The sequence below is a fragment of the Oryctolagus cuniculus genome, chromosome 2 (genome assembly GCF_051225735.1).
Source record: "Oryctolagus cuniculus isolate XC-2025 breed Fujian yellow rabbit chromosome 2, ASM5122573v1, whole genome shotgun sequence".
NCBI lineage: Eukaryota > Metazoa > Chordata > Mammalia > Lagomorpha > Leporidae > Oryctolagus > Oryctolagus cuniculus.
This window is the reverse complement of record NC_142868.1, coordinates 119,695,890-119,767,219: the sequence shown is the minus strand read 5'-3', so window position 1 is coordinate 119,767,219 and position 71,330 is coordinate 119,695,890. Positions and strand designations below refer to the sequence as shown.

General features: G+C 49.0%; 1 protein-coding gene and 1 gene segment (V, D, J or C); one reads left to right on the top strand and one right to left on the bottom strand.

The window, feature by feature from the left end:
* Positions 1 to 14,445: 14,445 nt before the first annotated feature.
* LOC108176161 (Ig kappa chain V region 2717-like) lies at positions 14,446 to 15,725 on the top strand. The segment is given in 3 exon segments: positions 14,446 to 14,500; positions 14,623 to 14,978; positions 15,651 to 15,725. Coding segments are annotated over 3 exon segments (486 nt in total).
* Positions 15,726 to 35,460: 19,735 nt separating this feature from the next.
* On the bottom strand, positions 35,461 to 36,603 carry LOC100338129 (serine/threonine-protein kinase MARK2). The gene has a single exon (XM_089327055.1). It carries the CDS (start codon positions 36,601 to 36,603, stop codon positions 35,461 to 35,463), a length of 1,143 nt encoding a protein of 380 aa, XP_089183181.1.
* Positions 36,604 to 71,330: the final 34,727 nt, after the last annotated feature.

Sequence of the window (71,330 nt, the reverse complement as noted above, 5' to 3'; positions counted from 1 at the left end):
CGATGGTTTGGAAGGCATCTGCATAGGGAGGAATGAGAGACGTGCTCACAACAAGGCTGTTAGTTTTACACATTCTTGACTATTCTCATAAATTCTGTAATGTCCACTCATTAGTGATCTTATAGAGATAATGATTCTTCTTTACGATAACACAGCCTATTTCCCATCCACTTTAAACCATTGACTTTGTATTATGTGTAACCCCTCCCCCATCTGGATTTCCATAGCCATGTAACAATTTCTTTGAGTACAAAGATTTACTTGATATTTGAGATACAATAGAACAGAGACTCAAAGTGATGCTAAAGTATATAATAATCGATTACAAAAAATATAGTGGTTATTTTGCAAAGAATCAGAACGTCTACTTATAATAATTGATTACAAAGATTGGAACATCTACCTTTTAATTTAACTGTACTAGTTTTTAATCATTAACACCCTACTCAAACAAACCTGTTCATTATATACGTCCTTTCCATAACCCTTCACTACTATTAGTTTCAGTAACTCATTCAAGACTCGCTCACTGATTTTGGTAATTACTTTATGTCCTTCCCACCAGGCCACACAAACTCAGGCACTTACCACTATTTGTGTTTCTCTCAGACACTTAAATTGTTAACTCTCATTTACCAGTCATTAGTCTATGATGAGACAGACTCTCAAGTGGATTATAGCAGAGACTGAAGACCTTCCCCAAGGACCCTCTCATCCCTAAATCAGGTCTAACTGCGTCCCACAAGCCCTGCAGTTTGAGTTCTAGGCTTTTACTGCAGGTAACTGAAGCATCGGAGAGGGTTGATTGACTCTAGGAGGATCCAGTCCATCAACAGCTCAGCCGTCAGTGAGGTCATTTGGAGCAGAGGCCGATTCTCAGAGATTTCCCAGAATGTAGGATCATCAGCGAGATCACCAGGAAACTCTGGCATTTTGTATCAATAAACCTAAAACCAGCAAGAGGCCTGCAGCTTGTTGTTCTCACACCCACGGAGACAGACTCCTGCTCAGACCTTGCAGACAGCCAGAGTGGCCTTGGCCTCTTCTGATGTTCCTCAGACCTCTGGTGACTCCTTGAACTCGCACTTCTGTTTTCCTCCTGCATCCTTGACTCAGAACTCTGGCTGCAGATGGGAGAGCCCACCTGTGTGATCTCTCCTCTAAGCACCTGTGTTCTCCTTCTGAGTCCTGCTCTCTCTCTGGCAGTCACTTTTTCTGAGGATGTTTATTCTGAGTCAGTACAGAGCTGAGTGTGGGACAGAAGTCTCGTCTCTCAGAGACCATCTCCCTGGTGCAGCGGTCTGCCGTGAGGGGACAATGTGAGGGCATCAGAAAACAAACAGGTAAAAACAATGAAATCAGCTTTAAGGTGTAACTCAGTATTCCCTATAAAATGGGTTTTCTCCTCCAAAATCCCAATAACCATGAATACATTACACCATATTGTACTCCAGTTCACTTAAATTGTTTGCAACTGTCCCTCAGTGACTTTGGGTTGTGACGTCTCCTGGTAGAAACATGTGCAGTACAGGCAAACTTGTGCAGCCCTGGTCTGAGCTGGGGCAGCTGGAGACACAGCCCCTGGGTGAGTTCTGAGCTGCCCTGGGCCCTTCAGCTGGGCACAGCCCTGCCCCGCCCCTGCTCATTTGCATGTCCCCAGAGCACCGCCCACCTCTCTGGGCATTTAGGAGCAGGCTGCTCCCACCACATGCAGGAGGCAGTGCCAGGCAGGACCCAGCATGGACACGAGGGCCCCCACTCAGCTGCTGGGGCTCCTGCTGCTCTGGCTCCCAGGTAAGGAAGGCCAGCAGCAGGAACGGCCTCGGGCAGTGTGGCCAGGACTGCCCGTCTCTGCAGGAGCATCCTCTAAGAATGTGAGGATGAGTGTGGTCTCTGTGTTCTGCTTCCCTTCTCAGGTGCCACATTTGCAGCCGTGCTGACCCAGACACCATCACCCGTGTCTGCAGCTGTGGGAGGCACAGTCACCATCAGTTGCCAGTCCAGTCAGAGTGTTTATAATAACAACGACTTAGCCTGGTATCAGCAGAAACCAGGGCAGCCTCCTAAGCTCCTGATCTACAGGGCATCCAAACTGGCATCTGGGGTCCCATCACGGTTCAGCGGCAGTGGATCTGGGACACAGTTCACTCTCACCATCAGCGGCGTGCAGTGTGACGATGCTGCCACTTACTACTGTCTAGGCGGTTATGATGATGATGCTGATACCACAGTGATACAAGCCCTAACAAAAACCCCTCAGGAAAGCAGAAGTGTGAGGCTGGGCTGCCCCAGCTGCTCCTCCTGGCCCCATCTGCTGAGAGAGATTCTCAGAGCAGCCAGGCTTGAAGGTCCTGCAGGGTCAGGTGGAAGGGGCCAGGGTGACTCCTCTGAGGCTCCCTCCTTCCTCCTCCTTGGCGGCAGCATCACAGAGATGACCATGTCCCTACTGTTTTAAGGAGGGCAATTATTCTTTACAAGTATTTTAAGCTAGAGCATCATTTGAGATTCATGGAACAAAAGAGAGAACACTATAAGTATTACAAGGAAAATACTGTAAATACAGGTGATTATAAAATTTTAGGAAAGAAACCAATTTCATATCTACTGTTATTTAAAAATGTATTTTCTGTTTGAAAGTCTGTGTTTTACACACACACACAGCCCCACACACACAGTTTCATAGAGCGAGTTCCCTTCCATCTGCTGGTCTCTCCCCCAATGGCTGCAGTGGCTGAGGCAGTGCCTGGCAAGAGCTGGAGATGGAGCTTCTCTCAGGTCTCCCACATGGGTGCCAGGACTCCAACATTGGAGCCATCTACAGGAGCTTTCCCAGGCCAAGCAGGGAGCTGGATTGGAAGTGGAGCAGCCAGGACTCCCACTGGTGCCCATGTGGATGCTGGTGCTGCCTTTGGTCATTGTAAGCACTACACAAAGCCCGCAATCATATCCACTGTTGCGAGAGCATAATGCAACATCCCACCAGATCCTTACTCCCACCTTCACTCCTCTTCTTTTTCTTTTAAGTTTTACATGGACACACGTTCAATTTATTACCACCAGCTTAACCTTCCAGTAAACAAAGAGCTCAGCGATGAGTGAGCAGAAAACCACTTTTCCTCAAGAGTCTAGACAAGGCTGTGAGTGTCTTTTTTTTTTTAACTTTTATTTAATGAATAAAAATTTCCAAAGTACAGCTTATGGATTACAATGGCTTCCCCCCCCCCATAACGTCCCTCCCACCCGCAACCCTCCCCTTTCCCACTCCCTCTCCCCTTCCATTCACATCAAGATTCATTTTCGATTCTCTTTATATACAGAAGATCAGTTTAGCATACATTAAGTAAAAATTTCTACAGTTTGCTCCCACACAGAAACATAAAGTGAAAAATACTGTTTGAGTACTAGTTATAGCATTAAATCTCAATGTACAGCACACTAAGGACAAAGATCCTACATGAGCAGTAAGTGCACAGTGACTCCTGTTGTTGACTTAACAAACTGACACTCTTGTTTATGGCATCAGTAATCACCCTAGGCTCTTGTCATGAGCTGCCAAGGCTATGGAAGCCCCCTGAGTTCACTGACTCTGATCATGTTTAGACCAGGCCATGGTCAAAGTGGAAGTTCTCTCCTCCCTTCAGAGAAAGGTACCTCCTTCTTTGATGACCCGTTCTTTCCACTGGGATCTCACTCCAGAGATCTTTCATTTAGGTTTTTTTTTTTTTCCCCAGAGTGTCTTGGCTTTCCATGCCTGAAATACTCTCATGGGCATTTCAACCGGATCTGCATGCCTTAAGGGCTGATTCTGAGGCCAGAGTGCTGTTTAGGACATCTGCCATTCTATGGGTCTGCTGTGTATCTCACTTCCCATGTTGGATCATTCTCTCCCTTTTTGATTCTATCAGCTAGTATTTGCAGACACTATTCTTGTTTATGTGATCCCTTTGGTTCTTAGTCCTATCATTATGATCAATTGTGAACAGAAATTGATCACTGGGACTAGTGAGATGGCATTGGTACATGCCACCTTGATGGGACTGAATTGGAATCCCCTTGTATGTTTCTAACTCTACTGTTTGAGGTAAGTCAGCCTGAGCATGTCCCGAATTGCACATCTCTTCCCTCTCTTACTCTCACTCTTATATTTAACAGCGATCACTTTTCAGTTAAGTTTCAGCACTTAAGAGGAATTGTGTATTGATTACAGTATTCAACCAAAAGTATTAAGTAGAACAAACAAAAAAATACTAAGAGGGATAACATATTAAGTTGCTCATCAACAGTCAGGGTGAGGGCTGATCAAGTCACCGTTTCTCATGGTGTTCATTTCACTTTAACAGGTTTCCTTTTTGGTGCTCAGTTAGTTGTCACCTATCAAGGAGAACAAGTGGTATTTGTCCCTTTGGGATTGGCTTATTTCACTTAGCATAATGTTTTCCAAATGCCTAACAGGGATCACTTTTCAGTTAAAATTTAAACACCTAAGAATAATTGTGTGTTAATTACAGAGTTCAACCAATGGTACTAGAACAAAAAAAATACTAAAATGAATAAAGTATTACATTGTACATCAACCGTCAGTGACTTGATCAGCTCCTGTCCTGACGGTTGAAGGCTGCGAGTTTCAATCCTCCCAAACCCTTTGAAACTACCAGACCTGAGGTGCACTGGCTCCCCCTGGGGGTCACAGGTGGAATCGCGACAGTTTTCAATCCCTTATTGAGCAATTCTTCATGCAGTCCAAAATCAAATAGAAAATTCTCATCGATTTGAATCAATAGTAGCTTCATTGTTTCTCAGAACTGCACATGACTAACAGTATCACAGTCTCCTAGGCATAGAATAATTGTAAAAAGTTGAGCAGAGCCCTTCATCTCATAGATCTCTCATTTTGTGGGCAGGGCAGATAAGAAACAAACATATAACGTTCTACACCCCTTCCCACTCTGCTCCACGCGAGATTCCTCCCCAGGAGGACTGCCATTGCTCGGGGCAAGCGGGCAGTGGTTGTCCAGGTCCACGTAGTGCATCCCCCTGTGTCGGGGGGCAGAGGCAGAGGCAGAGGGATCTTATCGTGCAGTTCAATATTTGTGTTCCATGAAAAAATAAAATAACTGTAGTCTCAGTAATGGTCAGATGGCCAAACTGACCTTTCATTGAGGAAAAAGGTTTTAAATTTCTGAAATTACTGAGGAATGAAACCAGCCAACACACAGGTCAGTGGAAGAATCAGTGCCCAGGGTGCTGGCTCTGTGATCTAGCAGGTCAAGCCACTGCCTGTAGTGCCGGCATCCCATATGGGTGCTGTTTCAAGTCCTGGCTGCTTCCTCAGATCCGGCTCTCTGCTGTGGCCTGGGAAAGCAGTAGAAGATGGCCCAAGTCCTTGGGCTCTTAACCTGCATAGGAGAGCTGAAGAAAGCTCCTGGCTCCTGGCTCCTTGAACCTGGCACAGCACACCAGATGTAGCAGCCATTTGGGGGGTGAACCAACAGAAGGAAGACCTTTCTCTCTATATATCTCTCTCTCACTGTTTAACTCTGCCTGTCCAAAATAATAATAATAATAATAATAATAATAATAATACAGGATCAAGCCCAGGATAGGGTAGAACACACAGCTCCTCACTACCTCCGCCTCACTCCACGGGGACACAAATCTGCCATCAGTCCCTCCTGCAGCTGTGCCCCCAACTGCCATTCTCTCAGAGCCTCCTCAACCCCAGGGGACTGCATGTCAGTGTGGGGCAGGGCCTCCTCTGCATCCCAGACTCCTTCCTCTCCTCCTCCATCCCTTCTCATCCCTCCACTCAGTCCTACCTCTCATGTCCCTGCAATGCCAATTTCTCCCCTCCATGCAGAAACAGATCAACCAATAGAAGCCTCCTCCTCCCCTCTTGTGTTTGATAGCTGACCCTGTGGCTGTCACATACCTGCACTGACAGGAGGTCATCAAGATATTTACCCAACAGATTCTCTCTCAGAGGCACTGTGTGCTCGCTCAGCTTACAGTTAGCTGTACTCTGTGTGCTGTAGAATGGACCCCACGTGAGAACACAGTGCCATTGGGAGGATATCAGAGCCCAGCCACTCACTCAAAAAGGGAAAAGACACTGACTGCACCTCCCAAGGTGTGACCAGGTGTTCTCTAGAGAAAGGACTTTCTGCTACAGATCCCCACCTAACCATGAATACATTACACCATCAGGTAGTTCAGTTCACTTAAAGGGTTGGCAATGTCCTTCAGTGACTTTGGGAGGTGACATCTTCCGGTAAAAGCATGCACACTGAAGATACACTTGTGCAGCCCTGGTCTGAGCTGGGACAGCTGGAGACACAGCCCCTGGGCTGAGTTCTGAGCTGCACTGGGCCCTTCAGCTGGGCACAGCCCTGCCCCGCCCATGCTCATTTGCATGTCCCCAGAGCACCGCCCACCTCTCTGGGCATTTAAGAGCAGGCTGCTCCCGCCCCATGCAGGAGGCAGTGCCAGGCAGGACCCAGCATGGACACGAGGGCCCCCACTCAGCTGCTGGGGCTCCTGCTGCTCTGGCTCCCAGGTAAGGAAGGCCAGCAGCAGGAACGGCCTCGGGCAGTGTGGCCAGGGCTGCCCGTCACTGCAGGAGCGTCCTCTAGAATGTGAGGATGAGTGTGGTGTCTGTGTTTCTGTTTCCCTTCTCAGGTGTCACATTTGCCCAAGGGCCAACCCAGACTCCATCCTCCGTGTCTGCAGCTGTGGGAGGCACAGTCACCATCAATTGCCAGACCAGTGAGAGTTTTTATAGTAACAACATCTTATCCTGGTATCAGCAGAAACCAGGGCAGCCTCCCAAGCTCTTGATCTATGATGCATCCACTCTGGCATCTGGGGTCCCATCGCGGTTCAAAGGCAGTGGATCTGGGACACAGTTCACTCTCACCATCAGCGACGTGCAGTGTGACGATGCTGCCACTTACTACTGTCAAGGCAGTTATCATAGTAGTGGTTGGTACCACAGTGATACAAGCCCTAACAAAAACCATCCAGGAAAGCAGAAGTGTGAGGCTGGGCTGTCCCAGCTGCTCCTCCTGGGCCCCATCTGCTGAGAGTGATTCATAGAGCAGCCAGGCTTGAAGGTCCTGCAGGGTCTGTTTGAAGGAGCCAGGCTGACTTCTCTGAGGCTCCCTCCTTTCCTCCTCCTTGGCGGCAGCAGCACAGATGTGACCATGTCCCTACTGTTCTAAAGGAAACCAATTATTCTGTCTGATTATTCAAAGCCAGGGTGCCAGGGCTGAAGCACTTGTTCCACCCGCTGGTGCTTTCCCAGGCCAGTAGCAGGGAGCTCGTTTGGAAGTGGAGCAGCCAGGGCTCCCACCAGTGCTCATGTGGGATGCTGGTGCTGAACGCGGTGGCTTTACCCACTGCACAAGCCCAGCCCGTCCTATCCACAGTTGTGAGAGCATAATGTTACTTCCCACCATGTCCCCCCTTCTTCCTCACCTCCACCCTCCTCTCTTTTACCTTTAAATTTTACTTGGACATACGTTCAATTTATTCCCACCAGCTTAACCTTCTGGTAAACAAAGAATTCCACAAGGAGCGAGCAGAAAAAACACTGTTCCTCCAGGATCTACACAAGGCTGTGAGTCTCAATCCTCCCAGTCCCTCTGTCACTACCAGACCTGAGGTGCACTAGCGCCCCTGGGAGTCCATGATGGAATCACATCAGCTTTCAATCCCTGATAGGGCAGTTTTTCATTCAATGCAAAATCAGATAGACAATTCTCATCGAAATGAAACAATAGTGGCTTCATTGTGTGTACACAATGGTACACGACTGACAGTATCACAATCTTTTGTTGATGTAGAATAAATGGAAAGAAATTGAATAGAACTCCTTATCTCATAGATCTTTTTTTAGTGATCAGGGCAAATAAGCAAGCATATGTTTTATACCTGCTCCCATGTGCCTCAAGTGAGATTTCTCCCTGGACACTGCCATTGCTGGGGGCATGTGGGCAGTGGGTGTCCAGATCCACCTAGTGCATCCTGCTGTCTCGGGCACAGGCAGAGTTAGAGGCAGAGGGGACAAATCAGGCAGTTCCACACTGTGTCTCCTGAAAAGATACACTAATTATAGTCTCAGTAATGGTCAGATGGCCAAATAGTCCTTCCATTGAGGAAAAAGCTTCTTAAATTTCTCAAATTGCTGTAGCATGAAACCAGCCAACACAGAGGTCAGTGGAAGAATCAGTGCCAGACACTGGATGTGAAAATAATAGAGCCCACAGCACTGCGGCACAGCAGGTTAAAGTTATGGCCTGAGGCACCGGCATTCCATATGGCGTGGACTCAAGTCTCAGATGCTCCTCTTTTAATCCAGCTCTCTGCTATGGGCTGGCATAGCAATAGAAGATGGCCTAAGTCTCTGGGCCCCTGACCCCAGATGGGAGACCCAGAAAAAGCTCCTGGCTCCTGGATTGGGATCGAATCAGCTCTGGCCATTGCAGCCATTTGGGGAGTGAACCAGCAGATGGAAGACCTCTCTTTCTGTCTTGACTTCTCTCTGTAACTCTTTCAAATAAATGAAATAAATCTTAAAAAAAAAACCCTAGATCCCAGTTTTAGCAGGGTGTTTTGTACTGTGGTGAATACTTATTTTTAATAAATATAATTTATATACTTTTTATAAATGATAACATTTTCCATGTTTCAACATATTTATTTACTTGTAAGACTGGGCATTGGAGAGAGGCAAAGCCGGGAGGGAGTGGGGAGTTCTGTAAGCTTGTCTATCGACAAATGGCTGTAACAGTGAGTTCCTGGCCAAACAGAAGCCCAGAGCCAGAACTGCCCCTGGTCTCCCCTGTGGGAAAGGAATCCAAGAACTTGGGCCATTTTCTGCTGCCTCTCAGGGTGTGCATTAGCAGAAATAGGGATCAGAAGTGGAGCAGTGGGGATTCAACCCAGTCTCTGATGTAGGCTGCTGGCATTGCAAGTGGCAGCCTTATCCTTGTGCCATGATGCCAGCCTTCCCTCCTCTCCGGATTTCGTTCTTTTTTATTTTATTTGAAAGTCAGTTTACAGTGAGAGGCATAGACAGAGAGAGAGAGAGAGAGAGGTTTACACACAGTGGTTCATACTCTAGATGGCTGCAATTGCCGGAGCTGCACTGATCCAAAGACAGGAAACATGAGCTTCTTTCGGGTCTCCCACATGGGTGCAGGGGCCCAAGGACTTGGACCATCTTCTACCGCTATTTCTGGCCTCAGAGGAGTGCTGGATCAGAGGAGAGCAGGCAGGGCTAGAACCAGTGCCCATATGGGATGCTGCCACTTCAGGCCAGTGCTTTAACCCTCTGAGCCACAGTGCTGGCCCCTTCTCCGGATTTCTTAAAAAAAATGTGAACATTTCTGGACAGGGGAGCAAGCAAAGTTATTTTTCTGGATGTTTCTCAGAACTATGGAGATTCCTTGAAACTCAAACTTCTGTTTTCCTCTTGCATCCTTGACTCAGAACTCTGGCTGCAGATGAGAGAGCGCACAAGTGTGATCTCTCCTCTAAGCACCTGCATTCTCTTTCTGAGTCCTGGTCTCTTTCTGGCAGCCGCTTATTCTGAGGATGCTTATTCTGATCAGTTTCAGAGCTGAGTGTGGGACAGAAGTTTCATCTCTCAGAGACCATCTCCCTGGTGCGGTGGTCTGCCTCGAGGGGACGGTGTGAGGGCATCAGAGGACAAACAGGTAAAGACACTGACCTCAGCCTTAAAGTGTTCACTATTCATTGGAAAAGCGACTTTCTCCTCCAGAATCCCAATGTACATGAATAGCTTACACTATCTTGTCTTCCAGGTCATTTAAAGTATTTGAAAGTGTCTCTCAGTGACTCTGCGATGTGATGTCTCCCAGTAGAAGCATGTGCACTGCAGGCAAACTTATGCAGCCCTGGTTTGAGCTGGGTCAGCTGGAGGATGAGTGTGGTCTCTGTGTCTCTGTTTCCCTCCTCAGGTGCCACATTTGCCCAAGCCGTGCTGACCCATACTCCATCCCCTGTGTCTTCATCTGTGGGAGGCACAGTCACCATCAATAGCCAGTCCAGTCAGAGTGTTAATAGTAACAACTGGTTATCTTGGTATCAGCAGAAACCAGGGCAGCCTCCCAAGCTCCTGATCTATCTGTCATCCACTCTGGCATCTGGGTTCCCATCGCGGTTCAAAGGCAGTGGATCTGGGACACAGTTCACTCTCACCATCAGCGGTGTGCAGTGTGACGATGCTGCCACTTACTATTGTCTAGGCGGTTATAGTAGTAGTGCTGATTCCACAGTGATACAAGCCCTAAAAATAACCCCCCAGAAAAGCAGAAGTGTGAGGCTGGGCTGTCCCAGCTGCCCCTCCTGGGCCCCATCTGCTGAGAGTGATTCTCAGAGCAGCCAGGCTTGAAGGTCCTGCAGGGTCAGGTGGAAGGGGCCAGGGTGACTCCTCTGAGGCTCCCTCCTTTCCTCTTCCCAAGTCAGGTTAATTGGCTGGTGATGATTCTTCCCTCTACTCATCTGGATGATGGCCAGTAGGTATGGGAGCAATGGAATTATCATCTTGGCGAGTCAGTTCAACCAAGGGGGTTGATGGGGTTGGCGGTGGCCTTCCAGGTGTTCTCAGCCACAGGAAAAGAGGGAGTTGTTTTAGGTGGGTATAGACCGCCACCTGGCGTCAGAGGGGAGATTGACAAAAATCCCAAAACAAACCCTGGCAAACTGCTTCTGGGGAGGCAGATTCTTTTAGGAACTGGACCTTCATATTGTCTCCTTCACATGCCACAAATCAGTAAAGCTCTCCTTTGAGCAACTTCAGTCGAGCCTGTTGAGTGACACCCCAAGTGAGAAGACCTCTTGTGTCTGCTAACACCCCTTGTCTGCTGGCTCCCACGCTTTCCTGTCCATCTGCCTTCCACCATGGGTGATGCACCACCAAGATCCTTGCCAAATGCTGCTCCCAGGAGCTGGGACATGTGAGCCTCTAGAGCTGGAAGCCAAGTACATTTCTGTCCAGCAGCAGTTATTGCGTCTGGGGTAATATGCTACAGCAATACACAATGCATGGACAACGCTCACACTCATGCTTAAGAGAGCGTGCATTCCAGCTCTAGTTCTGATGAGGATTCCCTTTTAAAATTTCAGATCCTGAAAGCAAAACTGCTGATGCAGCCCTGGAGCAGAGGTGTAATAAGCTCAGAAGAGTCCAAGAATCAGGGTCCTGAAGAACAAGTTGCATCTTTTGGAACAACTACAAGAGGGATGCTGGCGCTGCATACCGGGGCTTCACTCAGTGCACAAGGCCAGGCCATCCTATCCAGAGTGGTGAGAACAGAATGCCACTTCCCACCATGTCCTCCCTCCTTCCTCATTCCCATACCCACTACTCTTCTATTTTGTTTTAAGTTCTACACTGACATACTTTCACTCTATAATCACCAGCTTCTCCCTCCACTAAACAAAGAATTCAACACGGAGTAGCAGCAAAACCACTGTTCCTCAAGAGTCTAGTCAAGGTGTGAGTCTCTTCCTCCCAATCCCTCTGTCACTACCCGACCTGAGGAGCACTGGCGCCCCCTGGGGGTCACGTTTGAAATCGCGTCTGCTTTCAATCCCTGCTTGAGCAGTTCTTCATTCAATTCAAAATGAAATAGCAAATTCTCACCGAATTGAACCAATAGTAGCATCATTGTTTGCACACAGTGGCTCACAACAAACAGTATCACAATCTCCTAGGCATAGAATAATTGTAAAACTCAAATAGAGCCCTTCATGTCATAGATCTCTCATTTTAGTGGGCAGGGCAGATAAAAAACAAACATATAACGTTCTACACCTGCTCCCACTCTGGTCCATGTGAGAGGCCTCCCCTGGACACTGCCATTGCTCGGGCAGGTGGACAGTGGGTGTCCAGGTCCACCTAGTGCATCCTCCTGTGTTGGGGCAGAAGCAGAGGGAACGAATCTGGCAGTTCCACACTGTGTTTCCTGAAAAGATACACTAATTGTAGTCTCAGTAATGGTCAGATGGCCAAACAGCCCTTCAATTGAGGAAATAGATTCTTAAATTTCTCAAATTGCTGTAGCATGAAAGCAGGAAACACAAGGGCAGTGGAAGAATCAGTGCTCAGACACTGGATGTAAAAATAATGGAGCCCAATTTTAGCAGGGTGTCTTGTACTGTGGTGAATACTTATTTCTAATAAAAATAATGTTCTTAAATGTTACATTTTCCATTTTTCAAATATATATATATATACTTGTAAGACTGAGAATTGACGAGAGGCAAAGACAGAGGGAGAGACAGAGAGAGAGACAGAGAGAGAGAGAGAGAGAATGTCTGTAACCTGGTGCATCCCCAAACGGCTGTAGCTGTGAGTTCCTGGCCAAGCAGAAGCCCAGAGCTAGATCTGCCCCTGGGTCTCCCCTGTGGGGCAGGAATCCAAGAACTTGGGCCATTTTCTGCTGCCTCCCAGGTGTGCATTAGCAGGACATGGGATCAGAAGTGGAGCAGTGGGGATTCAAACCTGACTCTGATGTAGGCTGCTGGCTTTGCAAGTGGCAGCTTTATCCACTGTGCTGCAAAACCAGCCTTAACTCCTCTCCAGATTTTCTTAAGAAAAACGTGAAAGTGTCTGACAGAGGTGAGAAGAAAGTTTTTCTGATGTGCCGGAGGCCAGCTCCAGCATATCCAGGGGTTCCCGATGGTTTGGAAGGCATCTGCATAGGGAGGAATGAGAGACGTGCTCACAACAAGGCTGTTAGTTTTACACATTCTTCACTATTCTCATAAATTTTGTAATGTCCACTCATTAGTGATCTTATAGAGATAATGATTCTTCCTTATGATAAAAAAGTCTGTTTCCCATCCACTTTAAACCATTGACTTTGTAGTATGTGTAACCCCTCCCCCATCCGGATTTCCATAGCCATGTAACAATTTCTTTGAGTACAAAGATTTACTTCATATTTGAGATACAATAGAACAGAGACTCAAAGTGATGCTGAAGTATATAATAATCGATTACAAAAATATAGTGGTTATTTTGCAAAGAATCAGAACGTCTACTTATAATAATTGATTACAAAGATTGGAACATCTACCTTTTAATTTAACTGTACTAGTTTTTAATCATTAACACCCTACTCAAACAAACCTGTTCATTATATACGTCCTTTCCATAACCCTTCACTACTATTAGTTTCAGTAACTCATTCAAGACTCGCTCACTGATTTTGGTAATTAGTTTATGTCCTTTCCACCAGGCCACACAAACTCAGGCACTTACCACTATTTGTGTTTCTCTCAGACACTTAAATTGTTAACTCTCATTTACCAGTCATTAGTCTATGATGAGACACTCTCAAGTGGATTATAGCAGAGACTGAAGACCTTCCCCAAGGACCCTCTCATCCCTAAATCAGGTCTAACTGCGTACCACATGCCCTACAGTTTGAGTTCCCTCTAGGCTTTTACTGCAGATAACTGAAGCATCGGAGAGGGTTGAATTCCTCTAGGAGGACCCAGTCCATCAACAGCTCAGCTGTCAGTGAGGTCATTTGGAGCAGAGGCCGATTCTCAGAGATTTCCCAGAATGTAGGATCATCAGCGAGATCACCAGGAAACTCTGGCATTTTTGTATCAATAAACCTAAAACCAGCAAGAGGACTGCAGCTTATGGTTCTCACACCCACGGAGACAGACTCCTGCTGAGACCTTGCAGACAGCCAGAGTGGCCTTGGCCTCTTCTGATGTTCCTCAGACCTCTGGTGACTCCTTGAACTCGCACTTCTGTTTTCCTCCTGCATCCTTGACTCAGAACTCTGGCTGCAGATGGGAGAGCCCACCTGTGTGATCTCTCCTCTAAGCACCTGCGTTCTCCTTCTGAGTCCTGCTCTCTCTCTGGCAGTCACTTTTTCTGAGGATGTTTATTCTGAGTCAGTACAGAGGTGAGTGTGAGACAGAAGTCTCGTCTCTCAGAGACCATCTCCCTGGTGCAGCGGGCTGCCGTGAGGGGACAATGGGAGGGCATCAGAAAACAAACAGGTAAAAACAATGAAATCAGCTTTAAGGTGTAACTCAGTATTCCCTATAAAATGGGTTTTCTCCTCCAAAATCCCAATAACCATGAATACATTACACCATATTGTCCTCCAGTTCACTTAAAGTGTTTGCAACTGTCCCTCAGTGACTTTGGGTTGTGATGTCTCCTGGTAGAAACATGTGCAGTACAGGCAAACTTGTGCAGCCCTGGTCTGAGCTGGGACAGCTGGAGACACAGCCCCTGGGTGAGTTCTGAGCTGCCCTGGGCCCTTCAGCTGGACAAAGCCCTGACACGCCCCTGCTCATTTGCATGTCCCCAGAGCACCGCCCACCTCTCTGGGCATTTAGGAGCAGGCTGCTCCCACCCCATGCAGGAGGCAGTGCCAGGCAGGACCCAGCATGGACACGAGGGCCCCCACTCAGCTGCTGGGGCTCCTGCTGCTCTGGATCCCAGGTAAGGAAGGCCAGCAGCAGGAACGGGCTCGGGCAGTGTGTCCAGGACTGCCCGTCTCTGCAGGAGCATCCTCTAAGAACGTGAGGATGAGTGTGGTCTCTGTGTTCTGTTTCCCTTCTCAGGTGCCACATTTGCAGCCGTGCTGACCCAGACACCATCACCCGTGTCTGCAGCTGTGGAAGGCACAGTCACCATCAATTGCCAGGCCAGTCAGAGTCTTTATTATAACAACTACTTAGCCTGGTATCAGCAGAAACCAGGGCAGCCTCCTAAGATCCTGATCTACAGGGCATCCAAACTGGCATCTGGGGTCCCAGATAGGTTCAGCGGCAGTGGATCTGGGACACAGTTCACTCTCACCATCAGCGGCGTGCAGTGTGACGATGCTGCCACTTACTACTGTCTAGGCGGTTATGATGATGATGCTGATACCACAGTGATACAAGCCCTAACAAAAACCCCCCAGGAAAGCAGAAGTGTGAGGCTGGGCTGCCCCAGCTGCTCCTCCTGGCCCCATCTGCTGAGAGAGATTCTCAGAGCAGCCAGGCTTGAAGGTCCTGCAGGGTCAGGTGGAAGGGGCCAGGGTGACTCCTCTGAGGCTCCCTCCTTTCCTCCTCCTTGGTGGCAGCAGCACAGACATGACCATGTCCCTACTGTTTTAAGGAGGGCAATTATTCTTTACAAGTATTTTAAGCTAGAGCATCATTTGAGATTCATGGAACGAAAGAGAGAACACTATAAGTATTACAAGGGAAAATACTGTAAATACAGGTGATTATAAAATTTTAGGAAAGAAACCAATTTCATATCTACTGTTATTTAAAAATGTATTTTCTGTTTGAAATTCTGTGTTTTACACACACACACAGCCCCACACACACAGTTTCTGAGCTTCTCTCAGGTCTCCCACATGGGTGCCAGGACTCCAACATTGGAGCCATCTACAGGAGCTTTCCCAGGCCAAGCAGGGAGCTGGATTGGAAGTGGAGCAGCCAGGACTCCCACTGGTGCCCATGTGGATGCTGGTGCTGACTTTGGTCATTGTAACCACTACACAAAGCCCGCAATCATATCCACTGTTGCGAGAGCATAATGCAACATCCCACCAGATCCTTACTCCCATCCTCACTCCTCTTCTTTTTCTTTTAAGTTTTACATGGACACACGTTCAATTTATTACCACCAGCTTAACCTTCCAGTAAACAAAGAGCTCAGCGATGAGTGAGCAGAAAACCACTTTTCCTCAAGAGTCTAGACAAGGCTGTGAGTGTCTTTTTTTTTAACTTTTATTTAATGAATACAAATTCCCAAAGTACAGCTTATGGATTACAATGGCTTCCCCCGCCCCCATAACGTCCCTCCCACCCACAACCCTCCCCTTTCCCACTCCCTCTCCCCTTCCATTCACATCAAGATTCATTTTCGATTCTCTTTATATACAAAAGATCAGTTTAGCATACATTAAGTAAAAATTTCTACAGTTTGCTCCCACACAGAAACATAAAGTGAAAAATACTGTTTGAGTACTAGTTATAGCATTAAATCTCAATGTACAGCACACTAAGGACAAAGATCCTACATGAGCAGTAAGTGCACAGTGACTCCTGTTGTTGACTTAACAAACTGACACTCTTGTTTATGGCATCAGTAATCACCCTAGGCTCTTGTCATGAGCTGCCAAGGCTATGGAAGCCCCCTGAGTTCACTGACTCTGATCATATTTAGACAAGGCCATGGTCAAAGTGGAAGTTCTCTCCTCCCTTCAGAGAAAGGTACCTCCCGCTTTGATGACCCGTTCTTTCCACTGGGATCTCACTCCAGAGATCTTTCATTTAGGTTTTTTTTTTCTCCAGAGTGTCTTGGCTTTCCATGCCTGAAATACTCTCATGGGCATTTCAACCGGATCTGCATGCCTTAAGGGCTGATTCTGAGGCCAGAGTGCTGTTTAGGACATCTGCCATTCTATGGGTCTGCTGTGTATCTCACTTCCCATGTTGGATCATTCTCTCCCATTTTTATTCTATCAGCTAGTATTTGCAGACACTATTCTTCTTTATGTGATCCCTTTGGTTCTTAGTCCTATCATTATGATCAATTGTGAACAGAAATTGATCACTGGGACTAGTGAGATGGCATTGGTACATGCCACCTTGATGGGACTGAATTGGAATCCCCTGGTATGTTTCTAACTCTACTGTTTGAGGTAAGTCAGCCTGAGCATGTCCCGAATTGCACATCTCTTCCCTCTCTTACTCCCACTCTTATATTTAACAGCGATCACTTTTCAGTTAAGTTTCAGCACTTAAGAGGAATTGTGTATTGATTACAGTATTCAACCAAAAGTATTAAGTAGAACAAACAAAAAAATACTAAGAGGGATAACATATTAAGTTGCTCATCAACAGTCAGGGTGAGGGCTGATCAAGTCACCGTTTCTCATGGTGTTCATTTCACTTTAACAGGTTTCCTTTTTGGTGCTCAGTTAGTTGTCACCTATCAAGGAGAACAAGTGGTATTTGTCCCTTTGGGATTGGCTTATTTCACTCAGCATAATGTTTTCCAAATGCCTAACAGGGATCACTTTTCAGTTAAAATTTAAACACCTAAGAATAATTGTGTGTTAATTACAGAGTTCAACCAATGGTACTAGAACAAAAAAAATACTAAAATGAATAAAGTATTACATTGTACATCAACCGTCAGTGACTTGATCAGCTCCTGTCCTGACGGTTGAAGGCTGTGAGTTTCAATCCTCCCAAACCCTTTGAAACTACCAGACCTGAGGTGCACTGGCTCCCCCTGGGGGTCACAGGTGGAATCGCGACAGTTTTCAATCCCTTATTGAGCAATTCTTCATGCAGTCCAAAATCAAATAGAAAATTCTCATCGATTTGAATCAATAGTAGCTTCATTGTTTCTCAGAACTGCACATGACTAACAGTATCACAGTCTCCTAGGCATAGAATAATTGTAAAAAGTTGAGCAGAGCCCTTCATCTCATAGATCTCTCATTTTGTGGGCAGGGCAGATAAGAAACAAACATATAACGTTCTACACCTGCTCCCACTCTGCTCCACGCGAGATTCCTCCCCAGGAGGACTGCCATTGCTCGGGGCAAGCGGGCAGTGGGTGTCCAGGTCCACGTAGTGCATCCTCCTGTGTTGGGGGCAGAGGCAGAGGCAGAGGGATCTTATCGTGCAGTTCAATATTTGTGTTCCATGAAAAAATAAACTAACTGTAGTCTCAGTAATGGTCAGATGGCCAAACTGACCTTTCATTGAGGAAAAAGGTTTTAAATTCCTGAAATTACTGAGGAATGAAACCAGCCAACACACAGGTCAGTGGAAGAATCAGTGCCCAGGGTGCCGGCTTTGTGACCTAGCAGGTCAAGCCACTGTCTGCAGTGCCGGCATCCCATATGGGTGCTGTTTCAAGTCCTGGCTGCTTCCTCAGATCCGGCTCTCTGCTGTGGCCTGGGAAAGCAGTAGAAGATGGCCCAAGTGCTTGGGCTCTTAACCTGCATACGAGAGCTGAAGAAAGCTCCTGGCTCCTGGCTCCTTGAACCTGGCGCAGCACACCAGACGTAGCAGCCATTTGGGGGGTGAACCAACAGAAGGAAGACCTTTCTCTCTACATATCTCTCTCTCACTGTCTAACTCTGCCTGTCCAAAATAATAATAATAATAATAATAATAATACAGGATCAAGCCCAGGATAGGGTAGAACACACAGCTCCTCACTACCTCCGCCTCACTCCACGGGGACACAAATCTGCCATCAGTCCCTCCTGCAGCTGTGCCCCCAACTGCCATTCTCTCAGAGCCTCCTCAACCCCAGGGGATTGCATGTCAGTGTGGGGCAGGGCCTCCTCTGCATCCCAGACTCCTTCCTCTCCTCCTCCGTCCCTTCTCATCCCTCCACTCAATCCTACCTCTCATGTCCCTGCAATGCCAATTTCTCCCCTCCGTGCCGAAACAGATCAACCAATAGAAGCCTCCTCCTCCCCTCTTGTGTTTGATAGCTGACCCTGTGGCTGTCACATACCCACATTGACAGGAGGTCATCAAGATACTTACCCAACAGATTCTCTCTCAGAGGCACTGTGTGCTCGCTCAGCTTACAGTTAGCTGTACTCTGTGTGCTGTAGAATGGACCCCACGTGAGAACACAGTGCCATTGGGAGGATATCAGAGCCCAGCCACTCACTCAAAAAGGGAAAAGACACTGACTGCACCTCCCAAGGTGTGACCAGGTGTTCTCTAGAGAAAGGACTTTCTGCTACAGATCCCCACCTAACCATGAATATATTACACCATCAGGTAGTTCAGTTCACTTAAAGGGTTGGCAATGTCCTTCAGTGACTTTGGGAGGTGACATCTTCCGGTAAAAGCATGCACACTGAAGATACACTTGTGACGCCCTGGTCTGAGCTGGGACAGCTGGAGACACAGCCCCTGGGCTGAGCTCTGAGCTGCACTGGGCCCTTCAGCTGGGCACAGCCCTGCCCCGCCCCTGCTCATTTGCATGTCCCCAGAGCACCGCCCACCTCTCTGGGCATTTAAGAGCAGGCTGCTCCCACCCCATGCAGGAGGCAGTGCCAGGCAGGACCCAGTATGGACACGAGGGCCCCCACTCAGCTGTTGGGGCTCCTGCTGCTCTGGCTCCCAGGTAAGGAAGGCCAGCAGCAGGAACGGCCTCGGGCAGTGTGGCCAGGGCTGCCCGTCACTGCAGGAGCGTCCTCTAGAATGTGAGGATGAGTGTGGTGTCTGTGTTTCTGTTTCCCTCCTCAGGTGTCACATTTGCCCAAGGGCCAACCCAGACTCCATCCTCCGTGTCTGCAGCTGTGGGAGGCACAGTCACCATCAATTGCCAGACCAGTGAGAGTTTTTATAGTAACAACATCTTATCCTGGTATCAGCAGAAACCAGGGCAGCCTCCCAAGCTCTTGATCTATGATGCATCCACTCTGGCATCTGGGGTCCCATCGCGGTTCAAAGGCAGTGGATCTGGGACACAGTTCACTCTCACCATCAGCGACGTGCAGTGTGACGATGCTGCCACTTACTACTGTCAAGGCAGTTATCATAGTAGTGGTTGGTACCACAGTGATACAAGCCCTAACAAAAACCATCCAGGAAAGCAGAAGTGTGAGGCTGGGCTGTCCCAGCTGCTCCTCCTGGGCCCCATCTGCTGAGAGTGATTCATAGAGCAGCCAGGCTTGAAGGTCCTGCAGGGTCTGTTTGAAGGAGCCAGGCTGACTTCTCTGAGGCTCCCTCCTTTCCTCCTCCTTGGCGGCAGAAGCACAGATGTGACCATGTCCCTATTGTTCTAAAGGAAACCAATTATTCTGTCTGATTATTCAAAGCCAGGGTGCCAGGGCTGAAGCACTTGTTCCACCCGCTGGTGCTTTCCCAGGCCAGTAGCAGGGAGCTCGTTTGGAAGTGGAGCAGCCAGGGCTCCCACCAGTGCTCATGTGGGATGCTGGTGCTGAACGCAGTGGCTTTACCCACTGCACAAGCCCAGCCCGTCCTATCCACAGTTGCGAGAGCATAATGTTACTTCCCACCATGTCCCCCCTTCTTCCTCACCTCCACCCTCCTCTCTTTTACCTTTAAGTTTTACTTGGACATACGTTCAATTTATTCCCACCAGCTTAACCTTCTGGTAAACAAAGAATTCCACAAGGAGCGAGCAGAAAAAACACTGTTCCTCCAGGATCTACACAAGGCTGTGAGTCTCAATCCTCCCAGTCCCTCTGTCACTACCAGACCTGAGGTGCACTAGCGCCCCTGGGAGTCCATGATGGAATCACATCAGCTTTCAATCCCTGATAGGACAGTTTTTCATTCAATGCAAAATCAGATAGACAATTCTCATCGAAATGAAACAATAGTGGCTTCATTGTGTGTACAAATGGTACACGACTGATAGTATCACAATCTTTTGTTGATGTAGAATAAATGGAAAGAAATTGAATAGAACTCCTTATCTCATAGATCTTTTTTTAGTGATCAGGGCAAATAAGCAAGCATATGTTTCATACCTGCTCCCATGTGCCTCAAGTGAGATCCTCCCTGGACACTGCCATTGCTGGGGGCACGTGGTCAGTGGGTGTCCAGGTCCACCTAGTGCATCCTGCTGTCTCGGGCAGAGGCAGAGTTAGAGGCAGAGGGGACGAATCGGGCAGTTCCACACTGTGTCTCCTGAAAAGATACACTAATTGTAGTCTCAGTAATGGTCAGATGGCCAAATAGTCCTTCCATTGAGGAAAAAGCTTCTTAAATTTCTCAAATTGCTGTAGCATGAAACCAGCCAACACAGAGGTCAGTGGAAGAATCAGTGCCAGACACTGGATGTAAAAATAATAGAGCCCACAGCACTGCGGCACAGCAGGTTAAAGTTATGGCCTGAAGCACCGGCATTCCATATGGCGTGGACTCAAGTCTCAGATGCTCCTCTTTTAATCCAGCTCTCTGCTATGGGCTGGCATAGCAATAGAAGATGGCCTAAGTCTCTGGGCCCCTGAACCCAGATGGGAGACCCAGAAAAAGCTCCTGGCTCCTGGATTGGGATCGAATCAGCTCTGGCCATTGCAGCCATTTGGGGAGTGAACCAGCAGATGGAAGCCCTCTCTTTCTGTCTTGACTTCTCTCTGTAACTCTTTCAAATAAATGAAATAAATCTTAAAAAAACCCTAGATCCCAGTTTTAGCAGGGTGTTTTGTACTGTGGTGAATACTTATTTTTAATAAATATAATTTAGATAATTTTTATAAATGATAACATTTTCCATGTTTCAACATATTTATTTACTTGTAAGACTGGGCATTGGAGAGAGGCAAAGCCGGGAGGGAGTGGGGAGTTCTGTAAGCTTGTCTATCGACAAATGGCTGTAACAGTGAGTTCCTGGCCAAACAGAAGCCCAGAGCCAGAACTGCCCCTGGTCTCCCCTGTGGGAAAGGAATCCAAGAACTTGGGCCATTTTCTGCTGCCTCTCAGGGTGTGCATTAGCAGAAATAGGGATCAGAAGTGGAGCAGTGGGGATTCAACCCAGTCTCTGATGTAGGCTGCTGGCATTGCAAGTGGCAGCCTTATCCTTGTGCCATGATGCCAGCCTTCCCTCCTCTCCGGATTTCATTCTTTTTTATTTTATTTGAAAGTCAGTTTACAGTGAGAGGCATAGACAGAGAGAGAGAGAGAGAGAGACAGGTTTCCACACAGTGGTTCATACTCTAGATGGCTGCAATTGCCGGAGCTGCACTGATCCAAAGACAGGAAACATGAGCTTCTTTCGGGTCTCCCACATGGGTGCAGGGGCCCAAGGACTTGGACCATCTTCTACCGCTATTTCTGGCCTTAGAGGAGTGCTGGATCAGAGGAGAGCAGGCAGGGCTAGAACCAGTGCCCATATGGGATGCTGCCACTTCAGGCCAGTGCTTTAACCCTCTGAGCCACAGCGCTGGCCCCTTCTCCGGATTTCTTAAAAAAAAAATGTGAACATTTCTGGACAGGGGAGCAAGCAAAGTTATTTTTCTGGATGTTTCTCAGAACTATGGAGATTCCTTGAAACTCAAACTTCTGTTTTCCTCTTGCATCCTTGACTCAGAACTTTGGCTGCAGATGAGAGAGCGCACAAGTGTGATCTCTCCTCTAAGCACCTGCATTCTCCTTCTGAGTCCTGGTCTCTTTCTGGCAGCCGCTTATTCTGAGGATGCTTATTCTGATCAGTTTCAGAGCTGAGTGTGGGACAGAAGTCTCGTCTCTCAGAGACCATCTCCCTGGTGCAGTGGTCTGCCTCGAGGGGACGATGTGAGGGCATCAGAGGACAAACAGGTAAAGACACTGACCTCAGCCTTAAAGTGTTCACTATTCATTGGAAAAGCGACTTTCTCCTCCAGAATCCCAATGTAATCATGAATAGATAATGCTATCTTGTCTTCCAGGTCATTTAAAGTATTTGAAAGTGTCCCTCAGTGACTCTGGGATGTGATGTCTCCCGGTAGAAGCATGTGCACTGCAGGCAAACTTGTGCAGCCCTGGTTTGAGCTGGGTCAGCTGGAGGATGAGTGTGGTCTCTGTGTCTCTGTTTCCCTCCTCAGGTGCCACATTTGCCCAAGCCATGCTGACCCATACTCCATCCCCTGTGTCTTCATCTGTGGGAGGCACAGTCACCATCAATAGCCAGTTCAGTCAGAGTGTTAATAGTAACAACTGGCTATCTTGGTATCAGCAGAAACCAGGGCAGCCTCCCAAGCTCCTGATCTATCTGGCATCCACTCTGGCATCTGGGGTCCCAAATAGGTTCAAAGGCAGTGGATCTGGGACACAGTTCACTCTCACCATCAGCGGTGTGCAGTGTGACGATGCTGCCACTTACTATTGTCTAGGCGGTTATAGTAGTAGTGCTGATTCCACAGTGATACAAGCCCTAAAAATAACCCCCCAGGAAAGCAGAAGTGTGAGGCTGGGCTGTCCCAGCTGCCCCTCCTGGGCCCCATCTGCTGAGAGTGATTCTCAGAGCAGCCAGGCTTGAAGGTCCTGCAGGGTCAGGTGGAAGGGGCCAGGGTGACTCCTCTGAGGCTCCCTCCTTTCCTCTTCCCAAGTCAGGTTAATTGGCTGGTGATGATTCTTCCCTCTACTCATCTGGATGATGGCCAGTAGGTATGGGAGCAATGGAATTATCATCTTGGCGAGTCAGTTCAACCGAGGGGGTTGATGGGGTTGGCGGTGGCCTTCCAGGTGTTCTCAGCCGCAGGAAAAGAGGGAGTTGTTTTAGGTGGGTATAGACCGCCACCTAGCGTCAGAGGGGAGATTGACAAAAATCCCAAAACAAACCCTGGCAAACTGCCTCTGGGGAGGCAGCTTCTTTTAGGAACTGGACCTTCATATTGTCTCCTTCACATGCCACAAATCAGTAAACTCTCCTTTGAGCAACTTCAGTCGAGCCTGTTGAGTGACACCCCAAGTGAGAAGACCTCTTGTGTCTGCTAACTCCCCTTGTCTGCTGGCTCCCACGCTTTCCTGTCCATCTGCCTTCCACCATGGGTGATGCACCACCAAGATCCTTGCCAAATGCTGCTCCCAGGAGCTTGGACATGTGAGCCTCTAGAGCTGGAAGCCAAGTACATTTCTGTCCAGCAGCAGTTATTGCGTCTGGGGTAATATGCTACAGCAATACACAATGCATGGACAACGCTCACACTCATGCTTAAGAGATCCTGCATTCCAGCTCTGGTTCTGATGAGGATTCCCTTTTAAAATTTCAGATCCTGAAAGCAAAACTGCTGATGCAGCCCTGGAGCAGAGGTGTAATAAGCTCAGAAGAGTCCAAGAATCAGGGTCCTGAAGAACAAGTTGCATCTTTTGGAACAACTACAAGAGCTTCTGGATTTCTGTTTCGAAGCTCATGCTTTGCTGATAACACTCTTGCACCTTTGGTTTCAGATCTTTATTTAGATTTATTTACTTTTTAATAAGAGCTGTGTGTCTCGGGGCTGGTGTTGTGGCATAGCAAGTAAAGCCACCACCTGTGACGCTAGCATTCCATGTGGATGCCAGCTCCTGTCTCGGCTGCTCCTTTTCCATCCAGCTCCCTGCTAATGTGCCTGGGAAAGCAGCAGAAGATGGACCAAGTGAGTCAGCACCTGCATCCCCATGGAAGACCTGGTTCCTGGCATTAGCCTGGCCCAGCCCTGGCCATCGAGGTCATTTGTGGGAGTGAACCAGTGGGTGGAAGATCCCTTTCTTTCTGTCTCTCCCTCTCTTTCTCTGTAACTCTGCCTTTCAAATAATTAAAATAAATCTTAAACAACAACAACTGTGTGTCTTTCCTTTTTGGTCTCATCCTTGGTAGGCAGTACCACTCCCAGTTAAAGTCTGACTTACTTAGGTTAGATGTCCTTTATTCTAGCGAAATGAAGAATATTTAGATGTATGTCAATGCATTTTTTGTTTAGACCGATGCATTAAAAGTGGATTTATAATTTAGTACTTTCTCAGAAGAAACCATGCTGTAAGTAGACATTGAATTACGTGGCCAGCTCCCAAAGACCCATTCAATGCATAGAGTACCTTCTGGTATTACCTAACTGCAGGGCAGTTTCTAACATGATCAGCCGGCAGCATTTTAGACAAGATAGATAAAGGAAATTACCTTTATGATTTTGGGGGTAAAGTGAGGTTTCTGGAACAGGAAACAAAAAGCATGCATTTTAGAGAGACAAGATGCTTTTCATAATCCACCCGACTCCCTGACAGTTGGAGAGCTGGATCCCAAATCATCACCATCACCATCATCAGCAACAGTTTTCTTATTTACACAGTGATTTACTGCTTCAGAGCACTTTTCCATACTTTATTCCGTTTACAGCTTCTAACAAATTTGGCTTAAACAAGAGGGGGCTGAGGCTCAGAGAGAGATGACTCATCTTCTGAGATCCCACAGTCACACGGGCGCAGAGCTGGGATTTGACCCCAGGATCATCCAGTGCTCACCTTCACCACAGCAGAACCCTGACTTCCAGGTCAAGAACCAGCTCATTTTGGCAGCACTGATCCCGCGAGAACTGCTTGATTTTCTGCTCAGTGTCCTGCACCGCGCCTCCTTCCATGCTCTGTGAGGTTGAAGGTTGTGCCACGGTGGCACGCGCTGTGTCCAAGGGTCTCTTACGGATCTTGGGAGGGTTCCATCTGCAGGACCAGGATGCTCCTGGCATTGAATCCACTCTGCTTTACCCAGAACTGAAAGGGGCGCCTCCCAGACTTTCTTCAAGGGGCTGAAGGACTGCAGAAAGGGGTAGAGAGAGGGGCGGACGTTTCCCCTTCTGTTTGCACCCTCCGTGGGCTGCTTTCGCCTCACAAGTCAGCTCTGAACCAGCTGCAGGTGAAAACTGAGCTCGTTTCCACCTTTAACGTTTAAACTGGAACCAAGACTTCTCTGGAGTTTGCTCTTCCTGTTGAATGCTGCCTAGACAAGGAGCTGAGAGACAGTTCAGGTGTCCACTAGGGCCTCCCACAAAGTGTCCTCCTGGGACCTTCCCAGAATACCCTGGAGGTCATCTCCTGCTGAAGCCAGGGGGTGCTGACTGCACAAGGATCAGGGGCCCAGTGGTTTGCGCTGAACAAGAAGGGTCTTGGGGCTTGGAATCGACTGAGATCTTTATTTTCAAAGAGCAAAGCCATGTGTCCCCTTCCTTGTTTATTTCTTTATATCTAGGTGAGCCATTACCTCATAGGGTGGAGGGCGTCTTTCAAAAGGTGTTTTTGAGGCTGGGGGAGGGGCAGGTGTGTGGTGCAGTGGTGAGTTGCTGTCTGGGATGCCCACATCCCATCCCAGAGTCCATGGCTTCAAGCATTGGCTCTGATTCCAGTTCAGCTTCCAGCTAATCATCTCCCTGGCAGCAGATGATGGCTCAAGTACTTGAGTCTTTCCACACCAGAGAATGGGATTGAGTTCTAGGCTCCTGGCTTCAGCCTGGCACAGTCCTGATGGTTGCAGGCATTTGGTGAGTGAACCAGTGGATGGAAGATCTCTGCCTCTCTGCCTTTCGAATAAAATGAAATGATAATCAATCAATAAATAATCATCTACAGAGGTTCCTGTATTGTCCAGGGCTTTGCTTTTTTCTTCTTCTCATGACTTCCTTTTAAAAAGCAAAGGATAATATGGTGAATACCCATTGACCTTAAAATGCCTCAATTGGGTGGGTGGGAGAGTGGTTATGGTTGGAACAATCACTATATTCCTAAAGTTGTACATATGAAATTTGTGTTCCTTAAATAAAAGGTTTATTTTTGAAAAGAATACCTCAGTTAGAGGCTGGGACTGTGGAGCAGCATGAAAGGCCACTGCCTGCAGTTCCGACATCCCATATGGGGGCCGGTTCACATCCCAGCTGCTCCACTTCCAGTCCAGATCTGCTATGGCCTGGGAAAGCAGTAGAAGATGGCCAAGTCCTTGGGCCCCTGCACCCTCATGGGGGATCCAGAAGAAGCTCCTGGCTTTTGTCTTTGCATCAGTGCAACTCCAGCCATTTTAGCCAATTGGGGAGTGAACCAGCGGATGGAAGTCCTCTCTCCCTCTCTCCCTCTCTCCCTCTCTCCGTCTCTCTCTCTGCCTCTTCCTCTCTGTACTCTTTCAAGTAAGTAAATAAATCTGTTTTAAAAATGCCTACATTGATGCCCATTTTGGAGGTAAAAAGAGACCCTATGAAATTAGGAAAACAAATGGTAAAGAAATTGGAACTCAGAGGCTAATCCTCAGCCTGCGGTGCCGGCACACCAGGTTCTAGTCCCGGTCAGGGCGCCGGATTCTGTCCCGGTTGCCCCTCTTCCAGGCCAGCTCTCTGCTGTGGCCCGGGAGTGCAGTGGAGGATGGCCCAAGTCCTTGGGCCCTGCACCCCATGGGAGACCAGGAGAAGCACCTGGCTCCTGCCTTCAGATCAGTGCAGTGCGCCGGACATAGCGGCTCTGGAGGGTGAACCAACGGCAAAGGAAGACCTTTCTCTCTGTCTCTCTCACTGTCCACTCTGCCTGTCAAAAAAATAGCCCTTGAAGAAAGGATTCCTACACTGATATCAGAAAGATCATAAATATGAAGGTTCCTCAAAACGTTTGTGGAAAAATAGAATTGAAATTTTGAGCTTAATTGGGTGAAAAAAATGTTTTGGTGGTAATTTTTTATGTCCATTGTAAGAAAACTATTCATGAACTTCAAAATTTCTCTTGCACAAAATAAACATTAGATTCCATTTTCCATGAGCTAGTCATGCTAGAAAAATGATTCCTCTATAGACCCTTAGTGTCATCATGACAGCTTGTCAATCTCCCCTCTGACGCTAGGTGGCGGTCTATACCCACCTAAAACAACTCCCTCTTTCCTGAGCCCCAACTCTGGAAGACACAGCTTCAGTCTCTTGCGCACTTAGCAGACGCCAAGCTCCTTCCGTGGAGGAGCTCCTGTCACTCCTGGAGGAGCCCGTGACGGGAGTTCCCAGATCCCCACGCGTGGGGAAATCGAGCCTCAGACAGGTGATGTGGCTGCCCAGAGCCCTGCTGCACGAAGAGCTGTGGTATGACTTGTTCCTTCTTTCTCCTTCTTCTTTTTTTAAATTTATTTCTTATGTTTTACTTTTGAAAGGGTTCGGGGCCGCCACTCGGGCTCGCGTCCTCGGCCGCGGTGGAAGTCGGGCAATGGCGGCGGGGGCGGCTCACCTGGACGCCCTTCTCCTCAGGGCTGCTGTGGACTTGGCGGGTGTTGTGGATCCTGCGGGGCGCCCTTTGGGCTGCGGGCCGGCTCCCTCTAGGCTTTGTATTCCTGAGGCCCACAGGCGCAGGCCCGAGGTCGGGGGTGGTCCTGTGCGTGGGGGCGCTCAGGCAGGGACGGCCCCGCAGGCTGCGGTCCCGGTCCCGGCTCCTGGTCCTTAGCTTTGCGGGCCGAGCTCCAGGCAGGCGGTGGAGAGGACGCTGCCATCCGATGGCGGCGGTGCCCTGTTAAACTTGGTGTGTCCCTGGGCCGGGTGCGGGGTGCATCTATCCTACACCTTCTCTTTTTGAGAGGCCCGACCTGCACCCTATGTGAGTCATTTCTGCGGGGCAGGGACGCCATCCTCGGGAGTCCTGAAGACTCCAGGAGGGCTGGAATCCTGTTTGGGATGCATTTAATCTGTGGGGAGTAGGCGTTCTCTGCTGAGCTTGCTTTTTCTTGGGGATGGTCGGGCTCTTCCCTGGGGATCGGGATAAAGGCCTGCACAGGTGAGGCTTGGGAGCAAGGAGCTGCTGAGCGCCCCATAGGTGTGGTGGAGCCCAGCGCCTACAACAGGCAGGGACCACTGCCCCGGCCCGCAAGGTGGGCGGCAGATTTCCAATGTCGGAGTTTTCACTATGTTGGAAACACCAAGGCCCTGGACAAGGCTGGAGTACCGAGGGCAGATTATACGTACAAGCATCGTGCTTTCTGTACTCTTTTGCAATCCAAGCCCAGTGCCAGGCAAGACACCCACCAGACTTCCTCCAGCAGCCAGTGGTAGGATGGGCGGGCCTGGAGCTGGCTGAGAGCCCAGGTGGCCAGCCTGAGGGGGAGGTCTGGGTGCAACAAGGTCACTGTCACTGCCAGCACACAGGCCAGCACCGCCAGACCAGTGAGATTGACAAGCATGAAGCTGGCCAGGAGCTCCAGCACAGATGAGGTTAGGAAGGCAGAGTGGCTGGGAGGGAAGAGACCACTTATCTCTAAAGGGAAGGCAAGCTGGGCTCCAGGAGACATCCCAGCCTTGTAAGCCTAGTGTGGTGTCCCAAGGCCAGGCAATGGGTCAGAGGAGGAGACCGGGAAGGGGTGGCAAAGGATGGGGCTGGGGTCGGGGTCGGGGCCGGGACCCAGGCTGGGGCAGTGTGGGGGCGGTGTAGGCTGGGCGCTGGTCCAGCAACGCAGGTGTCCCTGTCCCTACCTGGTCCCTGTCCCGTTCCTGGCGCTGTGCGTGGCGCCCAGAGGGAGTCAGTCTCCGCAAACCCAACCTCCTACTCCTCTGGGCGCCACCATCTTGTGTCTGAAGGGGTGGGGCAAAAGGCGTGACAAGGAGAGGCGCACGACGAACTCCGGCCAATCGGTGGGGCCAACCTGAGGGTCGCCAGCTGTCATTGGTCCGTTTGAACAGCGCTCAAATGGGAGGGGGCGGAGGCGTATTAAAATCTCGCCCCAGTTGGCAGGGTGATCCCTCCAAGGACATGCAGCATTGAACAGGTCCCAGCCTAGCCCCGCCGCCTAAAAGAGCCGGAACTTGGACTTGGCTAAAATCGGATGCCCTTCTTCCTCCTAGCCCGGAACCTGAGCTCCACAGGCTGCGGTCGGGGCTCCTCCTAGGTGTCCGGACCGGGCTCGCCGCCTGCTCTTCCTCACTCCATTCCTGGGTCCTGTCAGTGACGCCACGCCTACAGCGCGCAGTTCACACAAGGAACAGAAACACTGCCTGTTTCCAGCCGCTCGCGAGGCCAACATTGTCCCGGAGGTTCCACACTGCTGGTCCCAGCTTGCTTCTCCAGGTTTTTCCCGAATTCTCGCAGGATCTCCTGGTCCACAGACGGGAGGCAGCTCAGCTCCCTAGTGGGCGCCCAGCACTACATGCGCTCTAACTGACGCTGGGGGTCTGCGCCCGGTGGGCTCTGGGCTCCGTCAGAAGCTGGCCATTTCTTAGATAATAGCCCAGACATGTTTGAGACGGTGTCCCGAATACAAGTCTGCTGAGAATCCCTGCGGGTTCTGCGTCAGCCCTCCGATGTTCAGCTGCGCCTTGATCAGCTTCCCAATGTCTGCTACATCAGACTGCAGAATTTCTACCCCCAGTGTGTCCAAGCTCTGAGCACAAAATGCTGATTTCTCCGAACAAAGGAAAGTAGAGGACACACGAGTTTTGTCCATCGTCTGGATGGTGGTTATTGCTGCTGATGTTGTTATTGTCCCCCTAGACATTCTTTCCCCAATTCCTTTATTTAAATAAAACTTATTAGTCATTTTCACTTGAAAGGTAAAGAGACAGAGAGCAAGATCTTCTATGTGCTGGTTCATGGGGAGCCTGGAACTCAATCCCAGTCTCCCCTCCTGGCTGGCAAGGACCCAAGTACCTGAGCCATCCCCTGCTGCCTCCCAGGGTGCACATTAGCGGGAAGCCAGACTGGAAGCAGAGGCGTCAGGACTTGACCAGGCACTCCACTCTGGGATGCAGGCACGCTGGGCGGCAAATGCCCATGCCCCTGCCCCCAGTTGCACATCTTGGGGAACATGCGCTCCTTCCTTCCCAGATTCTGATCCCAGCAGCCTTACCCTCTCCTCAGGATTCTGACTTGCCTAGCGAGCTGATGCCACAGACGGCTTCCACCCCCAGCCCGCTCAGAGACATTGCCCTTCCCATCTCCTTTCTGTTCCGTCGTAGCCTCCTCTCTCCTGTGCAAGTGGATCTCTAAATCTGTATCTTCAGCCTGAAGCTCTCTTGCAAAGTTGAGGTTGCAACAGCTCCCCGGGGCATGGCCGCTCCTGGATGCGCCTGGTGCATCATGTGTCTGCACTTGAGCAAATAAGCAGCAGATCTGCACACCAGGAAGCGTGCAAAGGCCGTCTCTGTGTTGGTGGGACCCTCTACGAGAGGATTTCCATCAGCTGTAGACCCAGACCTCCCCTTGCAGTGAGCTGGGATTTTGCAAATGCAGAGCCACACTTTTTTTCTTGGAGAGCCAGAGGGGAGAGAGAGAGAGCACACTCCCACCCACTGGTTCACTCCTCAAATGTTCCCAGGAGTGAACAGGAGCTCAGTCCAGGTCTTCTGATTGCTTGGGTTTCGACTTAGATTCTTTCTTTCTTTCTTTCTTTCTTTCTTTCTTTCTTTCTTTCTTTCTTTCTTTCTTCTTTCTTTCTTTCTTTCTTTCTTTCTTTCTTTCTTTCTTTCTTTCTTTCTTTCTTTCTTTTTAAGATTTATTCATTTAGTTGATAGGCAGAATTACAGAGTGTGAGGGAGAAACACAGAGAGAGAGGGCTTCTATCTGCTGGTTCACTCCCTGAATGGCTGCAACAACGAGGGCTGGGCCAGGCTGAAGCCAGGAGCCTGGAGCTTCTTCCAGGTCTCCCAGCGGGTGCGCGGGCCTAGCACTTGGCCCATCTTCTGCTGCTTTCCCAGGTGCATTAGCAGGGAGTGGGGCAGCTGGGACAGAGCTGAGAGAGACAAAGGTATCTCCCTCTGCCTCTCAAGTAGATAAGGATAAATATAAACACTAAAAAAAAAAAAAGAAGAAGAAGAAGAAGAGGAATGTGACACTGTGGTGTAGCAAGTAAAGCCACCACCTGCAATGCTGGCATTCCATATGGGTGCCAGTTCATGTCCCGCCACTCCACTTCTGATGCAGCTCTCTGCTGTGGCCTGGGAAAGCAGTAGAAGATGGCTCAAGGCCTTGGGCCCCTGCACCCACATGCAAGACCCGGAAGAAGCTCCTGGCTCCTGGCTTCGGATCAGCACAGCTCCGGCGGTTGTTATCAGCTAGGGAGTAAACCAGCAGATGGAAGACCTCTCTCTCTCTCTCTGCCTCTCCTCCTCTCTCTGTGTAACTCTGACTTTCAAATAAATAAATATATCTCTTTAAAAATAAGAAGAAATCAATGTAGTATTTACAGTAGCAGCTGAGGAACATTTTGCAATTTTGCTTCCTATTTCTAAAAATTTGTAAACATGAGGGTCTAGATGAAGTGTGCTTGCATATTTAACTGGTCTCAGCCCTGATGTGACTTAAGGAAAGAATCGAGAGAAGAAACTACTTGCAGGCCTGTGTGAACCTGCAAGGCAGCACGTTAAGCCCCCCAGGGTGGGGCACCAGCTCCCATCTGATCTGGCTCCCTGCTAATGTGCCAGGGAAGTCACTGAAGATGGCTCAACTGCTTGGCCCCTGCCACCCATGTGGGAGACCCAGAGAAGTTCCTGGCTCCTCTCCCTCTCTCCTTCTCTGTCACTCTGCCTTTTGAATTAATAAATAAATCTAAAAAAGATCCCACTTATACTTTGATTTAAAAGATTGTCAAAGGCGAGTCTATGACAGTGACACCGGTGTGATTGGTTATATAAAGAGGAATGGGACAGAATTTTGGTCAAAAATTCAGAAGCACGTTTTGTGTCACATGCCCTCCATAACACACCGAACTTGGTAGGAGACATGGCCTGAGTGTATAGTGACGGCATCCTTTGCCAAAGTAAAAGGATTACATGTAATGTTCTGGATCTGGCCAAAGAAGGAACATCGTAGAGAAACCTCTCTATCCCAGGGCCAGTGCTGTGGCATAGTGGGTAAAGCTGCCACCCAGAAATGCTGGCATCCTACAATGGTGCTGGTTTGAGCCCCTGCTGCTCCACTGCCAGTCCAGCTCCCTGCTAATGTGCTTGGGAAAGCAGCAGATGGCCAAGTCCCTGGGCCCCTGTACCCACTCTGTACCCTGGAAGAATCTCCTGGTTCCTGGCTTTGGGTCAGTCCAGCTCCAGCAGTTGCGGCCATTTAGGGAGTGAACCAGCAGATGGAAGACCTCTCTCTCTGTCTCTCTTTAATTCTGTCTTTCAACTAAAGAAATAAATTTTAAAAAAAAAGCAACAAAGAAAGAAAGAAAAGCCTGTATCACACGTGACTTCATAACCACTTTTGGCTTCATAAAGGGAATGCTGGCCACATGCAGTTGAATCAAGTCGATTTACTTTAGACAAGAAGGCACCTGAAGAATAAGAAGAGTTCAGCCAAACAACACATTTGAAAATCATGGTCTCAACCAGAAAATAGAACTATTCTTGAATGTGTCCTGCCCACTGATACTTATTAGTAGTAATATTGACGAGTGGAGTTTAAGTTGGGTGTTTACTTTTGTAAATAAGAGATACACCAAGATGGATCTGTTGTTATTACCTGGAGTCCAAGGCTTAAATTGTGGTTCACTGGGGACGTGTTGTCCAGTCCATGGTCTGGTCAAGTGCATAATGACACCCGTCTACCATTATAGAATCCTACAGGATCGTTCACTGCCCCCAAATCCTCAGCACTCTGCCTGCTCCTCCCCTCCTCACCCTAAACAACCAGCAACCTCAGATCTGTTTACCACATCTCTCCTAGAACGCCTTAGGGTTGAAGTCACAGTATGCGACCTGATTCTCAGATTTCACATGGCATTCTCTCGCAGAGCAATATGGATTCAAGTTCTCCCCATGTCATTGCTAGCCCATGACTTTTTCAGGGCTGAATAATCTCCCACCATTTGGGTCTACCAGTTCACCATCCATTCAGCTGTTGGAAGACACCTTGGGTATTCCCAAGTTTGCGCAATTCTGAATAAAGCTGCTAGGAACATTCTTGAGTATTTGTATGGACATAAGTTTTCAATTCATTTGTGTAAATACAAAGGAGCAAGATGACAGCTTCATATGGATAATGAAGGAATGCTTGATTTTGTAAGAAATCATCAAACCGTCTTCTGAAGCGGCTGCACCAGGTTGCATTCCCACTGGCAGTGAGTAAGACTTCAGTTGGGCCACATACTCACTCACCTTTGGTGGTCTCCATGGTTTGGCTTCTGGTCATTCTAATAGGCAAGGAGTAGTGTCACACTATTGACCTAATTTGCAGTTCCCTGATGCCATGTGGTGTGGGCATTGTGATGTGTGATTGTTCACCATCCATATATCTTCTTTCCTGAGGTCTTTGGCCCATTCTTAAGCTGGGTTTCTTGTTTTGTCATAATTGAGTCTGAAGCGCTCTTTGTATGTTTTGGATAATAGTCCTTTTCCAGATATGTGTTTGCTTTTCTGCCCTGCACACAACTAAGAGCTCTGTCCCTTTAGGACAGCTCTGAGAAACTAGTCACTCAGGGGGGTGGTCCTGATAACCATGTAACTTTGCAGAGGCATGGCAAGTATGGCGTGACCACCTGCTCAAGCAGGAGCCCCCACAGCCCCAGTTCTGTGCCGGGAGCATTGTGAGCAGCAAAAGAGCTGTGATCCATCTTGGGGGAACATGCATGTAACCTCCCATCTAGAAATATGGTCATTCACTAAGCCCCACCTCCCCTTCTCAGGAACTTGGAAGAGAAGCTGACCAGGGGTGGAGGAAGGGCCGCATGCCAGTTTCCTTGAGGTGGAGGCAGGGGTCCTGTCTTCTCCAGGAGGCCTCCAGCCATCAATTCAGCTCCCCCAGCTTTGTGCGGGTGGCCTTATAGATGGTCAAGGTGCTAACATGGGTTTGGGGAGGGTTGGGTGCTACCAAGGGCCCTACTGACCGGAACACCTCACAGAGAATTCCAGGCACCTGGCCTGCCCCGTCCCCTACTGAAGCCGGGCTTCACACTGGGTGGGCTGGGAACAAAGCAGCATGGACATACTGCTCCCCTCCACATACAGCTGTTGGGCTGCAGAGCAGGTGGATCCCATACCCCAAGAGATCAGGTGCATGGCCCTCGGGGTAATGGGGTAGTGTTCTCCCTTGACAATGCAGGAGATGTTGGATGCGGACACTGACAACTCTGTTGCAAAGCACAGCTCTGTGGACTGGGACCTCCCTGCTGGGCCAGAGACCTCAGACCCCGACCCTCATGTGCCTGTGCCATGTGGACGCTGAGACTCTCCGTCCCTCTCCCCGGCCCAGCCTCTGGGAGGCGTCACTCTCTGCTCTACTTCTATGAGGTCACCCCTTCTGTGATCCCCAAATGGGTGAGATCGCCCAGCATTTGTCTTTCTGTGAGAGCCGCCCGTCTGTACCTCCATCACCTCTGCAAGGTGCACACAGGGACCCAAACGTCACACGGGACCAAAGCCATGCACACATGGTGAATTTTATTCATGAGAAGCATTTTCAAATGCTCAAGAAAAACGTTCAGTCAGCTCAGCCTGCGGATTGCTCCTGGTGACGGGGGCTGAGTGAGGCTACTGGGGGACCACTCTGCAGCAGCGGAGGCCAGGGCCGCTCCTTCGGGACCGCAGGACGCAGCACGCCCTCCGCAGGAACCCGAGGATCCTCCTGCCGACCCCGCGCCGGCCCTGCCTCTTGCCCTGGGCGCTGGCTGTGGTGCCTGTGGTGTCAGCAGTGGCTGCGGTCCCAGCCTCCTCGGGCTCACAGGCTGCTGCAGCATCTTCTGTCTCAGCAAGGTCCACAGGGCTCCTGGCACTGGGGCTGGAGGGCAATGCCTTGGAGGCTGGCTCAGGGGCTGCGCTGGGAGCAGGGTTCCGCTCCTGCTGTGGCTGGCCTGGTAGGAGAGAGTCAAGAGTGGGGTCTCCACGTTGGGCCTTGGGCTCAGCTCCTGGAGGCACCGAGGTGTCAGGGGCTGTGTGGGGAGAGGGGACAAGACTCACTGGAGGCCTCGGAGGAGTCGGGGGCTGGGCTGAGAGCTCGGCTCCGCTCCTGCTGTGGCTGGCCTGGTAGGAGAGAGTCAAGAGTGGGCTCACCTTGGGGGCTTTGGGCTCAGCTCCTTGAGGCCCTGAGGTGGCAGGGGCTTTGTGGGGAGAGGGGGCAAGACTCACTGGAGGCCTCGGAGTAGCTGCTTTGTGCGGAGGAAACGTAGTCCACGGCCATGCTGTCACAGGACACCGACACCAGAGACAAGCTGTCGTCCTCCATGGGGTGGCGCTCGCCACAACGTGAGGACTCGGGCAGGGACACGGGGCTGTGGGCCTGAGGGCCTGGCTGCCCCTCGGTCCCCTTGCCTGGCAGCAGTCCGAGGCCCGCCAGGTACTCCCTGGCCTCTGGGTCCCGGGGAACGCTCAGGGGCTGCAGCAGGGTGACCGCGTCCTCCTCGCCCTCCTGGGCGGCTTCTCGGCCGGGGCCGAACCACCAGTGGGTCCTGGCTTCCTCCGCACTCGGCCTCCCCGAGGCGTCGATGGTGAGCAGCCAGGCCAGCAGCTCCTGCAGGGCCGGGCTGACGGTACACGGCAGCACATAGCAGGCACACAGCACCGTGTCCTGCAGCTCCTCCGTGTCCTTGCCGCGGAAGGGCAGCGTGCCCGCCAGCATGGCAAACAGCACCACCCCCAGGCTCCAGACGTCTGCCTTAAATGCGTCGTAGGCCTCCCCGAGGAAAACCTCTGGTGCGCAGTACTCGGGGGTGCCCCAGAAGCCCCTTACCAGCGTGCCCTGCTCCAGCCTCAGGCTCAGCCCGAAGTCTGCCAGCTTGATGTTCAGGTGCTCGTCCAGCAGCAGGTTGCCCAGCTTGAGGTCCCGGTGCGCCACGTGCTGGGCATGGCAGTAGCTCACGGCGGCCAGCACCTGGCGGAAGAGGGCCCTGGCCTCGGCCTCGGCCAGGCCTCCCTGCTCCAGCACGTAGCGCTGGAGCGAGCCCCTGGTCGCCAGCTCCATGACCAGGAACAGGTGCGTCCTCGTGTGCCGCTCCTCCAGCAGCCGCACGATGTTGTCGTGCCGCAGGCTCCTCAGGATGGCCGCTTCCCCCTGCGCGGACAGCGCGCTGCTGGGAGAGCAGTCTCGCAGGAGGATCTTCACCGCCACGTACTTGCCCGACGCCAGGTGCCGGGCCAGCTTCACCAGGCCGCAGCCGCCCTGGCCGATCACCTCCACGAAGCGGAACCCGTCCAGGGGAGGATGGAAGGCCATGCTGCCGGCCACCTAACTACACTCTCTCGACTCCCTAAATCACGCGATGCACACTAGCTAATCACCGACCCTCACTGCACTACCTACAACACAAAGGGACCACGGGGGACTGACTACCCAGCTGACTAAGACACAGCAGCAGCTACACTCACTACTCTAAAGGCAAAGCCGCTAGACTATCTCAATAAAACAGAACACAACAAAGAGGAAAAGCCGCTAAATACTCTAATGCTGATGCTTCTGATCGTGCTAGCTGACTAGAGTGGGGGAAGCAAAAATAAACAAAAACTGCAAAAAAAGACCCACTGGGCAAAACAACAACGAGGAGGAAAACAACAAACTAAACAAAATGGGAAAAAGCAACAACCAAATAGACCCAGAAACAAACAACCAAGAAAAAGCACAAGCAACACCAACAAGCAGAAACGCTAGTTAGAGGGGTCCTAGTTACACAGATCACAAAAGAGTGCTCTCTGGGTAAGGCGGACGAAAATCTAGGCCCCCGCCGCCGCTATATATACTTTCTGGGGGCTCACCTCACATAGCAGCGCCTTGTGAGATCAGAGCAAGAAATGGACCAATCACAGCCCAGCCAGGGACTGAGTAATAATACGTCTTTCATAACAGTGGTGCCTTATGAAGTCAGAGCAAGAAATTGACCAATGGGAGCTGTAGTTCATCCACAGTGGTTTTCTCGAGAATCTGCCAATTAAATAAAAACGATACCCGGATACCGGAGAATCTGTGGCCTAGGTTGGTGATAGAGATTGATACTTAATATTTGAGAAACTCCAACCTGTAGATTGCTTCCGTGGCCTTCTCATTTCTGGTGTAAATATGATAATAAGTGTGTCTTTCGAAGACCTCCTAGTGTCTCCACGTAGTATATCCCCTCCTCTCCTTTACCCACTGAGTGATGTGTCTCAGAATGATGGAACAATCTCTCTGGCCTCGGTAAACTGGACAAGTGTTCTGTTGCCCAAGACACCATCAGGTACACAGTTCCCATCTCCAGAGCTGAGAGGAAGGTGGCTTTGTCACCCTTTTCCCCTAAGTCATCATCAGATTTCTCGGCAGAAACCCTGGAAGCCCAGAAGGTAGTGGGGTCCATGCAGTCCAAACATGGAAGGCCTAATCAGTGGCAGCCGAGAAAGCTACATCCCCCCAGACGGTCCTCTGCCTAGGAGGGAGGAATCGAGGCACTCCCAGACACTTGGGGATTGTGGGCTCCTGTAACAACAATGACCAAACTCCTGCCTCCTGGCTTCAGCCTGGCCAAGGCCTGGTGGTCATCTATGGGGTATATCAGAGGATGGAGGAGCTCGCTCTCTCTCTCTCTCTCTCTCTCTCTCTCTCTCTTTCTCTCTGACCAGCAATCTCTTTCCCCTGTTCACTCTCACTCAAATAGAATACAACTTAGAAAAAAAAGAGAGACTCCCTGCTTCAACTCCTCAGGACGTGCACAGCCTAGAAATGACGAGTCGATGGCTACATCACAGCATCGAATCTAGCTCCTTGGGACATCATCGTGCTGAACCCCAGGGCCAGTGTTTCTCCCGAGGAAGCAAGAACTTCATCTCAGGTAGGAAACGAGCCCGGTAATCCCCGCCCCCACACAGCAAGTGGATCGGTGTCTCCTGCAGTTCTTGAGGAGCCCCTAGGGCCCAGCACAGTCATGGGCCCCAGGAACAAGTAGTGGTCCCTTGGCACCGACTGTCCAAGCCTTCTTGGGAGAGAAACCCTCCCTGGGGAGATGACCCCTCCTTTAGGAAGCCCAGGGACATTGGGCAGTGTGATTTCCTGCAGTGCTGGTCTCTCCCTCAAGGCTAGGAGGAAAGAACCAGCACCCCAGGAATTCTCACTACAGTTTTATTAAATAAGCTGAAAAAACAATAGAGTATGAGAATTTGGGGACTGTTTAGCATAGAGCTCAGGTGAAAGCCCATCTCACTTAAAAGATCTGAGTTGTCTTTAGAGGCTTTTTGTTTTTATTGAGTTGAAAGGCAGAGTTACAGAGAAGCAGAGGCAGAGAGAGAGAGAGAGAGAGAGAAAGAAAAAGAGAGAGAGAGAGAGAGGTCTTCCATCTGCTGGTGCACTCCCCAGAGGGCTGCAACAGCAAGAGCTGGACTGATCAGAAGCCTGGAGCCAGGAGCTTATTCCTGTCTCCCCTGCCATCTTCTACTGCTTTCCCAGGCACTAGCAGAGAGCTGGGTCACAAGTGGAGCAGCCAGGCACCAAACCAGTGTCTCTATGGGATGCAGCACAGCAGGCTGCAGCTTTACCCATTATGCCCCAGCAATGACCCCAGACGTTTGACTTTTCTAAGGCAGATAAATAAAGATGAAACACAGGGTACTTCCAAAATTTCACGGAAAATATACAATTCAAAGCTTATTTAGGTAAAAAGCAGTTTTGAACCTGTGATAATTTTTGTTTAACAAAGTTCTACTGTGAACTTTGGCAGCAAACATGCTGTCCTTTAATTCCTTTTCCATGAGGTTTTCCAAGCCCCTTCAGGTAACCCATTTGAGGAAAAACTGTTCCCATACATTCTGAAAAGCAGCACCCGTAAGGACGAGAGACACCACCAGCTCTCATTCTCATCGCTCCTCCCCAGTGCTGGTGGGAGCCTTGCAGACCCACCTGGTTCTAGAAATCCATCTCCCCAGAGGTGTGTGATGGCCCTGAGGACTCTGTGTCCCCCGGCTCTTCTCAGCAGTAGCCTGAACTTGCTGTGGAAAGCCCTATCTTGTCCAAGCTGGACTAAAAGGAGGGGGCAGAATCTGTGTGGGCACTGCCTCAAGAATTCAATTCATGTAAATCCCAAAGGAAACTCCTAAGAAAATGTCTTATTAGACTGTTTTTATTTTTAATATTTATTTGAGGGCAGAATGAAAGATACAGGGAGACAAACATAAACACACACACACACACACACACTGAGAGAGAGAGAGAGAGAGAGAGAGAGAGAGAAATTGTCCATCCATGGTTCACCTGCCACACCCCACACAAATGGCTACCATGCCTGGACTAGGCCATCTGAAAGTAGGTACCCAAATTCCATCCAGGTCTTCCCAGAAGGAGGCAATGCCCCAGGTGATTGGACCATCTTCCTCTGCCTTCCCAGGCATGTTAGCAGGGAGCTGGATCAGAAGCAGAGCAGCCAGGACCCAAACCAGCCTCCCAATATGGGATGCCAGTGTCTCAGGCAGCAGCTTTACTGCTATGCCACAGTGCTGGGGCCCAGGGTTCTTTAAGATTTATTTATTTGAAAGGTCAAGTGTCAGAGTTTGATCTTCTATTCTCTGCTCACTCCCCACATGGCCCCTTTGGCAAGGGTGAGCTGGTTTCAAGCCAGAATCTAGGGGGCTGTCACTGTGGCATAATGGGTTAAGCCAGCGGTGCAGTGCTAGCATCCATTTGGGTGCTGGTTTGAGTCTCAGCTGCTTCACCCCAGATTCAGCTCCCTGCTAATGGGCCCAGGAAAGCTGCAAAAGATGGCCCAAATGTTTAGGCCACTTCTCCCATGTAGTAGACCCGGAAATCTCCTGTTCCAGGCTTTAGGCTGGCACAGCCTTGGCCACTGTAGCTCTTTGGGAAATGAACCTACAGATGGAAGATTCTCTCTCTCTCTCTCTCTGTTTGTGTGTGTGTGTGTGTGTGTGTGTGTGTCTCCCTGTATCTTTCATTCTGCCCTCAAATAAATAATGACTTTTGGGGTCATTGCTTTGGCATAATGGGTAAAGTTGCAGCCTACTGTGTCGGCATCCCATATGGACACTGGTTTGAGCACTGGCTGCCCCACTTCTGATCCAGCTCTGTGCTATGGCCTGGGCAAGCAGTAGAAGATGGCCCAAGTCCTTGGGCCCCTAGACCCACATGGAAGACCTGGAAGAAGCTCCTGGCTTTGGATGGGACCACCTCTGGCCATTGCAGCCATTTAGGGAGTGAACCAGTGGATGGAAGACCTCTCTCTCTCTCACTCTCTCTCTCTCTCTCTCTGCCTCTCTGTAACTCTGCCTTTCAAATAAATAATCTTTAAAAAATATCTTAAAAAATAAAAATATTAATTACTCTGTCTAGACTTTTTTTTTTGCATCCTTTGTGTTGTAACAATGTGGTCTGAGGTTCAGAGAGAAGAGTAGCATCTAAGCCTGTGATTAGACTTCTAGTGAGCCTGAGGCCTTGGCCTGCGACCTCCACGTCCATGCTCCAGTCTCTCTTCCCTGGGTGAGACAAGAGGACAGAGGAGAGCAGAGTTGGGACACATCTCTTCTGACACGAGAAAGGCTAGAGAGATCTAGATCTATTTCCTGTCAGCAGCCGTAGAACCCCAGTTGGTTACTGTCTGCTAAGATGATGTCTCTTCAGAGCAGAGTTTTTATTGAGGAGGAGACTGGAATTCTGTGGGCAGAGGAGGGGGCCCTCAGCAAGTTCAGGAAATGCATGTTAGGAAACAAGGAAGCAAGGGATTCAAAGTTCTGTCACCAAAATAAACAATTCTTTCATCCCATTTCTCAACAAACTTTTGGAAGTAACTTTGTATTTCGTAAGGGTTGCATTTTCCCTCCCCCTTGAGCTGGAAGTCTGGAGGTATTTTCCTCTGATTTCACCCTGAGCAGCTGGTGGGGGCTGATGGAGGTGAAAGTCATGGAAGCCTGAGGGACTCCATGAGCTGGCTCTCTGGGTGTTAACCCTCAGGCTTCCTCACTAAGCCCACAGCAGTTCACCAGCCACCCTCTGAGTTTCCTACCCACATCTCAGCTCCGGCAGAGGCCTCTGCTCTGTGAAGCTGTGATTGTCTGCATTTGCCAGTCATGCCAGTGCTTGGAGAAGTGTTTTGCCAATTGGTTTATTCTCCGAGGGATCAAAGGAGAGTGGTTGATTTTCGGTGTGACTGGCTGTTCCCCTTTCTGTGATGCCGGCAGTGTATATGTTGGCACACAGACGGGAAGGCTTTTGGTGCCCTCTTTTACACTGGAAATTGAACTTTACTTGTTTCTTCTTGCAAGTAGCTCCTTCCCCAGCCCTTTTCTTGAACAGAAGCAGAGAGATGTTCTCAGGAAGTCCTCCTCTTTTGGAAAGGCAGGATGCCACAAATCGCTCGGGAATAAGGTGCTTCCTAGAATCAACGTTGTGTCGGTCACAGAGCAGCAGTGAGTTTTCGTTTCCTGGTCTTCCTGGCCAGTGGGTTTTGATGCCAGGCCTGTCCTCCCAGGCTGAGATGTGGATGCAGGCGATTTGCCTAAGATCCAAAAACTTAGTGTCTGGAGTCAGAAAGCCCATGGGCCAGAAGGAAGGGAAAGAAAATCCACTTCAGCTCGATGACCAAGGACAACTTTGATTTTAGGAGGTGCCTCACTCCTGAGCGATTTGTGGCATCTTACTTGCAATGTTTATTTTTCAGTTATTTTCACCTCCTTGAAAGGTAGAGTACAGGTACTTGGAGAGAATGAGAAAGAGATGGAAGAGAGCTTCTATCCCGTGATTTACCCTCCCCCACCCTCCAAATACCTACAGCAGCCAGGCCTGGGCTAGGGCAAAGCCAGGAACCCCAAGCTCCATCTGGTTCTCCTACATGGGTGGCAGAGATCTGAGCACTTGGAGCCATCATCTGCTGCCTCCCAGGAGGCATTAGTAGGAAGCTGTATTGGAAGCAGAGTATTCAGGACTCCAACTGGCATGCTGACATGGGATGTGGTTGGCCCAAGCAGCAGCCGAACCTGCTTTGCCACAGTATCCACCCACCATCCTACATTTAAAAAGGAGGAGGACTTTCTACGTACATCTTTCTCTCTCTCTTTTTGTTCAGGGAAAGGGGTGGTAAGGGATTATTTGAAGGAAAAACAACAAAGTTAGACTATAATTATACAAAAGGACTAACACACTTCCTGTTTGGGGACCAGTATATATGACATGTGGTGCTTATCATTCCCAGCAACACAACAGAAAAAAAAAACTTGAAAAATCAAAACTTCTTCTTTGATCTACCAAAAAGTTGAAATCGTGGGCAAACCAGTCCGCTAGACATTTTTAATCCCTGATCCAAAATGCAACGCCCTTTCCTTACCTGAAGCCCTCTGAAGGACCAGGGGGTCTCACAAATTAGTGTCCATTCTCCTGAAGCCCATGACCCAACCCACTGCCCTGCCCCCCACCATGAATGACCAATATTCTTGCTCAACTCCCAATGGCTCAACACCCCAAACATTCCAAGCCAACTGCCTATGTGACAGTTGCACCAAGAAGTAGCATTGCCTTCAACTGACAAAGCTGGGTCAGGAGCAGTTAGGAGTCATCAACGGGGACAGCAGCCTGCAGATCTAGGGCTCAGGTGGTGCAGTGCAGTCTACAAGCTCCTGTTGCCTTGTTGACCAAAGATAGCAGCAGCTGGAAGGCAGTCTGGCTGAGAAAGGGCAGTGGCTGCACCAGCTCAGAGTGTGAGCCTCCCTCTTGTGTCCGTTCTCCCCAGAACCCAGTCTCTGCTGTGCACACTGTAGTCGTCACTCAGCAGTCTCCTCACAGGCTCCATTCCCACAGGGCTTGCAGGGGAGTCCCAGGCAGGAGTATTTGTGGTTTTGTTGGCTCAGATGCCCATTTGGATCTGTTGAAGTCCTCACGGGCCCTGGCACTAGATTTCCTAGAGCAGATCGCTTTTCTTATGACTTCTGTATCTGCTCTTTTCTTGTACCTGTGAGCCATGATCCTAGAGAATACATTTGAGACAGAAACAACTGTTGGCCTGTTGGTAGCAGAAGACTACGGAAAGGTGTCCAGTTTTCCAACATGCCACTTCTGTTCTCTTGTTCATCCACTGCTAGGGAAGCAACCAAGTTGGGTTCAGACAGAGGGATTTTACAGTGTGGTGTACACTCAGGATGCTGCTGGGCTGCTCAAAAGGAATATGCACTACTGAGAGACACTCACAGAAAGGCAGCCAAGCACAGTGACCGGGAGCCTGGGCTCAGACCTCATGGAGAAGACACGTGAACTTAGGAAAGCAACTGAATCCCTGTGTCCTCTGTCCCCTGCTCTGGGATAGGAACTGTTAATGTGGCCCACTTGCTAGTAATGTGTTACGAAGCTTAATTATAGACAAATACCCATAAATCCTGAAGAAACGTGGCGCATCATTAGCATCACAGAAACATTTCCACGTGCAGTGTCTGGAAGAATTAGCCGGATGTGTGTGGTGGTTGTCCCCGGAGGGGAACCTGGAGGGCCCCGAGTCGGCCGGGGATGCCGAGTGACTTTGCAGCCTTTGCACGGGCATGATGCTCCGCAGCTTACCCAGAACATCTGGTACCATCTTCTGAGAATCCCCCACCAGTCCCGTGGGGTGGGCAGAACATGCTGTGCCCCACACCTCACAGTCAATGTTCCTGACCTGAAGAGGGTGAAGTCACTTGCCCAGAGTCACACACAGAGGAGTGATGGACCAGAGACAGGAGCTCTACTGTTCCCTGGGGACAAAGGCCCTTGAGCACCTGAGTCCTCTGGATCCTGCTCCAGAGCCCTGAAACAGGAACTTCCCTCACTCAGTCTCTCCCACTGCCCTGCTGCAAAGGTGCTGTAGGGTGGGGAGAGGTGATTCCCTAGGAGAGGAGCTTGAGCTGAGAGAAGGACATGCCCTTGACCTGGCATCCTCTCCTGTGTTTCAATCCCTCACTCAAAGTTGTGCAGCTCTCCTGAAAATACAGCATGGAGCCCCCACTTCCCCCAGCATCTCCACACTCTCAGGTGCCCCAGGTGAGATTCCTGGGAGACAGGTGTCCCCCTTGGGACCAGTGTTGTGGCTCCAAACCCAGACCTGTCCACACTGACATGGCACCACTTTACCTGACCCAGCGCTGGCTGAAGAGTTAGTGCTCATTCACGGGGAAAGGTGGGTGCTGCGCTGAGGATGTTAGGAATTCAGCGGATGGAGCTGCGATGTCCTTATCATTTGTTGACTGCTGCCCTGAGCGATGGACTGGCCGAGAAGTAGCTCCAGCTCTGAGCGTACCTTCCAACTCACATCCTTCCTCCCCAGACTCCGTCCCTACCAACTCTCGTCCCTCCAGAGACCCTGCAGAGGCAGGAGGCAGATTCCACTCTCAGAGGGCCCATCCACAGCTACAGTCTGGGGCCCTTGTCTGGTCCTTGTCTGGGTTCTCCTGTCGGGGACCACGCAGCATGTGACCTCTTAGTTGAGAGACAGGGCTGGACAGGCCAGACCTGATAGTACTGATAACGCAATCTTGTGTGACCTTGTGCCTTAAGGCCTTGTAACCTTTCCCCTACTTGCATTAGCATTGCAGCTACAAGATAAGCCCCCCCTCCTTCCCCCTCCCGATACCCTGCCTCGATGATATATAAGTGTGTGGTTGAAAAATAAAGTTGCAGCTTGATCGGCACCTGTCTTGCTGCCATCCTTGTGTCTCCTGTCCCTTTCATTTCTCCTTCTAGGTGCTCGGCCCCAGTTGCTGTCCCGCGGGACGGGACATTCTCCCTGAAGCCCTCCTTCTCTGGGCCTCCAAATGTCTGCTGCACTATCCTGCTTGCACAGTCCTGTGTCTGGAAGTTTGCTCTCTGGAAGAAATGGCTTCTATTTTTTTGTCAGTTGGTGCTTAATGATGCTGATGTGCAGTGCACACACAAGAAGCACACAGCTTTAGGATGAAAACAGCAGCGCAGGGACTCTGGGCAGCCTGCTGCTGAGGGAGACAGTCATGATCCCTGGTCTACTCGGGAGAGGAAGGAAATCGACTCCTGCACTATTCTGAGCCCAGTGATGAATGTCATTAGCACAAAGTTAGTGTGACGAGGGCCTCAGCACACAGGAGCAGAGCAGGCCGGCTGGGGAATGCAGCAGGGCCCTGGAGGATTTCTGCCAGGGAGGCATGAGGGTGCCCGGGAGCGTGGGGACAGCCAGAGATAAAGGTGACAGCAGAGGGTCATGCCCACCACAGCTCATGTAGCTGTCTATCTCCATGTGTGTATCATTTTATATAAAATAGTTAAGATGTACTAGTAGTACGTAACTTGTGTTAAACATCAAACCTCCAGCTCTAAAAGCAGAACGTGTCTCATGGTAATGCTGAATCTACGCGATTCAAAATCTGTTGCCAAATTAGCTGACGGGGAAGACATTTAGGGAGACACTGGGTCCTGGTCAGTTCTCTTTAGAGTGATTCGAGCTTCAGACAGCTTGCGAAGCTCCAGGCCCATTGAGACCTAAATTCCAAAATATGTCTGGGCCATTTGAGGACAAGAAACGGCAGCCCATTTTGGGGGACCTGGGACAGGGTGACAGGGATGAGGGGAGCCGAGCTTGCGGGGGTGGCACGCAGGATCCAGAGGGGTCTCTGCTCCCTGCAGTGACTGTTTTCTGTTGAGGGCCTCTTGGTGTGAAGTCAGCTCGATAGTCACCTGGGCAGCCTTCCGGGGACTGGAGCTTGAATGGAGAAACCGCAGAGACGGGAGGGCTCGAACTCCTGGGATGAAAAGGCTGAGTCCCACACACCTGGGCCCCATGAGAGGCAGGCAGTCTGATACACAGAAGCAGAGGGCCGACCCTGCCCCTCCACCGCTTCCTGCCATATCATGCAGGCAGGAGACCTGCAGGTTAGATATGGACAGCTTCCTGGAATTCTTTTCTTTATCTCTGAATTAGTGGCATTCTTTAAAACTACTACCAAGCTTAGCCAGTGCCTTTCCATTCGAAGGAAAGTTTTATGTTGTGGTAATTAAAAAACAAATTTTATGCCTTAATGTATTCCAGTGTTAGAATCAGATGGAAAATATTGCTGTTTAAAATGAAATAGTCAGTTCTATTTGTGTTACAAGTCACTTGTAGTCCTGCCTCCTTAGCACTTGCTTAGACAGCTTCCTACTGGTTTTCCTTCCCTTTCTTGTTACGTATACATGAAAAATTTATGGAAACTTGACATGAAGGGTGATTCCATAAGGCAAGATCAGGCCCCCACGTCGCTCAACAAAAGCTGGCGGGGGGGGGGGGGGCACTAGGACGTGGGGCAAATCCCAGTTGACCTTAGATCCTGGAATATTGGTGCCAAGGCCTACTATGTGCCATTAGAAGTACAAATTTAGGCCAGGTGGGTACCCTGCTTGCAGGAGGGCAAAGAGGCTGGGAGCCTCAATCTTCATCCTTCCCCCAAGAGGCCTGACCATAAGATAGGCAAGGCAACCCACACTGTTCCACTTCACCCAGTAATTGAGGATGCTATCACCAAACAGCCAATCTGAGGATGCTTCCTGTTTAGCTTTAAGAGGGTTGGGAGTTCAGAGTGGGGACCTGCAGGGCATGACAATGACAAATGTTGGAGCACTCTTCAAAAAGTATGCAACATAAACTACACCCTTGCAGTCACACACGTGGCCCTACAGGGAGCTGCAGTGCTGACCTCCAAATGGAGGAGCCCTTGGAGGGCTTGGCCTGGAAACCTTAGAAGCTTACATGGCTCAGGCGATTTTTGCCATCTACTTCCCTCTCTTGCGTGGTCTCATGCAAATGTAGTCACTCTGATATTGTTTTCAATTTTGCTGCTTTTCTTTTGTGCCACAAAGAGAGTGAGTGAATTGGAGAAGACATGAACTTACTTTAAACCTTACTCTCCGCCTACCCACTCCACACTTAGCATTTCCTATTCCTCTTCTTCTTCAACTCCTTCTATCTCCCCCAGGCTGTCCCTGTAATATACTGCAAGAAAATTTCTTGACAGCTCAAGGGAAGAGAATAATCGTGCAAGCCCAAAGCCACTCAGTGCAGAAAAATTCCCGAGAGAGCAGTGCCAAGAGTAGATTACCGAGAACACTGACAGTAGAGCCAGAGTTCACTGGGGCCCTTTGTTGTCAAGTGGGAGCACAATTCTTCCCACCCCCTGCCTAACTCCCTGCCATGCAGGGTTGCTGGGCACCATTCAGTGGTGGAGCCTTGCTGCCAGAAATGAGGGCAAAGCAACGAGAGTGGGAGAAGAGGGTGGCCTAGAGAAGTTATGGACATTAACAATGCAAGTTTGTTACCTGCCAGGTCTCTCAGGATGAGCACTGTACAGTGGGAAAGCAGGAGCAGAAGAGAGGAATGGCAACTAAGGCACAGAGAGGATCAAAGAGTTGAGGGGGAAAACTAGCTAGAAGCAGATTACTGATCTGTGTTTCTGAATCTTCCACTGCTGTGAAACAATCTTCTGCAAACCCAGGAGCAAGGAATCCAGGGGCCCTTTCCAGCACTCAAGTGCTCTATGGTGAGCCAGGAATTCCTGCTCTTCCAAGTCAAGTCTCTATGACCTCCTATGATGACACCGACTTCCTTCCCCTCTAACTGTTCTTGATTGTTTGCTGTCTCCTAATTACTGCCGATGTCTTTTGTCCTCACTCCACCAGTCACATTGTCCTCCTATTTGGGAATATTAGAACGATCCTGGTACAATACTACTCTTCCTAATCAGTCGACTGATGATTTCTACAATCCATCCTACCTGTGCAGCACCTGTTACCAGCTTAGGGCTATGCTGGGCTCTGCAGAAGAGAAGACAAAGCAATTCCACATGTCTGGTCACTGTCTTTTGCCTCGGATGTCTGTAGCTATTTGAAAGACACTTAATCTTCACAACAAACACATTCAGCTTCCTAGTTCAACGGAGAGGATGAAGGTGAAAATAGAGATAACATATAAAAGGTCCATATCCCCTTAGTTTGCAAATTCTGTTACAGGTGGATTTCCAGCCACATAAATAAATGGGACCTGCCAGCGTTTGGTGGAGAAGGCACCTGAGCAGGCCTGAGGCCTGGGAGCAGGAGTTGGCATGGTTGGATCTGGAAGAGGTGACAGCGAAGCTCTGAGTGCCAAGCAAGGCTCCGAGAAGAGCAGCCACTACTTAGCTCTGTGGGTTTCCTGGTTCTGACCTGGTTGACCCAGGAGACAAGGTCTGTGGGACTCTGGGAGTCTGTGTGTGCGGCCAGCCCAGCTGCCCCTTCACACTGCCCTGTAGGATCCGAGTCTGGTCCTGGGCAGTCTTGGGAGGTGGTTGTACATAGGAAGCTCCAATGAGAGCAAACTTAGTTTCCGTTCCCAGTCCCAGGACTTAGGATTTCGGGCTGGGTGAGCAACGAAAGCTAGAAATGTGGCCAAAAGTCCACTTCATAGCTCTATGCTGCAGCACCTGGGAACACGCGCAGGAACGCAGAGGAAATACTCTTTACCTTACCCAACCCTGAGGGTGCTCCGTGGACAGGCGTAGGCAGTCGGCACACGAAGGTGCTCCTTCAGAATCTGACCTGCAGAGGGAAGGGTCTGCTTCTCAGCCACCCCCTGGCGTGCGCGAGTAGAACTTGCTCTCCAGGTTCATGCAGTGCCTGTGTGGGAGTGTGTCTCACCAGATTCTTTCCATTGTGGGTCCACACCCAAAACTCAGCCCAAAATCTCTTGTGCACAACTCCCAAGAAGTGCTATCCAATATAAGTGTTAAAGGCATGATCTGTCTGAGAGGTCACTCCTTAAATACCTGAGAAAGAAATGATAACAAACCCAGCACACCTAAGGCCCAGAGGCCCGATACCACTTCCCCTCATGTCATTATAGCATGAACAGAACAAATGCAACCTGGAGACACATTTCCTGTTTCTGGTTGTACACCCCCTTCTTCCTCAGTCTCCAGAAGAGCAGTGTAACTAAACTGCCCCTAAGCACCCTCTTCCATTGGCTCCTGCCTTGGGTAGTATTCCCAAGTTGGAGTGTCTCCATCATTGCTGCTCAAACCACACTGTCTGTCCATGACCTTTAGAGACACAAACATGAACAAAAAATTATTAGAAAGAGCAGCTCACCTACTTCTACTGTAGCTGAGATCACGCTGTCTCACACAATTTTACCCTGCTCTTCCCACTGGATTCTCTGACCCTCCATGGGCTCCGTGAAGTCAGAGCCCTTCAACAAGACATGGGCTGCAGCTGGAAACTGTCAAACAAGAGGCTCTCCCTTGCATCTTCACACTTCTCCGTATTGCTGGGCTATTACAGTTTTTGCTGAGCAGCATTTCAGCCTGAAATTCCCACTGTGCCAGGAGACACTTTGAGTTAGATGAGTTCAATCAGCAGACATTGTGCCTGGCTCAGGTCAGAGGCATGGAGAGTGTTCTGTTAGGATGGGAACGCTCTCTCTGCATGTCAGACAGGCTGTGACCAGTGCCCATGACTCCACTGAGTACTTGAAATGTAGTGAGTTCGACCAAGGATTTGGGCGTTTAACTTTAATTATTTGAAATAATAATTAAGTGCTTTGGATGAAAGCACACATCTGGGTAGTGGCTGCCATATTGGGTCTAACGATGAGGGACATGGGACTCCCCTTGCCTGGTTTTTCCCTGTCGAGTAGCTTGCTGGCTTGATCCAACCACTCATTTATAGGTGAGTGACATACATGTCCTAGGGCCAGGCACCATGTGAAATCTTGCAGATGCTAAAATAGGCATGTGAGTATCTAGCCCTAGAGGGATCCCCAGCAGGCTACATACAAGCAGTAGAAAAGAGGTGACAAGCAGAGCCTAGAAGCCCCATCTAGACACCATCAGAGCTCTACTCTGCCCTTAGGGCCTTGCCCAGCATCAAGCACACAGTAGGCACCCAGATTGCTCATGGAATCACTATCCATTTGGACAGCTATTTGACTCTCATGTTTTTTAAAAAGATTTATTTATTTATTTGAAAGACAGGGAGGCAGAGAAAGACTTCTATCCGCCCATTTACTCCCCAAATGGCCGCAAAGACCAGAACTGTACCGATCCTAAGCCAGGAGCCAAGAGCTTTTCCAGGTTTCCCACGTGGTTGCATGGGCCCAAGGACTTGGACCATCCTCCACCAATTTCCCAGGTGCATTAGCAGGGGGCTGAATCAGAAGTGGAGCAGTTGGAACTTGAACTGGTGCCCGTCTGGGATGTTGGTGCTACAGGCTAGGGCTTTAACCCACTGCACCACGTCGCTGGCCCCTGACTCTCATGTTTTACAACTCATTTCCCAATGAGGGAGACACAGAATAGCAGCCTGTTCATGGCCTGTGGGGCTGAGCTTAGTGGAGGTAATCGGAAGCCAGCTGAGTGTGCCAGAAATTACATCCCCTGGGACTACACATGGGTGGGTGTCGCTCCCCCTCTTCGTGGAGGAACGACACTAAGCCCTGCCTAGGCTTCATATCCGAGTCACGGCACCATTATGTCGCTCCCCCTCTTCGTGGAGGAACGACACTGAACCCTGCCTAGGCTTCCTATCCGAGTCACGGCACCATTATGTCGCTCCCCCTCTTCATGGAGGAACGACACAGGACCCTGCGCTGTTCTTTCGTCTGCTTGGCCCTCCCCGGGTTTGCTGCTGGTTCTTCCCGGGTTGGCTACTATCCCTTCCACCTCTGTGGAAGGGCAGTTCCCCCTGGCCACATTCCCCACTTCCGCAGGGGAGCGGCACACCGCCGGCCGGCTCTTCTCGGGGGCTGCACAGGTGTTCCTTCAGCTAGATGTTCCCCTTAGATGTTCCTGGTGCATGCCGTCTCTCTCCTCCTTTATAGTCCTCCTCCGCCAATCCCAACTCAGCTGCCCACACGCCGAGTACGCTGCTCTCCAATCAGGAGCAAGTCCTACAGTTTATTAGTTGAACTGGAGGCAGCTGTGCGGAAGCTGTTTACTTCTCTCCCAACGCCATGTTGTGGGAGAGCAGATGCATAGAATAAGTCTTAATTTCAGTAACTTAGTCCAGTCCGGATTGCTCCCCACAGGTGGGCTTCACTCCCCAGGCAACATCTGACTTTGAGATCACCCCCAAGGAGGTTTCTCCCCCATGACAGCCTCTCATCTTGGCCACCCCCTGCTGGCTCCACTGGGAACTTCTTGCTTCCCTTCCTCACCTCTCCCTGAACCTCCAGACTGGGCTCCTCAATCCCCCTGTGTGCCAATGCTCTGTCTGCTCCTCTCCTACCCCAACATGTAAACAGTTATTGTTCGCCGCCTTAACAAACTTGTCCTCCTCGAGGCTCCGTGTGGTGAGGGGTCCTGAGGTGCCATCAGCCTGGGTTGAGCACAGGAAGCAAGGGGTCCCCACATGCTCAGGGATGCAGACCCTCACTCTGGGCTTTGCTCTGCCCAGGTTGGGGGCTGGAGGGATGAAGCTTCACCTTCAGCATCTTCAGCACCAATAGAAGAGATCAGAATGAGTGACAGAGCCCCTCCATGCACAGTCTCTAACCCGGGTGGCAGAGTAGGGCACAGGCTGGTTTCTGTTGCTATTGACTTTTTTTTTCACTTTTGATTATCTGCTGTTGAAGAAATCGTGACATGCTATTGAATATGAAAATAAAAATGAGGCACCGAAATGAAATCCTTGAAGTGCCTCAATGCAAGCAAAAGTATGAATTGGAATTAAAACATTGTTTCCATGTGAAGGTAAAATAATGATGCTACTAGATTAATGTACAGAGCATGTCTTGAAGGTAAAAAAGTGGCATGGGTTTAAAGCATGCAGAAACAGACAAAACAAACACGAAGACTGTGATAAACTACACTATGACAGAGCTTCGAATTGTATACACTCATAATATCTGTAATAGACACTCACGTATACAATTTGGACAGGCACAACCCAGAAAAACAATGTGTGCAAATGGGCAATGAAAAATATACCATGTGATATATGTCTTTCAGTGTATTTAAGAAATTGTGATATTTGTAGCAAACAGAACTGGAGATCATTGTTAGGTAAAATAAGCCAGATGTGGAAAGACAAACAGTACATATACTCTCTTATATGTAGAAGTCAATTTAAAAATCAGTGAAAGAGTGATTACTGGAAGCTGGGAAGTGTAGCAGGGGTGTGGTGGGGGAGGTTGGCTAACAGGAACCGTGAACACAGTAGGATGGAGGTGATGGGTTCTCCTGTTGCACAGCACACTGAGGTCAGAATAGTTGTCAATAATGGGTAATTTACTATATAAAAGGCTGGAAGAGATGATCTGGAAGGCTGCAAACACAAAAGATCAGAAAATGAAAAGGCAAATTGGTTTGATCATCTTATGCCATGTATATGGGTTGAAACACCTCACTGTGTCCCATAAAATGGATAAGTATTACATATTCAAATGTTTTAAAATAACTAAAGTACCATAGGAAAAGTTACTCAGCATGACTATTCACCAGGGGAGTGTAAATTTTAATCATGACAGCCCCTGCAGACTTGTCAATATAGATAAAATAACAAAAAAAAGTTTGAAAGTATTGGGGAAAATATTGATAAAATCAGAACTTCTGTTACATGATTTATTGAGTTTCAATATATTCAGTAATTTGGAAAATTCTTGGCAGTTATAACTAAAGTAAAACGTATGTCCACTTTATAACTCATTGTTTCCATTCCTAGGGATTTTCTTAAGGGAAATGAATCCATAAAATATTCCAAGAATGTTCTGACAACTTTTTATTGTCACATCCCCAAAGTGAAAATTACTAATTGGAGAAGGAGTAAATGTTGGCATTTTTGTAGAAAGAAGATTATTCCACAGTAGAAAAGAGAAGATGTTTGCCATAGAAACAGCACCAATGAAATTCAAAATGTGATCAAAAGAAGCAAGGTATCAAAGAGGAGACCCTGTAGGTTTGCAGTTATATGAAGTTCCAGAATAGGGAAAGTTGATGAGCCATTGATAGGAAACGCAGTAGTGGTGGTGTAGGTGGGGAATGGAGCATGACGTTGACAGGAAAGGAGATTGGGGGCCTTTGGGATGCTGGGATCAGGGTGTATCTTGATCAGGGTAATGGGTGGGGGAAGGTATATGTTTATATGCATTCAGAAGCACTAAAATTCACCTTATTTACAGTAATTTGCTTCACTATTACTTAGTTATTATGTTTTAAAAAAATCAGTGAGAAGGAATTATGGACTCAGAGTATCAGAGTGTGTTTCCATCTTCCTTACAAGCACTGATACCAGGAAAACCAGCTTTGGAACCTCTGATCTTCTCTATCTATAGAGAATGTGGGACTAGTTGCAATAGATCATGAAGCCCGTAAGGCAGTATTCCACGAATGGTGTCTTCAAGACTTGAGTAAATGGCAACTGGCAGCGTATATGGTAATTCTGTTGTTGGTTTTGTTGTGCCTTGTTTTTGTTTTGCTTTGTTCTCTGCCATTTAAAACCATTTCTTCCAGAGAAGATATACAAAGACCACATTGTGTATGACTTCCTTTGCACACTTAGAAATGTCATTTTACAACAAATGTAAGGCTTGGGGTTATTTGGGTATTGTGTTTTCAAATAAGAAAGGTAAACTCTCAGGGAACTTATGTCCCTGGCAGGACTCTTGAGCCCTGCGAAAAGATCCTGAAAATTGACCCTAAATTTTGACCAGACCTCAGGGGACAGTCCAGCCAGCCTGGGAGGAAGGGTCATACTCAGGGTATAACCCTGCAGGAGGAAACATACTGTCTTGATGATTATTCTACTGGGCAAGGTGTGTGCTCAGAAGTGCCGGAGGCCATGGGAGCCTTGGTTTGTTGATATTTTTATTATTGAGGCTTTGCAGGGAACTTAATTGGGAAAACTGGTAGAGGAACCTGGCTGAAGTCCATCTATCAATTCATCTTCATTATTGAGAGGTGCTTGCTTAGTGATGGCCTCAAGATGAATATTAACTGGGGAATTCTTATTTTCAATCTTGGCTACATCACTTGAAAAATCTAATCCTAAAATTTTCAAAACAATTTTCATCTCCAGTCCTTCAACTGTGTTTCTTCTAATGCCTGAGAATCTGTCCAAATCGGTGGTCAATATCATTACATTGATGGCCACTGTTTGCAAAGTGACCATGAGATGTGAATCCTGGACTATATCCTCTGTTGTGATTTCCATTCTCTCAGGGCCTCCTTGAAGATGGCTGTGTGGTGACATATGCCTACAGTAACTCCCTGACAAGGGTCAAGGAAAATATGTCTCTACATCCAGAAAGAATTCATAGACAGAAGGGAAGGCCTGGATTAATCTGGAATTGTGATCTCACTATCAATATATTTCAAATATACATCAAATGTCTGCACCTTTCTATGTATACCATAGCATATATTCCTGTTTTCTACAAGTGGAGAATCACTTACATGCCACAGGCAGCTGGCAGCATCAGCACTTCTACCCCGGGCTCCCTAGGCATGACTGGAGACCACACGATTGAGTGGTCTACCCGTTACATGGCTGATGCACTTTGGTTTCAGGGCGAGGAAAAGGGAATTTCTCATTTTAGCATCTGCTTCCTGAACTGCCATATTCCCTGGCCTTTAATAGGCTGTAGTTTAGACTCTTAATTAATTTCCTCCATTAAAATATTTTCTGCTTCAAATACTAAGAGTAGCTCTTCTTTACTGTATGACCCCTGCCTGAGGCTGTAACCCAGACTCCTCAAGGGAACGACCTCCCTCCTGTATTAATGCAGGAGAGGCATGACCATGTGTGTGTTGCAGGGGCTGAGGAAGAGGAAAGAGGACTGGGGTACAGAGGAGTCTCCCAGACAGCTTCTGCTTCTGCTTCTCCCTTCCAGGGACTCTCAAAGCTTGGCTGCATCTGAGAATCAGTCTAGCAGATGGAGGCCCCAGAGGAGCAGCTGGGGCAGTGCAGCCTCACACTCTGCTCCCCTGAGTGGTTTATGTTGGGGCTTGTAGCACTGTGGGAGGCCAGTTGTAAGCCCACAGACAGTAATCAGTTGCAGGACCTTCTGGCTGCACACCGCTGATGGTGAGAATGAAATCTGATCCAGATCCACTGCCGCTGGGCCTCACTGGGACTCCAGTGTGCAGATGGGGTGCATGACACATCAGGAGCTTAGGAGGCGGCTCTGCTTTCTGCTAACGCCAGCATGAACAGTTGCTAATGCCCTGACTCACCTGGCTAGTGATGGTGACTGTGCCTTCCAGAGATGTAGACAGGATGGAGACTGGGACATTTGGATGTCACGTTTGGCACCTGAGATGGGAAACACAAATATTCACACCAATTATCATGTTATATGAGAGCTTTGGGCTACCTTGACCATGCTGGCTGAGCAGATTCCTAGTGTTGTTCTTCCTTATCTGGCAGCCAGAGCAGCAGGAGCCTCAGGAGCTGAGTGGGGGCCCTCGTGTTCATGCTGGGTCCTGGCTGGAACCGACTCCTGCACAGGAAGAGCAGTCTGGTCCTAAGGCTACAGGACAAGAGGGTTGTGCTCTGGGGAAGCACAAATAAGCAGGCAACAGGGCAGGGCTGGGCCCAGCTTCAGGGTTGACTCAATTCAGTAACTCAGCAGTGTCCTTGGGCATCTTAGTCCAGCCCAGGGAAGCACAACTTGGTCTAAGAACATGTTTCTCCCTGGGACCTTTTCTTGTTTTTAAATAAAAGATGTTTTAGGGACATTTGTCAAAACTTGAATTGGACCTAGGACTAGACGGATGTCTATTCCTTAGCTGTGTTGCGACTATGTATGACAATATCCCTGTCTGTAGAGAACACACAGGAAAGTCTTAAGACAGTGGGGCTGTCAGGTCTTCAACATATGCTCAAGTATTTCCCATGTAGGGAAAAATAGTTGTTGTTGTATTTACAACATTTTTGTGTCAAATGATTTCATTTTTCAAAAATAAAAAAATTTATTGGCAGCACCTTAAACACATTCATAACCATTTTGTAATGATCCTATTATTATTTATGTAATGTAAGTAGTTACAGACATGTAAAGAGTATACCACGTCTGGAAAAAAGCCCATGAGAGTTTCTCAGGCATGGAAAGCCAAGACAATGTGGAAAAAAAAAAATGACTCAAATGAAAGATCTCTGTGAGTGAGATCCCAGCAGAAAGAACCAGCCATCAAAGAAGGAGGTACCTTTCTCTGAAGGGAAGAAAGAACTCCCACTTTGACTATGGCCCTGTCTAAATAAGGTCAGAGTTTGTGAACTCAAGAGGCTTCCATAACCTTGGCAGCTCATGTCAATTGTTAAATAACAATGGGAGTCACTGTGTACCTACTGCCCATGTAGGATCTCTGTCCTTCATATGTTAAACTATGCAAAATAACAGTAAAACTACTATTCAAACAGTACTCTATGCTTTGCGTGTCAGTGTGGGTACACTCTGTTGAAATCTTTACTTAGTATATACTAAGTTGATCTTCTGTATATAAAGATAATTGAAATTGAATATTGATGAAGAATGGGATGGTAGAGGGAGTGGGAGATGGGATGGTTGTGGGTTGGAGGGAGGTTATGGGGGGAAAAGCCACTATAATACGTAAGTTGTACTTTGCAAATTTATATTTATTAAATAAAAGTTGAAAAAAAGAGAATACCACGAAAAGTTGGTGTCACCCACAGACAGATCTCTTTTATTACCCAGGGACTGAACAGGCTGTGCCTACACCCCCTTGTTCTAGCCCTTTCTTCGCCCTTTGGCATTATTTCCCACAATTTTCAGCATGGCCAATGAAGTCAGATCTGATTAGCTTTGGGAGAATTTCTGGTTCTGCCTTTCACTATGGAAGCCTGGATTAGCAGAAACTAGCATGCACCTACTCCCACCCGCACTCCCAGCACCTTCTCCACAGGAAGGTGCCAAGATCACATCACCTGGGCAGGAGCTCTGAGCTGCCCTTGGTCCTCTGCAGCAGGTGATGGAGGAGCCCAGGGAGAAGTGCATGTATGAAGCTCGCAGGTCTGGGTGAGGGCATCTGCTGTGTAGTGCGTATCCCTGCCATGCCCTTCTCTTCTTTTCCTCACTGGCACTGGGTGGAGACATCGTCTGACCCAGATCCCAGACTCCCTGTGTGCATCACCAGGAGAGGGAGTCTCCACCCCCCATCAAGCCAGCACTTGTGCACTGGGAGAGATATCTTGGACCCCAATAAACATGGACACGGCTTTGAACCCCTTTGTCTCACATCTCTACCTTGGCTCCAGGAATCCCAGCCTGGCTCCATTGCAGGGCAATTGGAAGCAGCTACCTCAGCTTTTGTGCACAGGAATCAGGGTACGCAGGGGAGTATCCCTGAGGCAGGATTATAGATGGCCAGAGCATGGTGGTGCAGCCTGGATGCAAACCTCCTGCTACTTGTCCTGGGGCCTGAATTTCATGGGAACTTGATTGTGGCAGCCAGGATCCACTTTCAGAGAGATGCAATTCCAAACAGAGCAAACTCTACTAGGGGGAGGCATCAGTGTGAATACTGTGATTACTCCCATTCTTTCCTCCTCGCTGTACTTTTGTAACTTCTGCCAAGCCTATCTGTCACTGCACTAAAGCAAGAGAAGGGAGCTGTGACTGCACAGGGCCCAGACTGAGCCTCTGCTAAGGCAGCCCACCATGGGTGATGATAGGAGGTTCTTAAATGCCTCGGCTCCCTCACCTCTCAGGTAGAGCAACCCCAGAGCCTTTGCCCTGTGCTCACAGGTGTACTTGAGCGTCACTCTTCACGGTATGAGTGCCTTACCCGAGAGTCTTATATTCACGGTCTATTCCCTGTTTCTCTTTCCTGCGGCCTTCCAGGGTTCCTGCATCCCATAAAGGCAGTGCCAGCACCACAGTCCTTGCCTTTTATGGACCCTCATAATACAGTGGAGAAATCTTTATTTTGGAGTACATCTGTGGCTCCAATCATTGTCACTTCTCCTTTGTTAAAGCATAGAATAATTCAACACAATCAGAAGCATTTAATCTATCATCTCTTACAATGGATTTAGATGCTTTCCTTTAGGTCTCCAAAATAGCTGTGTACCACGAATGGAACTTGGGAGATGTGACTAAATGAAGGACTTTGAAATTGAGGGGTTACCTGGGAACATCCAGGTAAGATCATCGAATCACAGAAGTCCCTCTAATAGGAGAAGGACTCCAGGCAGGGAGGAGAGGTGACAATGGAAAGGGATGTGGGAGAGATGGTGAGAAGGGGTTGTGGAGCAGGGGATTGGGAGCATCCTGAAACTGAAAAATCAGGACTTCACACCTTTGCAACTGGAGCCTGCAGAAGGAACATGCTCCTACAAACTTGCTGATTTTAGTTCGGTGAGAATGCTAACCTACAGAATGACACAATCTTCAATATTTGTTGTTTGAAGCCATCGAGATTTGGGCAAGGTTAGAGCAGCAATAGGAAGCTAATAGGAGAGCAGAGAGAATGGGTGGACGTCCTGATTTCCCAAATGCATCCATCATGTCATCACTGGGTGACAATGTTGGTAGGAGATGGAGAATACTTTGTTGTCAGGTGTTTGGTACCACAGTGCTTCTTTGGTGGAATATCTGTCGGGTAAAACATTGTGATAGGCTCTTGTGCTCTCTGGGAGTGTGGGAGCCTGGGGCCACTCTGGCGGATTGTGAGAGGACCTTGGATGGATCAGGAACTCGTGGTCCTCAGCCCCATGAAGGGAGTATGTGAGCCTGCCTCTAACACAATCCACCATTGCCTCTTAGGAGACTATTTTCCATTCATTCTGGACAGCAAGTTTGGTGTGGGGTGACAGGGTGATGAGAGTGACTTGCTTAGCTGAAGTATGGACATGACTACAACTTTAGTTGTGTTAGTTGTGTTCATGAAGCATTTTGAAATGTTTTCTATGAATAACAATTGTATGGGCTTATCGTGGATGATGGGAGGAATCCTGAAATTAGAAAATTGATGGTCACTTATCTCTGTGATATGAACTCAAAATCAAGAGTTTGTCTGTGTGCTCCTTCTCTGCTCGGCTACTACTGAGGACAGTTAGGAAAATACACTTTGGCACCTTTTTCTTACACTGCCCCCTCCAGGTCAAGTTCCTGAGATTCAGGGAGCTGTCTCCAAATGGGTTCCAAGGAAGAGGGATGCCACTGGGGACACACAAGGCTCCGTATGAATACAGGTTGTCATGTCTCCTGGGACATCTGCTTTTCTGATCTGGACTTTGATCAATGGGTAACTTGGCACCTGGAAGGAGCAAGAAACCAATAAGCCCTCATGGACACAAGGAGAGAACATGAAGTGACCACCCATCTGGCTGACTGTGGGATGGCTTCAGTCCCAGGCTCTGGAGAGAAGCTCTGGGAACAGGGCAGCATCACGGGACGCTCTCAGTGTAACCTGAGGTCTTGTGAGGTCAGAAGCAGCCCTGTCTCATCCAGCCTGGCCTGGGAGCTGCAGGTGTAGTGAGCCTGCCAGTCCTGGGAAACTCCTGGAGAGGAGCTCCATCTCAGGACTCAGGGATGAAAAGGGATTCTGCGAGAATCTGTGCTTACTTTCCCCCTGGGAGCGTGGGGCTCAGTGCCAGGACAGCCTTCCCAGATAATCAGCTGCCCAAACATGTTCTCCTTGTTGCTTCAGTCCAGAAACTAGGGACTGTGTGGCATCTTCAAGGTGAGCTTCCTAGCCAAGCTCCTCTGCCTCGTGGGGATGGATGTTTCAGAGTGAACCCGATTCCTCCTGCAGATCGTGAGCTGCAACTTGAGCGTTAGACACAGTGATCGTGTGCCCACTTGTGCTTCAGAAATTACCATGCAGTATGTGGAGTAATTTTCCCTGAAATATTAGAGACCAAGGCACAAGTCCAATGCCACCTATGAGGTAGAGATGCCAATAGCCTTGAGGCTCTCTTCTGCTTCCCTGAGTATCCTGGAGTGCTTTGCCCAGGCTCCCACCTCAAGTCCACTCCCTCTGTAGAGCCTCACAAGGTTCCTGTTCAGTCTATGAAGAATGAACTTGCCCACCAGCCCCTCAAGCTGGGGCTGGGCTCTGCTACCTCCCCTTTAATAGATTGTGCCCGAGCATAGCATTGACAGCCATTTCTATCTGGCTTCTTGTACAAAGGCAAAGCAGGGAAGTCCCAGAGTTCCTACTGTCATGTTTCAGCTTGGCTCTGTTCTTAATAGGAACAGGACAAATGTAGTCTCACCCTTTGAGAGGAGCAACACATGGCATTGCCTGGATGGGTTTCCTCACATGCTGCAGGGGGCAGCTTGTGCTTCCACTGTCTCTGGCGATCCTGGCAGCATCTCTAGATGACTATGACCATCACCTGTAGAAGCAGCAGAGAGCTAGGAACCTAAGGAGGCGCCCAGGCTGCTAATTCTTAGGGCTACTGTGGAGGCTCTTGGAAAAACCCCCTCCAATTGCCAGGGAAGTGACTTTGATATTGTTTTCCCCCTTTGCCATAAATGGAGTGGAAGCTGAAGACCTGGGATGTGTGACTGCCTGCAGTGCTCTGTCAGGTTCCCAAACAAGGACAGCCTTTGAGGGCTGGGGATGGCTGCCCTGTCAGCAAGACAGCTGCTCCACGCTGGGAGCACCATCCAATCTGTGAAGGGACTGTGTGGTAGAGGCCCACAGCCTCAGATTCCATGGTTTTCTGACCTTAGGAAGCAGGGCCAGGTTGAAGAATTATTAGCTCACTTTAGCTCAGTTCTTTGTGGAGAGAAAGGAGAAGGAGACTGGAACCAAGTTATGATCTCCAAGGATGTGTTGCATGGATTGATTTGTGGATGTTTCCACTATCTACCACAGTGCAACAGATCGCCCCAGCAGGTAAAGGATCTAAAGGATGACGTTAAGTCCATGACTTGTGGGTTGCTTGCGCGGCTTCTCTGTTGTTCTGCCTGGGCTTTCATGCGGCAGAAGGCATCTGAAGCAGCTGGGTGAGTCCACATTGCTCTCGCCCACATCTCTGCCATTCGGTCCTGGTGATGCTGATGGGCCGGGGTTCCCCTAGCAGCATGCCGAGTGAGAGGGGGAGGAGAAGTCCACACAATGCTGACACTCAGGGTGAATTGGCACAGAAATTCAACTTAACCCTAAAACTTTTCAATTGCCACGCTCTGGTGATTGTGAACAATGTGATGGATGAGATGCCGCCGCCCAAAGGAAGAAGCACTCACACTGCTCATCCTCCCAGACTTCTTGTCAGACTCCTGGGGCGGTGTCCTGCCCACAGGCTGGGGATGTGCTGCCCCCACATGTCTCTCAGCTTTCTACAGGCTGTCTCAGCCCAACTAGAGTTTGCCATCACTCAGCACTGCAGACCAGGTGCGCTGGAGGTGCTCATAGAAGAGGTGTGTGGTAGTGGGAGGAGGAGAGGGGCTGCCATTTCAGAGCTGTCCCCAGCCTGTTGCCCTGAGAAGGCCACAGACCTGGCAACAGCCCTGGGCTGGAGCAGCAGCTGTGGCATGTCTGCAGGGGATAAGAAAAGGTGAAGGTGCCCCGAAGTTAGCATGGCTGGTAATGGTTGGAGTGACGTCTGTCCAGACCTGGAGTCTGACCCAGGCAGGCCGTGTGTCTATGGGGCAGTGGGAGCCAGCAGCACACTGAGAGTTGGCCTGGTTAATGCTGGGACTGGGCTGGGATGCTGTCAATCTTCTGGAAGGCCCTACAGCAATCCACGACCTTCTGTCCTGGGGAGGGGGGCTGGATACAGAGACCATGTGAGGTCCCCACTAGCACCTTAACAAGCTTGACATCCCCAAACAATAATACCAAGCAAATAGTGCCTTCCATTCTACATAGCTCTGATGAGTGGGGGTGGGGGAGGCCAAACAACCTCATCTTCCAGGGAATATTTGTGTTTAATGCAAGCACACACTGAGGTTGAAACCTGCCTCTCCCTTCCTCCCCAGGGTCAGAGCAGCATGAAAATGAGGAGCCAGTCTGGGTTTCCCAAGGCACGAGTGCCTGTTGAGGCTGATCCTGCTTAGAGAGGGTCGGGAAAGTGTATGGCTCTGTGAGGACTGCCGTGGGCACCAACACACCCTGGGCAGGGCCGCTTAGGCAACAAAAGTTAACTTCTCACAATTCTGGAGGCTAGTGAGTTCAGTGTCAGGATGCAGAGGGGTCTGTGTTCCTTTGTTAGCATCCTCTTGTCTGTGCGTCATCATCTGCTGCTGACCTCACCAGCCTTTCCCTCTGTGTGTGGAGTGGGTGGTAGAGCACTGGCTTCTCTTCTTGTAGAAGAGCCATCCTACTGGGTCCGGACACCTCCCCCACCTCCTTCACTCCCTCCTTTAACCCTGATTCCTCCACAGAGGCCCTGTATTTGCATATGGCCACATTGGAGTTAGGGCTCCAACAAAGGGAATTGGGAGACACAATTCATCCTGTGACAGATAGGTTCTGGGGGACACAGCCAAGGCAGTGGGGTAGCAAGCCAGGTTCCCAGTCTCAGAGCACAGAGTGCATTTTCCCTGCATCCCAACACACTGGCAGCTCCTCCCTTCCTGTTCCTGGTCCATCTGGTGTCACCAATCAAGTAGAGGGGCTCCCTGTTGACAGTGGGGCAGAATCACTCTGACTTCCTCCTCTTTCTGTGATTGGGCCTCTCTCGTTTGTTTTGACTATTTTGTGACAGCATCCTGCTGGATTTGAGAGGTAGAGTACCAAGGTTTTTTTTTTTTTTTTTTTTTTTTTTTTTAAGGTTTCTCTTGGTTTGTTATTTGAGCTATATATACAGAGAGAGACTGTGGGAGAGACAGAAAGATCTTCCATCTTCTTGTTCACTCCCCACATGACTGCAGTGACCAGGACTGGGCCACGCTGGAGCCAGGAGCCAGAAGCTTCATCCTGGTCTCCCACATGGGTGGCAGGAGCCCAAGCACTCAGGCCATCTTGTACTGCTTTCCCAGGCCATTAGTTGGGAGATGGATAGGAAGTGGAGTAGCTGGGGCTCACATTGGCGCCCGAATGGGATGTCAACCTTCCAGGAGGCAGCTTTACCTGCTGTGCCACAGCACCACCCTTTCACTTGTTTTTTTTTTTCTTGATATTTAAAAGCAAGATTTATTAAAGTCAGAGACCTCCAGCCAGAGTGGCACAGACATGGGGCTCCAAGAGAGGAAAAACCCAAAGAGGCCCATGGTACTGGGGTTTTAAGCACAATTCTGGGAAGAAAAAACTAGACATTCAGTTACAAGGTGGAGACAAAGCCCACCAAAAGACCTGGTTTGCAATCTTTCATTCTCTCTGGCTTGGAAAAAAAAGAGCCATCAGAAGGGGGGTTACTTAATTTGCTGTATAGGAAACTGGGTGCTCAGAAGGAATCCCCACTCCCTTGCTATTCTCATGATAAGATTGGAAACTTTCAAGGAGTAGGGCAGGCAGGCACTTTTGTTCTTGCTAAAGCTTTGTACCCTCAATTTCCACTGGGACCACCCTGACTACCTATTAACTCATCTGACTCCTCAGAGTCCTTCCTGCCCCCAGAAGAATGGCCCCTGACTTCTGTTAGGGGAACTGCACAGTGACTGCTCTGGCTGCTTCAGGCTGAAAAGGGGCATCATTCAGAATGGCACTAAGCAGGGTTCCAGCAGGAGGTGGCTTCTTGAGGGGGACACAGTGCCAGCTTGCAGAGACTGCTTCACCTGAGGTTTCATGTGCATGGCCATCTGGAATTTTTCTGCTTCAAGTCTGGAGAAAACAAATCGAACAAGCAGTTCAAACTCACAGGGTCTAGGGGTGCCGGATTCTGTCCCGGTTGCCCCTCTTCCAGGCCAGCTCTCTGCTGTGGCCAGGGAGTGCAGTGGAGGATGGCCCAAATGCTTGGGCCCTGCACCCCATGGGAGACCAGGGAAAGCACCTGGCTCCTGGCTCCTGCCATCGGATCAGCGCGGTGCGCCGGCTGCAGCGCGCCGGCCGCGGCGGCCATTGGAGGGTGAACCAACGGCAAAAGGAAGACCTTTCTCTCTGTCTCTCTCTCTCACTGTCCACTCTGCCTGTCAAAAAAAAAAAAAAAAACTCACAGGGTCTAAACCAAAGGACAGAGTCATTATTAGAGGACCTACCAAAGCTGCTGTCTAAACCACAAGGAAGTTTTCCCATTGAGAGGCAAATAGAAACGGACAGAAGGGGCTTGATATTAATCAGGTGGACCTTCAGGCCTGGTCAGGTATATGACCTCGCTCCTAGCTGCACCCAGTCTCCCTGACCAGTTTATCTCTGAGGAAGCAAAAGCAGAATGCAGTTTTCGGCTGACACCCTAACGGGCCATCAGGGAGGGTCTGGGGTCTGATCAGGGAGTCCTTGTAAAACTACAGAGAGTGGCCCAGGCCTGAATTTCAAGATTACTCCAAGCTCTTCTCCCAATCCTGCTTGTCAGGCCGATCCCTGCACAAGGAAGCTGAGTTGGACCAGGCCAGCGTTCCCAGAGCTGAGAGGAGGAGTGTGAAGTGTGGAGCCTCTGGCTTCACAGCTCCTGAAACTCCAAAAGAGCAGGGTCTTGCTCCCTGCTGGAAAGTGCGATTCCCGGCCCAACACCCGTCCAGCTGTGGGGGTCTGGTGCCCAGCCTCGAGACCTTCTGGAAGCACTGGAGTGTTGCCCCAGCTAGGGTCCATCAGTTATCTCAAGGCCTTCTCCCAGGCCCACACAAAGGGCTGATCCACGCAAGAAGGGAGGGGTGGTGTTTCACAGTCCAGCACCCACACAGGCTTGTCCGGAACTGGGGTCCAGCCCAGAGAAATCGTTTGAACATGCCAGGGAGTGCCCCGTCCAGAGTCCTTCAGTCAGCTCAAGGCATTTTCCTAGTTCCTTAGTGAAGATCCACACGAGAGAAGAGAGGGTTTGGATAGAGTCTCAGCTCCAGGGGATTGCTCTGGCCTTAATCAGCAAGCCCGGCCATGCAGTCTTAAGAGTGACAACCATTGGCCGGCGCCATGGCTCACTAGGCTAATCCTCCGCCTGTGGTGCCGGCACCCCGGGTTCTAGTCCCGGTTGGGGCTCTGGTTCTGTCCCAGTTGCTCCTCTTCCAGTCAAGCTCTCTGCTGTGGCCCGGGAAGACAGTGGAGGATGGTCCAAGTGCTTGGGCCCTGCACCCACATGGGAGACCAGGAGGAAGCACCTGGCTCCTGGCTTTGGATCGGCCCAGCACACCGGCCAAAGCGGCCATTTGGGGGGTGAACCTCGGAAGGAAGCCCTTTCTCTCTCTCTCTTTCTGTCTAACTCTGCCTGTTAAAAAAAAAAAAAAAAAAAAAAAAAAAAGAGTGACAACCACTCTAATTGCTCTTAACTGTCCGACAGGTATGTGGTATGAGAGTTGCTATGTAGGAGGTTGAAATTTTTTAAAAAAAGTAGAGCAGTCCACATGCTACCCAGTCTGGTGGATGATCCGACCATGGCTGGAGTCCTACTCAAGCAGGGCCCACGTCGAGTTGGAGCTGTTATCCGAGACATGGTACCAAAATGTTATGGGAGAAACAGCAGCAGATAAAATATCATTACCTCGGTTCTTGTCTCACATGGAAGGATTTCCAATCGGACAGGCAGATTTAGAAGCATGATTTCTTAGAGTGGGAGAGCTGCAGCCAGAGAGGCATGGGGGGTGCTCCAAGAGAGGAAAAAACACCACATGTGGTCTTCTCCCAGGCATCACGATGCTGACCCTATCACAGTCATCGCTGGGACCGATTCTGTGGGAAGCACAAGGATCCCTTTTCTCAATAATCAGTCATGTCTTTGAAGGCAGAGGGCATTGAGAAAGAGATCAGTCACAAATCATCAAGGATTGGAACCTGTGGTCTATGGAAGATGTCGAAGTTGGGGTTTTGACAAAAATAGTGGTACTGAGGGCCCCCGCAGGGCACCACGACAGCAGTGGGCTGGGAGGCGGAGGGCTCCAGGCTCCTGCTCTGGGTCTCTCGATCTGGCCTCGCTCCTGCCATCCTGATGTCCTCTCAGAGTTGACGGCGAGAAGCACAGCAGCTGCATGAGCCAGGAAGACATCTGGGGCCACCCAGCCTCTGCACCAACAGCAGTGAGGCTTGATCCTGGCTATGACCACTGGGAGTGGCCAGGCCTGCTCGTGACCTCCAGCACTGAGGAAAGCGACTTTCTAGGGTAATGACCATATACCCATGCTGTTAAATAACAGAGAAGCCAACAGCCACATACCTCTGTGGAACCCGTGAAATACACCCAGTTTAACCTAGGAAGTAAGTGTGTGATTTAACTAGTTATAGTGGACATTCTGTAGCTCCGCCCTGTCAGTGTTTCCCATGCATGGCCACACAGCAGCAGCATCTGGACCATCAAGCTGCTGGGTGTTGACATGTGCACCATGGCCAAGGCAGACCCAGCAGGTGGCTGGATCTTTGTGTCTGGATTCTGCTGACTCAGGCAGATGATGGAGACTGTCTCTCAGAGACACTGAGAGGTAAGGTGGATACCCGGGCTTGGAGTGCTGCCAGGGGAGTCTGAGATGAAAACAAAACACAGATCTACTCCAGTGATCTTGCTGCTCCACCCTGTCCTGCTGGTTGATCAACAGAGTGACGGATGCTGTGCTCACTGAGCAGCAGACTAAGTCTCATGGATCACATGAACCCGAGCACATGGGGCTCCTCACGTCCTCCTCTTTTAGCTGGAGCCACAGCTCCGAGACCCAGAGGGTGGGAGCCTTGTGTCCAGAGTCCTGTGCTGCACCTGCTTCAGCTTGATCCACCCCAGAGGCACTGACCTACCCACTGCTAAGGGCTCAGGTCACATGCAGAATCCCCGTGGGACATGAGTGCCAATGGCATGATGGTGAACAATGGGTCTCCAGGGCTTCATGAGTGTGACCCTTGCCCAGGTGTGATGAAAAATATGACAAGTGTTATCCTTAAGAGAGCCAAATTACAGACAGCATATGTAATTTTTATTTTTATGCCACTGGTTGGCTTTTGTATGACTTAGGAGTTAAAACTTATTTCTCAATAAATAATGGTTTATCTGAAATCTCCTGATTGTTGTACTTCCTGAGATGACTCTTGGTCTTGCTGTGGATTCTGTCACGTGGGCTCAGGGATGCCTCCTCCACATTCAGATGCATCTCGAGTTGACCCCAGACCTTCCTTGATCAGCACAGACGTACCGCCTCCCACCTCCAGATCTCATACACCATTACCTACTACTCTCCTCACACTTCTCAACAACTGAAACCATTCTATTCTCTTCCATTGATGGAGTTATTGGTTACCATTGGGCTCTCTTATGTACATGGGGTCAAAATTGCCCAATTTCTTTCTGTGCACCTGTCCCTCATAAGACAGCTTTGACTGGTTCCTGACAGCTCATACAAAGAGAGAAACTTTGGACACAAAAATGTGTCTGTTGTTGTTTTTGGTACAAAAACTGTTGGTGCATTGATTCCATCAAAATATATCATTACTTTCACAGTAGAAAAGTTCAATGGACCATGGAAACAAGTTTACAGCAGTAACAGGCATGGTTTTGAAATGAAATAAACACAGTTTTTTGTAAAATGTACCATGAAGCTCTATCACACTCCTCAAGGGGAGAAAAGACTTCACAGCGTGTAGTGTTGATTGCGAGGGTGGGAAGATCAGACTTGGGACTGCAGAGTAGGGTGTGACCACTGACTCAGGCATGGGCTTGACACCAGGGACAGATTCCTGGTAACTGTCTTTTCCTTAAGCTCTGACATTGTCGGAGCTCCTGGTGGGAAGATGATGGCATATTCCCAGAATAAGTATGATACAGGCTGAAAATAGGGTTTCAAACCCAATGCAAACACTTACACACACACTAAAATATCTTACCAAATATTATCTATCTGTTCCTGATATTTCTTTTAACCATGATGACTCCCAACTCAAGATTCTTCCATAGGCTGTTCTCTACCTTGAAATCACCCTGTGGAGAAAATTGATAGAAATAGATGGCCCAAAGTCCTTGGGCCCCTGCAGCCACCTGGGAAGAAGCTCCTGGCTGCTGCCTTTGAATCTGCTCAGCTCTGGCCGTTGTGGCCAACTGGGGAGTGAACCATCAGATGGAAGACCTCTCTCTCTCTCCTTCTCCTCTCTGTGTAACTGTGACTTTCAAATAAAATAAATGAATCTTAAAAATAAATAAATAAATAAATAAATAGTATCTCTTGCTATGTATTTTTTTTCACTTTGGGAGTTACCGTGGAAATTTGATTTAAAACTCACGTAATTTTTGTGACCAAATTGGTGAAAGTCATTGGTGAAATGTTAACTGAGATACAACTCTCTTTCCAGTGCCTAGATTGTGTGCATTTATTGTTTGAATCAATGACCAAGTGTGCAGCAAACATACACAAATTAGTTCCTTTTAGTTAGCAGTAAGATCTTTTTTTTTTAAACTTTTATTTAATGCATATAAATTTCCAAAGTACGACTTATGGATTACAATGGCTTCCCCCCCATACCGTCCCTCCCACCCACAACCCTCCCCTTTCCCACTCTCTCTCCCCTTCCATTCACATCAAGATTCATTTTTGATTATCTTAATATACAGAAGATCAGCTTAGTATACATTAAGTAAGGATTTCAACAGTTTGCTCCCACACAGAAACATAAAGTGAAAAATAATAGATTTTTTTTTAAATGATGATGAAATCAGAGCAGACCTATTGTCATGTTTAATCCCAGTGAGAGTCAAGTTGGGAATTGATAATTTCTTTTTTTTTTTTTTTTTTACAGAGGATCAGTTTAGTATGCATTAAGTAAGGATTTCAACAGTTTGCACCCCCATAGAAACACAAAGTGAAATATATTGTTTGAGTACTCGTTATAGCATTAAATCTCAATGTACAGCACATTAAGGATAGAGATCCTACATGAGGAGTAAGTGCACAGTGACTCCTGTTGTTGACTTTACCAATTGACACTCCTGTCTATGGCATCAGTAATCTCCCTATGCTCCAGTCATGAGTTTCCAAGGCTATGGAAGCCCTCTGAGTTCTCCGACTCTTATTTTGTTTAGACAAGGTCATAGTCAAAGTGGAGGTTCTCTCCTCCCTTCAGAGAAAGGTACCTCCTTCTTTGATGACCTGTTCTTTCCACTGGGATCTCACTCACAGAGATCTTTTGCCAGAGTGTCTTGGCTTTCCATGCCTGAAATACTCTCATGAGCTTTTCAGCCAGCTCCGAATGCCTTTAGGGCTGATTCTGAGGCCAGAGTGCTATTTAGGACATCTGCCATTCTATGAGTCTGCTGAGTATCTCACTTCCCATGTTGGATCACTCTCCCCTTTATTTACTCCATCGGTTAGCGTTAGCAGGTACTAGACTTGTCTATGTGCTCCCTTTGACTCCCAGTCCCTCCACCATGACCAACTGTGAACTGAAACTGATCACCTGGAACAGTGAGATGGCATTGGTACATGCCACCTCGATGGGATTGAATTGGAATCCCCTGGTATGCTTCCAACTCCACCACTTGGGGCAAGTCAGCCTGAGCATGTCCCAAATTATACATCTCTTCCCTCTCCCATTCCCACCACCATGTTCAACAGGGATCACATTTCAGTTAATTTTCAACACTTAAGAATAACTGCATCAATTACAGATCTAAACCAGTCATATTAAGTAGAACAGATAAAAAAACTACTAAGAGGGATAATGTACTAAGTTGTTCATTAACAGTCAGGGCTATGCTGATCAAGCCACCGTTTCCCATAGTGTCCACCTCACTCCAACAGGTTTCCCTCTTGGTGTTCAGTCAGTCGTCACCGATCAGGGAGAACATATGGTATTTGTCCCTTTGGGACTGGCTTATTTCACTCAGCATGATGTGTTCCAGATTCCTCCATTTTGTTGCAAATGACTGGATTTCGTTGTTTCTTACTGCGGTATAGTATTCTAAAGAGTACATATCCCATAATTTCTTTATCCAGTCTACCGTTGATGGGCATTTAGGTTGGTTCCAGGTCTTAGCTATTGTGAATTGAGCTGCAATAAACATTAGGGTGCAGACCTCTTTTTTGTTTGCCAATTTAAATTCCTTTGGGTAAATTCCAAGGAGTGGGATGGCTGGGTCGAACAGTAGGGTTATCTTCAGGTTTCTGAGGAATCTCCAGACTGACTTCCATAGTGGCTTGACCAGTTTGCATTCCCACCAACAGTGGGTTAGTGTCCCTTTTTCCCCACATCCTCGCCAGCATCTGTTGTTGGTAGATTTCTGCATGTGAGCCATTCTAACCGGGGTGAGGTGAAACCTCATTGTGGTTTTGATTTGCATTTCCCTGATTGCTAATGACCTTGAACATTTTTTCATGTGCCTGTTGGCCATTTGGATTTCCTCTTTTGAAAAATGTCTATTGAGGTCCTTGGCCCATCTCTTAAGTGGGTTGTTGGTTTTGTTTTTGTGGAGTTTCTTGATCTCTTTGTAGATTCTGGTTATTAACCCTTTATCTGTTGCATAGTTTGCAAATATTTTTTCCCATTCTGTCGGTTGTCTCTTCACTCTCCTGACTGTTTCTTTTGCAGTACAGAAACTTCTCAATTTGATGCAATCCCAATAGTTGATTTTGGCTTTGACTGCCTGTGCCTCCCGGGTCTTTTCCAGAAATTCTTTGCCTGTGCCAATATCTTGAAGGGTTTCTCCAATGTTCTCTAGTAACTTGATGGTGTCAGGTCGTAGATTTAGGTCTTTAATCCATGTTGAGTGGATTTTTGTGTAAGGTGTAAGGTAGGGGTCTTGCTTCATGCTTCTGCACGTGGAAATCCAGTTTTCCCAGCACCATTTATTGAATAGACTGTCCTTGCTCCAGGAATTAGTTTTAGATCCTTGATCAAATATAAGTTGGCTGTAGATGTTTGGGTTGATTTCTGGTGTTTCAATTCTGTTCCATTGGTCTATCCATCTGTTTCTGTACCGGTACCATGCTGTTTTAATTACAACTGCCCTGTAGTATGTCCTGAAATCTGGTATTGTGATGCCTCCGGCTTTGTTTTTGTTGTACAAGATTGCTTTAGCTATTCGAG

What these genes read in the sequence shown, in the direction of transcription:
- LOC100338129 (XM_089327055.1), bottom strand. Translation starts at nt 36,603, where the DNA reads ATGGCCTTCCATCCTCCCCTGGACGGGTTCCGCTTCGTGGAGGTGATC.